Here is a 64034-nt window from a genome sequence, read left to right on the forward strand (position 1 = left end):
TGGATTTTCAAAGATAAGTGCTTTTCATCAGAGGTAAAAATTCATCACTGATTAGCATGAATTTGAAAATATATAAAGACATATATTTAAGAATTTGGGAGGGTGGCCATGTATTAATATTGTAATTTATACAATGTTATTTTTCGTCATCAATTTTTCCTATTCCTTTAACTGCTCCCTCTAGCATAGGGTGTATTTTGAGAGGCGGTAAACTTTAAATTAAAATAAATCACAGAAACATATTTTTCTTTACAAATATGTGGTTTATTCAAAAGATCAATTTTTGATATTTATGATGTAAATACAATTTCGGGTATGTAGCTCCATGACTTGCCCATATATGGTACAATTGGGAGGTCCAACTTATACAATTGGGAGGTCCAACTTATGTGTGTGTGTGTGTGTGTGAATAGCAACTTTGCTATATTCCAAGTTTCAAGGTTTTACTCATTTTAACAAGATCTGTTTCGTTTACGTGAAACAATCAATATATGTATGCTAACATTGAATTTTTCCTTACGTATACTCACCAGAAAAAACAAATTTTACTAGAAAGAAAGAAGCGTGTTGAAAGTGAAGTATATAGAAGAAACTGTGTGTTTATTTTAGGTTGCCATTTACACACACACACACACACACACACACACACACACACACACACACACACACACATATATATATATATATATATATATATATATATATATATATATAAATTTAGTAATTTAAATTTTATGACGTGAAATGGTTAAATTTCAAATCTAGAATTTTTATTATATGCAAGACAAAGAATACATTTCAATAAGTATATCTCTTTAACCTATAGGTTTATGTCTACCCATCTCCTCAGAGGAGAAAATATTAGCAAATATTATAATGGTTTATACCTAACTTGCTAAAAACAATAAACATAGAAAATCATAATTAAAAGATGTTAAAGTTTTTAAATCATAGAGTAAGGGAAATTATATATTGGTTCAAAATGAAAAGGATATTGAATTTCATGTCCAAATTGTATGGTAAATTTCGAAGTGAAAGTCTTTGGTAGCAGTGAGGTAAAGGGATCCAATCTGTATTGTGAATAATCCCAGGCACAAGGTAACAATCTGAAGTAGGCATAATTTCCTGGTCTCTTCTTTGTTTAGATAATGAGTCCGGTAAATAAATTATTATATAAGTCCGGTGAAGCTGTTTTTTTTAATAAACATATAATTCTTTATATATTTATTTAATATTTTTTATAATTGCAATATATGAGTCCACTCCAAATTAATTTCAATTTGTGATTAAAAATGGTTTCTGTAGACAGACAAAGCAAAATGATTAATTGAAGTAAAATATAGGAAAAGAAAAGAAATTGCTTATGCATTATAGTTACACAAGTGAAAAATGTCTCCAATTGAAATTTTATTCTAAAATTTAAAAGGTAGTGGTGGGAGAGAACAAACATAAGGAGTAAAGAAAAAGAAAAAAAGAAAAAAGAAAGAAGAAAAAGAAGAAACGACAAGAAACAGGGAAAGATAGAAAAATAGAGTAATAAGGAAATATAGAATTATATGGGGGGGGGGAGAAAAGGAAAAGAGAGATTTAGCAACGAATTCTATTACCGCCCAAGCAGATCCTTTGAAATATAGGCCAAGGCTCCTAGACAAAAGCATATGCAGAAGACGGAAAAAGAAAAGAGAAGAAAAGAAAATCACGCATAAATTCTGTCCAAGTCTGAAAAAACATGTGTAACTAAACAGATAAAATGGTAATAAATTAAATATATATATCACTTTTTGTCATCAAGTAAGATCTTTGACTTACTTGTTGTTTCATCAAATACTTTTGTATGCAAAATCCGATCCCGCAATTTGCTAATTCCTACCCTCTGATGAGAAGGAAAGTATTTCTTTGAAACTCTGCGGATTAAGGACTATCCACTTATTAAGTGTTTCTTTTTCAGATTAAATATTTTTTAAACTCTTTTTCAAAGTGTTTTTAACATGTTTTATTAACTATTTGCTCTTATATATATATATATATATATATATATATATATATATATATATATATATATATATATATATATATATATCTTCCTTATTTCTCTTTCTGTAACCCTTATTGACTTCTTGATAATGTAATAAAGTTCCTATGTAACTTTACGCTTGTCTTAATGAAAATATGCTGCCTAAATACATACAACCTACACACCAGCAAATATATGTTTTTCCAGTTGCATATTTTTGCTAGACTGAGAGAATGACATCATAACACCACCACTCCTAAAAATGTAGCAGTTAATGCCTGGGAGCATGATACTATGAGAACAGAATAAATATTATACTACCCTATCCTTACACACTAAATAGGGTGTAATGCCTGGGAGGAATGTATCATGACCAATGAAAATATTCAGAATTAAATAAGCATAAACCGTTCTTAAGTCAACACAATAAACATAGATGCAAAAACTTTTGCATTTTGATAACATTAAAAATATTAAGTTATGGCAAGTTTCGTTGTCCCCGTGAAATAGCAAAATAAAATTTGGGCGGAAATATATAGTTGACATTTTTTTTTTAAATAAAGAGAAATATATTAGCTATGGAAGAACTAATTATTATGAATTTTAGAACACAGCTTCTAGGCGTAAAGTTGGGTAATATGGGTCATATTTATTTTAATTTAGTTTTATGTAAAAGTAGTAGAAAAGAGGGTGGAAATTCTTCATTAAATTTAAGGTACGCATGATTTTAATGCAATTTTACCCATAATTATTAAAAGTCAAATTATAAATAACCTCAAATTTTCAGTTTCGTTTGAGTATTTAAAAAAAGTTTTAGATGCATAATATTGGCGCAGCTTCTCATTTGAAAATTCAAATACTTCATATTTTAATTAAATTTTATACATAGCCATTAAACAAGATTTGATGAATTTCAATTTCTTCTTAAGATCCCTTAAGCTAAATCTTAAATTTGAGACATTTTCTAGAATCAAAATTATGTAATGAATTTTGATCAAAATTAAAAGTTTCTTTTAGCATATATTCATTTCAATCTTTGTAAGTGTACATAAAAATGTTGTAAAACTGTTCTGTTCAGAAATGGATCTTATTTATCCTGGGACGGGTATTCTTTGTATCAGGCGTGGTCACTAAATCAATCATCTCATTTGTGGTTGACATTTAAGTCACTTGCAGGTAATAATGACGATGTATCTGGATAAATACCCAAATCATAATTATTTGAGGGATAACAGAACAGCTGACAATTGCTCCATCATGGTAACTGTCACAAATTTAAGGCTTAAGCTGAGACTCTTCAGAAGTAATCAAAATTCCATGAATGTTGATTTATTGGTGCCTAATGACTATGGATCAAATTTAATGCAAATCTGAAATATTTGTATTTTCAAATAGGTAGTTGTATCCAAATTATGCCTCCCCCCTAAAAATATTTCAAAAGAAACTAAAATTAAGGAATATTTACTAATTAATGTCACAAAAATTGAAGATATCTGAATTTTTACTCTTTTTTTTTTTTGCATGGGACTAAATTAAACTAAACATAGCTCACATTACAACACCTTATACCAAGCAGCTTTGTCTCCAGATTCATAATGTTTAAGATTAGTTAAAGAGCGAATCCTGTAAGGCAATCACTAACAATTGTGCTCCCAAAACCAAGATGGCAGAAATGGAAACAGTGGATGCAAATACAGAACAGGAGCCACCAACCATGAAACAAAACACGAAACCATACAGAAACAACGAATTTCAAGACTTGAAATTGGCTGAGTTCGGTGAGTAGACAGTGTTTAAATCAGGCCATCAAAATTCGACTGTTTTATTTTGTCTTTCGTACTCTTGATTGAATCTCGGATCATCATCATCATCATCATCATGATCTTCTTCTTCTTCTTCTTCTTCTTCTTCTTCTTCTTCTTCTTAATATCCATCTTATAGGCTAAAATGCATTGGATGTGTTTAAAAAACTGACTTCTATTCTCACACATCTATCATATTATTTTCATATTATTTCTCAACATGCAACGCATGTCCTCAACCCTTACTTACTTTTATTACACTGCATATACATGCCTGATAGACTCTGTCCTTGGTCGGCAATGGTTACACTCTGCTGGTTAGAAATGGCAGAAATTCCCTGAAGTGACTCCATCCACCCCTAACTCTAGCACGAGCACCTGCACCACCCTGTGTTCTAAAGGTATCACCGAGCTAATAAAACTCCTCAACGACTTCAATAGCTTCGCTATCCAGATATATGTTCTGCACATTTCTGTTCTTATCAAATTTTTAATTTAAGGCAAGAATTTAAATAATAACTGATATCTCATTCACTAAAATTAAACAAAAACTTAACAAATAATTAAAAAAGATAATATAAAAAAGATTAAATTGAATAGATGAATAAATAAAAAGTGAAAATATCTATATAATAGAAACCTATGCATAACCCCTTTCCTGCTTTACAGCTGTTTCATTCCCACATCCATTTCCGCTTTACGATATTTCCATGTTTTTCTTTTTTTAAGGCTATTCTTTGGTCCATTTTCTTTTGAAAAAGGGATGATATTCTCGAAATATTAAAATCTCCACCATCCCAGTTATATCCAACAGTAAGCTCATATTTACTGATTTTTATTGTGATTATCTTGAAGAATAAATGGATGTACAAAGTTTAATAAAATAACCAACCAAATAAGACCTTCTTTCGTTCGTCCATTTATGGTCATACGTCACGCCAATACAACAACCGGTTTCCTGCATTGATATAGCATCCTTATACTCCTCTATATCTATAATTCAAATCGTTTTAAACACCATTTACTGAGCATATTTTAACTACTTTAATTAACAAATGACCAACCTGTGATACTGGCTATTCAGTATGCTTAATTGGAATAAGAGTGTGTGTGTGTGTGTGTGTGTGTGTGTGTGTGTATATATATATATATATATATATATATATATATATATATATATATATATATATAATTTTAAAAAACTGAATCCAGTATCCAGAACATTTTTGTTCTTTTGTTTAAGGGAAGTGGTGTTTTATCGATACTGCTGGGGAGCCATGATGTAATGTACTGTTTTGTTTTTAAATCTCCGAAACAGTGTTTTATGGTAAACAATTGATGATCCCTGAAAACTTTAGACTATTCTGAGTTCAAGTAAGCAAGTTGATTCAGCGATTGCAAGAGATTAAATAGATGTATATTTCCTGATGAAAGTCCTGTTGCATAAAAATATTTGGCTGGAAAGGTACAAGGTGTCTTCAATAAATTTCTATACTTTTTCGTATGGACAATTTTATTGGTAGTACATACATGAAACTCTAGTCTCCTTCAAAGTAATCTCCTCTGCCTGCAATACACTTGTACCGTTCCAACAACTTCTGGAAGGCCCCATGGAAGTCCTCTTGTGTAAGCATGTCAATAACCCTAGTCACAGCCTCTTTCATCTCCTCAAGTGTCTCATAACGACAGCTTCTAAGGTTTTCCTTAAGCTTAGGGAATAACCAAAAGTCACAGGTAACAATGTCTGGACTATAGGGAGGGTGATGAATTGTCTTGATGTTTATCTTCATCAAATAGTTAGTGACAAGGATGGAGCTGTAAACTGATCTTCTCTGAGCACCCTTATGACAAACTTTGCACAAATCTTCCGCATCTTAAGTTCCTAACGATAATTGTGTCTACAGTTCCCACACTGATATCAAATTGTGCACTTATTGTCTTTATAGAAACACGATGTTCCTTATCCATGAAATTTCTTATTAGGCCAATCAACTCTGGTGTTCTGACTTCCTTACTCTTCCCACACCTCTCATCATCTCTCACAGACTCTCTACCTACCTTGAATTTCTTATACCACTTAAAACCACACTCGATTCATGCAAGATGATTCAAAAGCAGTCTGAAGCATTCTATACGTTTTTGTGATATGTTTTCCAAGTTTAAAACAGAATTTTATTGCCTATCGTTCTTATAAAATGTCCCCAAGTCCAGATTGCATTTTTGAAATTCATTAGCTATGACAATCAGGCATTAGTAGGGTGTATTCCAATTCCTGCTTTAGCTATTCATTTGAACCTGAAATCATAAAAATTGGTCAGTCATCTCATAAGATGTATAGCAATAACATACTGAATCTTCAAGAGTCTACGATAATTTTAAATGCCTGTACAAAAATGTCTGCAAACTTATTGAAGGCAGCTCATAGAAAGATTTTAGTTTTAGATTAAAGTGATAATTTTGACCACTATAATCACAAGGCAAATTTTCCAACCAAACTGAATAACCTTTTTGGATCTCTGCACACCAATATTTTCTTTATATCATTACTCTTTTCAGACTTTAAAGACTTCAAACTATGTGCTACCCAGCAAATAGCTAGCCTATATAAAAATCAATTGTTTTTTCCTTTGAGGATAAGAGCCATTCTTTAAAACTCTGTGGAATATGAACATTATTTTCTCTATTTTGTATCTCTTGTTCCAAAAAATAAATGCTGTAAATTGCAATTTGCAAAATTTAATTTTCTTTCCATCTCGAATATTGAGTATTTTGTGTGTGTGTGTGTGTGTGTGTTTTTTTTTTAAATCTGGATAGGATTCTCCTATAAATGTTAGGTATCGATATTTACATATTCCAGGTTAACTTTCCAGGTAAAAAGTAAAAACTATTGAATTTAATGAGGTTATTGATAGTGCTCAATAAATAAATAAATAATAATACCTAAATTGAATAAAAATGGTAATTTTACTGGTCTAAATTGAATAAATTAATTATATATATATATATATATATATATATATATATATATATATATATATATATATATATATAAAATAAAAATTACAATTAAATTTACCGAAATGATCCAAGATGGTAAAACTAAAGTATATTGTAAATATTAAAGAATTAATATTTATAAAGTTATCTCAGCCAGATGTAAAAGCTCGATAAAACCAAATAGGAGATAGAGCTTATAATAGGGGCAAACAGTTAATAAAACATGTTAAAAAACACTTTGAAAAAGAGTTAAAAACATATTTAATCTGAAAAGGAAACACTTGATAAGTAGATAGTCCTTAATCCGCGGAGTTTTGGAGAAATACTTTCCTTCAAATCAGAGGGTAGGAATTAGCAAAATGCGAAATCGGATTTTGCATACAAAAGTATTTGATGAAACAACAAGTAAGTCAAAGATCTTACTTGAAAACAAAAAAATGAAGCAGAGGGAATATAGTGAAGAAAAAGGTGATTACACGTGAATGGATAGTCTGGTGAAAGATAAATAATCCAATGACGGTAAAATCCAAAAATATAACTTCAAGAAAGTTAATTGAATTTCCATTTGCACAAGTAAAATCCAAGGAAATCCCGTAATTGGAAGATGGTCCAAAATAATCCAAAGGCCGAAATCCATGGAATAATTCACACATATGTACAAGGGAAAAAGGGAAAATTTTCAGTAATGTTAATAAAAGAAAAATAAGATATGCTTTTATCACTGCTGCCGAGACATAAATATAAATAAGAAAGATCAGGGAAGAAGAAGGGGGAAAAAATCAGGGAAGAGGAAGGGGAAAAAAATTAAATGGTGATAGAATTAAATATAAAATAGAAAAACAAATGTCAAAATGACCCAGACAGGAAATGTTAAAAGGCACGAAAAAATTTATAGGGCAAAATAATATAGGTCAACTGAAATGTACAGTTTATTACTTAAGAAAATATCAGCAAGAGTTGTTTAAAGACACTAAAAGAAAAATAAATAAATTAATTAATTAATTAATAAATGAATAGAAAATAAATAATAAATAAACAATAAATAAATAAATAAAAAGTAAAATATAATATATAAAAAAATAAAATTATTTAAGGGGAGAGGATGGCCGGTATCTGCAAATTCAAGAAAAAGCAAGAAAGTAAGTGAATGCATATAGTAAAATATAAGTAAATATACATATAAGATATGAAAGTGTGGGTAGATTGATATATTAGATAGATAGGAATATTTAAAGATTTAAACAGAAATTGCAGATAAAAAACCGGCCAAACAAAGAAGAAATAAAATAAAGGAATATTAAATTATAAAGTATTAAGAAAGTATGTAGAAAAAACGATAAAGTTAAAGAAAAAATTATATATCTATCTAAAAGGTAAAAGTAATAACTATGTAATTTCAAAATTGCCATAATTAAATTAGTACTTATGTTTACAGAAAGAGATCAGTTCATTTTTAGAATTTATTATATTGTTACTTTGAGGGGAAGTAATTATAGTTATAGCTTCGGTTGTGCAGAGGCGACATGACTTAGAGCCTGGAGTATAGGACTTAACTATTTTATGATGGTCCATTTGATTGAGAATGGGGTATTATTAAAGTTAAGTTTTTTTTAATTAAAGTGGTTAGAGAAGTTCCTTGGTTATTATTAGTTATTATTAGAATTATGGTTGTTAAAAGAAGAAATGTGGTTTGATATTCTTTTCTTAATTAATGTTGAAGTAGCGCCGATATATGTATGTACTTTATTAAAAGCTTGAGGTCTGGTATTAATATTAATTTGCTGATTTGTATTAGTTGAATGGTTTGAATTTTGTTCATAGTGTTCAACAAATGGTGGGACAATGATTGTATGAGGACTATTTTGGAGGGGATAATGAGTGTTGTCAGTGTTAGGATGGCTGTTAGGAGAAATATTATTATTCTCATTAATATTATGATTATTATTATTATTATTATTATTATTATTGCTAGTTGTATGATCGTAGATGGAGGGGCTGCTCGAGTGGTATATTGGATTAGTAACTATATCAGATGGGGGATGGGAAGAAGGATAACTTGAAGACAAAATATTAGTGTCTGTTATGGGAGGATTGCGTGTGAGCTCAGTAATTGTGCAAGAATATATAACATCTTTATGGATGCAATCATTATTGAGTGGGCAAAGACGTTTGTTATTACAATTACAGTTAGTTTTGGGTTTAATTGGGAAAGGGATTTTTTGGGCTGATTTAATTTTTTTGTTATTAGATGTTAAAATTCTTTGTGCTAAATTAGGCATTGTAGAATAAGAAATCCTCATTGAATTTTTATTGAAAATAGAACTATATCTGTGTGGGTATTTGAAAGAGTTTTGTACAATGTTGAAGAATTCCTTATGTATATTAGTTTTGACATTTAGGCTAAATGGAGGATTAAACCAAATATTTTTCTTTCTCCTAATGCGACTGGGTGGGTTAGAGGTATTGCAATTAGTATTTTGGTTTGGATTATATATGTAGACTGGTTCATTGTTATTGATAGCGGAAGATCTAGTTATTTTAACTGGTTTCTTACGAGTCATATTGTGTGTGATTACAGATTTAAGGCGGCCTGCAAGAGGAGCATAATTATTGTATTTAATCTTTTCCTTGTGTCCTGAGTTCCTTAAGGCATTATTGAAGAAAGTAGCATTTTGATTAAAAGTTTTTTTATCAGCAGAAAGAGGAGAAATTATTCTAGAGACGGATGGTACTATAGATTTTATAATTGAGTTGGGGTGGTTAGAAGATTTATGCTACTTTCTTCAATAATGCCTTATGGAACTATTTGATCTGTGGTTGACCTGTTCCTTTGTGTGTGCTCTATTTAGGAACAGGTCAACCAGAGGTCAAATAGGCCTTTGTCTGGTAAGTGCATGTTCATTGGCTGATAGGAAGGACACGGTGGATACTAGAAAGCTGATTGGCTAACTAAAATCTCAATAGAAGGTGCTTATATAAAAACGACAGATAACCACAAAATTCGCGCATAAGCCTGAAGAGTCCTAAAGTGGATGAAATGCAGAATATTCAGTGTAGTTTAATCGCCATATATATTTTATAACTTACTAACTAGCTCTACCTACGTATTGAGCACTTTTGAAGTAAATACTTAAAGTTTTCGCATAAATTTATACTTTCGTATATTAATTTTATGTGAGTAAATGAAGTGGTTTATATATATATATATATATATATATATATATATATACATAAAATGTTATTTTCCAGTAACCAATGAAGTATAAGGAGGTTAATACAAGACTGCTCAATACTGAGGTAGAGCAGGGTATACTTTTAATTTGTTTTTACATAAGCAGTAATGTGTCGGAAAACCGCCTCTGTGGTACCAGTCTTCAAGAATCCTGGTGAAAGAACTGACCCACTAAATTATCGCCCCATTAGCCTCCTCCCGCTTTTCGCCAAAATATTTGAGTCCTTAGTTAATCAAGCCCTAGTCCAGCACCTAACAGCTGCTAAACTCCTGACTGACAAACAATATGGATTCAGGCAAGACCGTTCAACAGCAGATATCTTAACTGTAGTTTCTGAACGTATATACCGTTCATTGGACAAAAAAGGGGAGGGTAGAGCGGTAGTCCTTGATATATGTAAGGCTTTTGACAGGGTATGGCACGATGGTCTTCTACGGAAAATTAGATCATATGGAATCACTGGAAGAATTCATAATGTAATTAAATCTTTCTTAAGTAAGAGAAAAATCCAAGTTGTCCCCGACGGTCGTACATCTAAACAATATGACATAAATGCAGGAGTACCTCAGGGGTCTATCCTTGGACCTCTATTATTCCTGATATTCATAAAAGACCTCCCTGATAAAATTGTTTTGGAGATGGGTATATTTGCCGATGATACCACTCTCTATAACAGATATGAGGAGAAAACAAATGAACACATATCCAAGGAAATGGCAGAAACACTAGAGGATGACCTCCAATCTGTAGTGGAATGGGGACAAAAATGGATGGTCACATTCAATGCTGCTAAGACTAAGCTTGTTTCCTTCAATAACTACAAGAAACCTTCTCTACCACCAATAGCAATGGCCAAGAACACATTGCCTGAAAGTAGTTCTTTTAAACTCCTCGGCCTAACGTTTACAGGGAATATGAACTGGAATAGATACATTGAGAGCATTGCCAAGGCTGCTGCAAGGAAGGTTGGCTCCCTCTACCGTGCTAGAAAACTACTTACGCCTGACAGTATCCTATACCTTTATAAGGCCACCATTCGCCCATGTATGAAGTACTGTTGTCAGATCTGGGCTGGTGCATCTGCTGCTTGTCTCTCGCTCCTGGACAGGGTTCAAAAGAGAGTCGCCAACCTGATAGGTCCTGAACTGTCATCTGGGCTTCAGTCTCTGTCCCATCGATGAGATGTTGCATCCCTCTACCTGTTCTACAAATACTTTAATGGTGAATGCTCTGACGAACTGCAAACACTTGTACCTCCCCGACGTAACTACCCTCGACAAACCCGACAAGCTACTAAGTCTCATCCCTTTACAGTAGAGATCCCTAGGTGCAAGAAAGCCTTTTACTCCAATAGTTTCTTCCCCAGAACTGCGGGTCTTTGGAACTCCCTTCCGGGATTCTGCTTTCCCAGCTGCACTGATATGCAGAAGTTCAAGTGTAATGTTAACAAACATCTTTCTACTCATCTCCCTTCGTGATGACCCTGCTAATTAAGTCCCTGATAGTAGCCCCCTGCTTCAAAGTGGCACTGTGCGTTGTTTGAGGTGAAAATTGAATAAAAAAAAACAAAAACAAAAAAAAAACACAGTCATGAGCATGTTTCGGTCAGCCAGTTACCCGTAACTAGAGGCCTTTTCAGGCGATACAGCTTACATGCAAGCAAAGTTTGCTTTCGTATAAGTTGTATCGCCTTAAGAGGCCTCTAGTTACTATACACTAGCTGGCCGAAACATGCTCATGACTGTGTAGCAGTGCTACATTGTAGCCCCTTACTGTGCTTATGTGTGTGTGTGTGTGTGTGTGTGTGTCTGTGTGTACTTACACAATGTATGTATATGTAAGAGAGATAGAGAGAGAAATAAATTTGTATGTAAATATTTTCTATTGTTTGGACAACAATGAAAATAAAATCCTTTTAATATTTAGAAATAATTTTTGATATTTTTTGTTCAACACATGAATAAAAAGCAAAGAGTATTTAACTTAATCCTGTCGGTTTTATTTTCAGCCAATCAGAACGTCGCTAGTATTTGCTGCTCGTAAGTTTTGTTTTACTCGGAGGAACATTCTCCATCTTCACACAGTCTCAAAATGCTTATCAAAGTTAAGGTAAGAAAAACAAAGAAAATTTCTTATTGACTTATGTCACTCGAATCTCTTATTAAATGGATATTACTTAATTTCGATTCATAATTATTTTATATAATAAATTTCTAACATCTTATTGTTTTCGTTTCAGACTCTCACTGGCAAAGAGGTAAGAAAAAAAAATCACGTTACGAACGTTTTCTTACTTAATATTTATGAATGGTTCTTTTGTTAAACAAATTTTATCGACTTTATCTTATATATATTTTCTAATTAAAAAAAAAAAAAAAATGTCAGTGTTAACTGAAAATAATATATTTATACCCAGTCATTGTAGAATGACCATTAAAAGCTACCGACTCATCTTTTGGCGTTTTTAGATTTTAAAAATCACATTGTCACCGAAAAAGTGTCTCACGTTCTTTAAAATTTAGATTTAGTTTCTTTTAAAATAGGATTAAGAAAAAGTATTCATGTTACCGTGCTAAAATAAGTTATTTAGAAAGCCATTCTTAACATGGGAGGGAAGTTTTTGTGTAATTATTCTGTACTTTACCCTAACAATATAATTAATTTCAAGTTTTACATGTTTTTTTAACTTGAAAATACGGTGCTTGTTAAGATAAAGTCGACAAATCGATCTTAAAAATGTCTGTTTAAGCAAAAACAATCACATACTAAATTGTCATGTCGAAAATAGTAATAAAAAAAGTTACGGAAATTCGAGTAGAGCTGCTGCTATTGTGCTTTTAGTAAAAAAAAAAAAAAACACCCAATAAATGTCACGATAACTTTTTTTAAATTTACGAAAAACAAATTTGCTATTTAAAATTTTTTTTCTTCCCCCTATAAGTGACAGACGAAACCATGTTTTACTAGAGAACCTAAGGGGAGATAATCAGTGACTGTTTTGACAGTTTCTACATGAATTGTCGAACGCTTTTTTTTATTATTTTTATTATAAATCCTCATTGAAACAACTAATATTTGACCAAGGGTTTGTATTACTGTCCACATAGATTCGAAAACGTTGTCAAAAAACAAATGTTATTAACAGCAAGATAAGTTCCATTCCTACCGAACTGGTGGTAGGTGTCAGAAATTTCGTGAAAAATATTGAATAATTCCACCCCGTCTTTCCAAGCTTATAACTCCTCGAAAAATGTAATTCAAGCCCTAATTTTTTTTCAATTAAAGGAGCAAGGACCAAAGTTTCATTGACAAAAACAAACAACGTTTTTTTTTTTTTTTTTTTTTTTTTTTTTTTTTTTTTTGAAAGGTTTTAAACTTTAAACACTACTTTTTGTTTTAAATTTGAATATATTATTTACTGATCTTTTCTCTTCAATTTGTGATATATAACACTTTGGTGAGTAAATTATTTACTTTTTAATATACATTTCAAAATGGGAGGCGTGAATTAATTCGACACCCTGTCTTTCCAAGCTTATAACTACTCGAAAAATGTAATTCAAGCCCTAATTTTTTTTCAATTAAAGGAGCAAGGACCAAGGTTTCATTTAAAAAGAAAACAAACAACGTGGTTTAAAAAAAAAATATTTAACTTCGGACTTTAGAGGTAAATTTCTAAAAAAAAAACACTGTCTTTTTGTTTTAAATTTGAATATATTATTTATTGATCTTTAATTTGTGATATATAAAACTTTGAGTAAATTATTTTTTAATAGACACTTGAAAATGGGGGCGTAAATTTAAAAACGTTTGTCTAAAATATTATATTCGGTTTATTGGAAAGAGCATAAAATTTCACATTGACCCTGAAAATATCGTAAAAATTGAATCAATAGAAAAATTGATAGATTTTTAAAGTTTAAAAATTGAAAAATACTGAACTCGTAAAATTCAATTAATTTCATTACGGTTTTAAAAAAAAAAAAAAAAATTCTATTACTTTTAAAACAACTTTAATAGTTTATTTTGGAAGTATAACCATACAGAAAATAAACAACCAACTTTAAAAAGAGAAATTACGAGTTTTTTATATTTTATTTGCAGTTTCGTGTTAGGGGTGTCAAAAATTCTGATACACCTACCGGATTGGATGTTTTTAGTGTTTTTATTTAATGTAACGTTTATTCAGCTCGAAAAACAGTGTTTACCGATGTATTGGAAAATTGGTAATTGTACAGTTTAATCAAGTCATTAAAAAATGAAAATATCGAAAAGTTTAAATTGTACGTATCCGTTATGGAATGAAGTTCTCCGAAAAAAATTTCACTTAATTTCAAGTTTTTATTTTACAGCGAACAAACAATTTGGATAAATGTTTACTTTAACTACAACAGAACACCAACCAATAAAAATTTTTTTTTTTAATGGATTTTTCTGGGTCGCTGAGAACGAATCTGATATTCAAACTTGTCGCAAATTTCCCGTTTGCATGGTATTAACCTCTGAACCCTCGCACTATTTTGTGCCAACTCACCGCCATCGCGACACCACCGGTCCCCCCTGCCGATGCCCCTCCACCGCCCTATGTAAACAGAATTTTTGTGAAAAATTAAAAAGTTCTTCTGCTCAGGGTGTGTCGGCGCGTTACTTACGGTAAAACGGTGGGGGGGGGGGCGAAAAACGGTAAATTAAACTGTAGGAGCACTTAAATTTTTTTTTTTTTTTTTTTTTTTTTAGATCAATTAAAAAAGCATCAAGACCTACGTAATGCAGAAAAATGAACCACATTTTCTTGTTTTTGAAAACTTTCTTATTTCAAATGTCTGCTTAAAAATTCTTCCGCGATGTGACAAGTCACCTTACTATGCGCGTCCATGGGCGAACGCATCATGTAAGAATAGCATAAACGATGGCGGTGAGTTGGCACAAAATAGTGCGAGGGTTCAGAGGTTAATACCATGCAAATGGTAAATTTGCGACGGGTTTGAATATCAGATTCGTTTTCAGCGACCCCGAAAACCGAGAAAAACCCAAATTTTATTGGTTGGTGTTCTGTTGTAGTTAAAATAAACATTTACCACAATTTGTTATGATACCGAGCAAAAGGTTCAATTTTTAGGAAGAAAAGCTAGTATTAAAGATGGGGAGGCAGTGTCGACGCTTTAACTGGAGTTATCTCCCCGTGGTGCGTTCTACAAATTTCATAATGGCTGACTTCAATCGAGCCACACTTCAATGCACTCTCATAAAAACGTGTTTTTCTGCTGTAAAATAAAAACTACTTAATCAAATTAAATAAATATATATATATATATATATATATATATATATATTTTTTTTTTTTTTTTTTTTTTCCGGGAGATCTTCAGTCCAAAACAGATACGTGCAATATAACCTTTTTTCGATATTTTCATTTTGACTAAACTGTACAAGTACCGGAAAATTAAAAATGGTGCTCGACTCTTGAGACGGTAAGTTTGGGAAAAGGAGTTAAAAATAAAACTAGACAAAATGCTGTTAGAAACTCGCTCAATTAGGTGTATCAGAATTTTTGGGGAATTTTTGACACCCCTAACACGAAACTGCGAATAAAATATAAAACTTGTAATTTCTCTTTAAAGTTTTTTTTTTTTTTTTTTACAGTGGTCACCACTTATCAAAGGGATAAGGGTTATTGCAAGTACATTACGTTAGTGTGGAGATTTGATGAAGTGTTTACTTAAGGGGGCGGTTCATTAAGAATATTCATAGGGGACATAAAAATCAGAACCGGTTTCTGTTTTTTAATCCTTGATGCAGACTAATTTGATGAAATTTAAAATTGATTGATTGGTTAATTTGAGTTGCAGGAGACAAATCTTTAATTGCGATTGGTGGCAGTCAGTGAAGGAGAAATCTTTCTCGACTTAAATACTTTTTATTTTTCTCACCTTAAACACTGACCTTGTGTCTAAGTCTGCCTTCATGGGGAGGCAAGTAAACAATGACGGGCGAGCTATTCTTTTACATGCTAAAAGGAGGCATTTCTATTATACCAGCTATAAAGTAAGTATCCATTTTACAACGAAGGCAAAGTGAGCCCCCCTCCTACACACACACACACACACCTTGGTGCATGAAAAGTTTTAAACCTTTTCATTGTTTTGCATAAAAAGTAATTTTAAAAAATACTCCCATTTTTGTTTAATTAGAAAAGACAAAATGTAACCTAACAAATTTTTTACTTTTTTTTTTTTTTTTGTAAAAACGAGGCAAATGCAGTTCTGGAACTCTGCTGAAAAAATATTATCAGAAGCAAAAAATATATATTTGCAACTTAATTGATAATTTCCAATTTTAATAAAAACATTGAGCAAATAACATTCTGTTAAAACCTGGTTCAACATGTGTTTTTCTTGGATTTCTGCCATATTACGTTATTTAAATCCGATTATCTACCTAATCTATTTTTTTCTAATGTTCAAACAAAATTTCAACGTGACTCTGGAATAAATACGATCTCACTTTTTGGCATTGAATTAAGAAATTACCCAAACAGTAAAAGTTCAGTCAACTATGATAATTTAATTCAGTAATACTGCACAGTGCACCGCTGCATATTTTTAGTCAGATATCTAAAATGTTAAATATTCCGTTTCTATAATAAGGATTAATGAAGGAAAATAAATATTTAATTTAAACAAAAAATAAGGCTAACGAAAATAAAGTATTTATAAAATGTTTTTTTAAATTTCCTACTGAATTGAGTTATCTTTAGTTGTGAATAAAAACTTAACGAAAGTAACATCTGGATAGATTTAAATGTTATTTGGCAAAAGTCTAGTATTCTGGTCCATTTGTGTTTCTAAACCAAAAGTTTTTTTTTTTTTTTTTTTTTTTCTGACTGGTAATTCTTGTATTAATTACATTACAAAACAAACCGAATCGTCTACAAATGTGAAGTACGATACAATATTGCCTTGTCTGTCCTCAATTAACCAAGTGTAGCTTGAAAGATTTAACAAGAGTTCGATGATGCAAAGAACTGTATAAAAGAAATGGGAAATCTGTCATATGAAGAGCACATGCGTCTATGATACCGACACTTCAATTTAGTTTTAATGTGATAAAATTTTAGACAAATTAAAAGATTTTAACTAATACATGGAAATTTACGGAACTAAATGAACTCCTTTTGTCTTGTAAAGGCTACCGTAGTTTCTTCCAAAGTATCGTTAAATTTTGGGTATTTTTAATCTTGCCATGCAAAATCGAGAGATAAGATGGAATTATTTGAAATTTAGGCACTTATATTTTTGCATATTTTTATAGCAAATCATCCTAATTCTTTAGACAAAAAAAAATTAATTGGTTTAAAAACTTTTTAAAAAATATATTCAATGTTATCCATTGAAACAAAAATGGTGAACGTTTTTCTTTTCTTTTTTTTTAATTTCTATTAAAAATAGTAGAAAGTTTTATGCTTTTCATGATAAAAATCAGGCTTTTATCTTGCTGGAAAAAAATTGCTAAAAATTAATGGATTTTAATAGATTTTAATTTGTTTAAAAAAAAAAAAAAAAAAAAAAACCGTTTTTCTTCCCTTTTTTTATTTTTTTATTTTGCTGTGCCTAGACTCTTAACATTTTGGTTTAGCAGCATAAAACCAAAACGCCCTCCATTCCAAACATATGCTGGAATTTTTATTCAAACAATAAATAAAATTAGATGTAGATAATCGTATTTAGATAACTCTCACACAATAGACTGCCATAAATCCAAGAAAAACGTGTATAAACAGGTTTTAGCAGAATGTTATTCGATCTACATGTTTTTGTTAAACTCTTGATTAAATCTTTTTTTTTTTTTTTTTTTTTTTTTTTACAAAGGCATCACCACATTATCAAGGCCCAGAGGCCACTCAAGGATAAGGGTTAAAGAGTGTACAGTAGAAGTTGGTCAATATAGTAATCATTAGTAATGAAAATCTTAAAATATTTTTGTGTATATAGTAGGCACCGCCAAAAATGGCCGCAAAATCAAGTTGTTGTTTTTTAAAACAAAATTACATTTATTAAAATCCATTATTTCTGAGTAACTTTTTTTTTTTCCAGAAAGATAAAACCCTGAATTTTATCATATAGAAAACAGAATAATGTAAAACTTTTTCTACTATTTTTAATTAAATTTTAAATGTTTAATTTTCCCAAAAAGTTAACAATTGACATTTTTTTTGTCTTGCACAAAAAACGTACATAAATATTTAAAAAAGGTTTTTGAAATAATTAATTTATTTATTGTCTAACTAAGATTTAGGATGATTTTCTAAGAGAATATGCAAAAATATTATGATATAAGTACCTGAATTTCAAATAATTCCACTTATTCATATAGGTAACCAGATATTTCGCGTCGATCTAGAGTCTAGATCGACACTGTTTACGTTTGCGTTTGATAAGAAGCAAACTATGGAAGACCAAATAGGCTAAAAAACTTATTTTTCAGTGACGAAAATTTCAATGTATTATTAAGCTAAGGCTGGCCAGTACCAGATGGGTGACCATTTGTATGAGTTTGGTTTTTAATGTGTATGTGTGTGGGGGCCAGGCTCCCCAAAATGGGGGGGGGGGGGACAATTTAAAGCAGAATAAAAAAAAAATTATTTCAGCGCGTTTGGTCCACCGTAGTCGAAAGGCGGCAAACGGGATTGAAAAAAATGATGCTATTTTTAACACAAAGGGCACAATATTTATCAAATTTTTTTTTTTTTTTTGTATCGATTATTCAAAGCATGCCCTGTTTAATAATGGTCATGCATTATTCGGCTCGCTAAAAAAAAATTAATTTATTTATCAAAAATTTTAAAATGGCTTTTTTTCGTATAAATATTAAAAAAAAATTTTTTTGTTTTGCTTAACTTAAATTAATTATTTTACTTAACATATTCACCGAATTTCACACTTCAAAACTCAAAAGCGGGATAATTAAACACAATCGAAGTTTTGATATTCAGACGTCAAAATAAGGTATGCAAACAATTTATTTATTTTTTTTTTTAAATCTATAATTCTGTCCCTTACAACAACACAATATCTTGTGTTCAGTTTCAGATGATTATTTTAAGCATATTTGTTCCCACTTCAAAACAAGGGGGGGGGGTTGTAAGCAAAAAAAATATATATATATATATATATATATATCGTTTATGAAAAATAAGTACACTGTTATAAAGTTCATTCTTCTAATAATCGCTGAAAATTTTGTATTGATCGGATAATTACCTGATTTTTGGTAGATTTTTAAAAAGACGGTCCGTCAAACAGTACTGACCTGCCCCCCCCCCTAGTTTTGGCGGTGCCTAGTATATAGGCTTTTTACAAACTTGAAAAGTCCTTGAATTTTGAAGTTTGCCTTGAAAAGGCCTTATTTCTATTATTTCCTTGAAAAATTCATTAAAATATGGAAAATGTCTTAAATTTCTTGAAAAGGCATTGAAAATTGTATTCTTTATGTTCAGTAAAAATTTGTCAAAATATTAAAAATACTAGTGGGGGTACCCGGCGTTGCCCGGGTGTTTGTTTCCGGAACGGGGGGGGGGGGGAGTTTTAAAAAATGTTATGGTAGGTAAGTAGGAAGGATCAAACCCGGAGTCATGAGTAAAAGTAGGAAAATAAAGTGTAAAAAAAAAAAAAAAAAAAAAAAAAAAAAAAAAATCTGCAACGTTAACAGTTCGGCCACCAAGAAAAGTCCATTCCAGTTGTTTAGGAAAAAAAAAAAAAAAAAAAAAAAGACTACGGTAGGTTGGCGCGAACGTGAAAATATAATCTGAATTGTCCAGCACGCTAACCACTACGCCACAGAGCACTGCAGCTTAGTTTAGTGATTTTAAATAACTTCACATGAAAGAACTACGAAGCCAAACCGGTGTTCTCTTCTCAACTGTTCCTTGTGAACGATCCCCAAACGGTGTTAAGTGGTGGCAGGGGGAGGAGGAATTTATTAGAGAGAAAATATTTTACCACTTCCATTGATCTTAACCGATTTTGGCCGTGACTTCTCAGCAGAAAAAGTATAGAAATCTAAGATTATCGAGGAATTTGAGAAATAAGCCTATAACGCACCTCAGATATTGTTCTGCCGTTTGTGCATATTATATTTGCATGAAATATCTTAATTTTTAATCCTATTAATGTCAAAATCAGACGGGGGAAAAAATGAGTTCATTTTATTTATATAGAGATAATCCAAATAAATACTATTAAATTGTTTTAAGTATTAATAAAAATGCCATTAAAATATTTTTAAATATTGAAAATAAAATCGAAATACATGGTTCTGAAATTGCATACTATTGTGGATTCACTATGTCCTTTTATCACAAAACTACTCAAGGTAGCTTTTTGATAGATTGAAATCTCTATTTTTGTTCTTTGTTATTTCATTTTTTTTTTCTTTGTAAGGGTGGGAGTAGTAGTGGTGATCGCCATAAATAAAATTACCCCCTCCCCCATCCTCTAAAAAAAAAAATTAATAATTTAAAATTAGGCTGGCTGGGTCAAGAAAAAAAAGCTGCAAAGAGAGTATAAAAAGCATTTAAAACTACTTAAAAAACACCAAGAAATGATGCAGTAGATTGCAAAGTAACTGTTATTGGCTATGGTAACATTGGTTTGTTGTATATTTGATATTTTTATTATTTATTTATTTTTTTTTTTTTTTTACAACAAACCCTAAATTTTGTTTTGAAAACTTGAATTTTTTTTTCTGTAGAGGACCTTGAAAAACTTTGAAAAGTCCTTAAAAATCGTCAGTACTAATCTGTACAAACCACTAATATATCAGGACAGGACGATTGTAATACAATTACTGATTCTGTTTTAAATTACCAATTTCAATGCAATTATTGATTCCGATTCTTTTAAAATCTCTAAATATTTATTTTCAGAGTTTTTCTTTAGATTACCATCAAACCCCATGTGATATATTTTCGTGAACATAAAAATACACGTGTGTGGGTGATCTATAGATTTTGATTTTGTTTGTAGTTCAAAACCAATACACATTTATCATTTTATCTTTAGTAGCAGTAATGGAAAATTAAGTTTTAAATAAATAATAAACAATCACAAGAATCGTTTTTGGCATTGGAAAGTAGGTACCATTTTCTCAAATTCTGATACCTTTAACAAGTTCTCATTTTCTTGATTTCCAATTTCAATTAATCGTCCCAACACTATAATATATATACAAATGAGGGCCAAACTTGAGTCTTGGACTTCCTGTTTGTCATGAGCTGAGACATTGCTTGACTGTGGAAATAATTATATATTATTCTAGTAATTTATCTAATGTAATTTTTAAAAAATTTTAATAAATTAATAAAATTTCAGCCAAGCCCCAATTGAGGTTGTCTAATTTTAACAACTTTGAAATTGATATAAGAAATTTCAAAATCATTTATTTTACTTTAATGTTTTGTTTTTTTTATTAAAACCTGAAGTGCTTTCAAAACATAAAAATAATTGTCTTAACATTTTTTTAAAAACAATTTTTCCATGCTTCATTACCTTCATTATAAAATGTTTATATTTTCTAATTAAAAAGCATAAGTAAATCTAAGGAATGCTTTTTAATATTTATTTGCGAATTATCATCTTGTTGTTTCATAACATTTCAGCCAACTATTCCCCAGGTGGTAAACCGCAACAGGATAGAAATGTTGAGTCTCTTAACTGTATCCTCAGTAATTACTGCCTTCCATAGTTGTTTTTTTGGCCAACTAATCCTCTAGCCAGCTTTGGGTAGGATTGAAACTATCTTCAATGTTCATCTTGAAGGCCAGAGAAATAGTTGGCCGAAACCTCGTGAAATACCAACTAGATGAGAATAATAGTCTGCAAATAAATTTCCTCATCTCAAAAAGATTCCAATGATAAAAATGATTAACTTTGAAAGATTCTGCATTCACAATATAATTCTCTATTTGTTGTAAAAGATTAACTAAATTAACATTTTTAGAAATAAAAAATTTAATTTCATTTTTGACGTGTTTATTTTTGTGATTTCAGATTGAAATTGATATTGAACCCACAGATAAGGTAAACCATTTATATAATCTACTGAATGTACACAAGTTTTTACCTTTAGCCATTTTATTTTTACATTGTATAAATACTTTAGTTTCTCTTTTCTACCAATTATCTTTTAATAGGCTTTTATGCTAATAGCTTTCTAAACTTTTATTACATGATAGTGTTATTTCAGGAATCAATGGATTTTTGCCCAGAAACCATGCAGTTACATCTAAACGGTCAGGCATTCATTTGCCACTCAATCATGGACACGTGCCAGTCAAAGCTCTGATCTTGGCAATAAGTCCAACAGAAACTGGACTATTTCAGTAATCTATCTGTCGCTAAACCTTACAATATACACAGATGATAAAAAGCTTTGGTTCTGCTAAAATCGTAATATTTTAAAAACCAAAGCACTTTAAGTCTTCAAAATACCACAGTTTTGTTCGGAAATGAATATTAAGCAAATAAAGTGATAAATAGGTCTGTGGCAACAGCATATTCTTTCCATTGTTTTGACTCTCGAGTATATATCCAACACAGGTAGACTCAGTTCATCAACTGAGAACCACATCAGTCTATATAAAAACATAAAATATTAACTGATATATACTCAAGAGTCAAAACAATGAAAAGAATATTATGTTTTCATAGTCTTAGTGATAAAATAGCCTTTTCAGTAAGATTTTGTAAAGGACCCCCCTTCCCCCTGGATTTGTAAATACTCGTACCACATTTGAAGAATTTTGTCACGCACAAAAAAAATCCTTTCTGCAACAACTAGTAAGTAAATTAATCTTTTTACTGTTTTTCTCCATTAAAAGTATATTGTATGTTTTCTCTTGTGGTAGTAGCAAGTAATTTAAAATGACCCTATCCGTAAAAATTATTTCTATTGAGTTTGGAAAACTGGCTGTTGTAATAGTACAACAGATATTTTTTAACTTTTATTCCAAAATGAATTTTTTTTTTTTTTTTTTTTTTTTTTATCGGACCTATTCTAAGCTAAACACAAACCAACAAAGTTGGGATTTTCTATTTGAAATTTCGTAAAGCAGCTTTTTAAAAACTAAACATAACATTTACTGACTTCTAGTTAAAGATACAATAGCAACTTGTATTCATCTGTGTATAATTAATTCTTTGCAATAGGTATTCTCTAAACATTGAATGCGTTAAGAGTTGCTATACTGTAAAACAAACCTGTCAAATGAAACCTATCATCTATAAATCTCACCTGTCTGTTTAAATGTATGTTTGTATGTCTGCCTAAAGCTTTCGACAGGTGACCAATTTTCATGAGATCGGTATCATTTTTAATAATTCCTTCAACTAGGCAGTTTTCTACAAGGAGGCGGGGAGCGATTTTTTTTTTTTTTTTGCGTTACCATTTTTGCAAGTCATCGTATCGGTTGGATTGACTTTGCCTACTTTTTTTTTTTTTTTTTACACAGTGATCACCACTTATCAAGGCCCAGAAGCCACTCAGGGATAAGGGTTATTGCAAGTACATTACGTTACTGTGGAGATTTGAAGTGTTTACTTAAGAGGGCGGTTCATTAGGAATTTGTTGACATTGGACTTGAACACATCCAAGTTGTAGTCCGGTGGGAAGCAGGCAGATGGAACAGTTCCACAGGCGTGCAGTTCTAAGAAAGAAGCTTTGTTCATGGAATCCACGTTTTGATTTAGGCACAGATAAAGAGTGGGGGAAATTTTTCACAGTGGATTTGGCTAGACGGGTGTTTTTCGTGAAAGATTGGCGAGGGGGGGACCAGAGATTGGAGTTCAGACGAGCACCTGCCATGGAAATAACGATAAAACAAGGATAGGCTCGCAACGTCTCTTCTGTGGGAGAGAGGCTGCAGGGTAGAGAAAAGGGCATCCCCCACTAAGCCATGAAGTCTATTTTGTACTCTGCCAAGGCAGGATAGGCTGTTTTTTTGCAGCTCCTGCCCAGATATGGCAACAGTATTCAATCCTTGGACGTACTTGGCTTTTATATAGATAGAGAATTGCATCAGTAGTGAGATATCTTCTGGAGCGGTAGAAGGATCCCACCATCTTTCCAGCGACCTTGGCAACAGACTTGATGTACGTGTTCCATTTCAGATCAGGAGTAAAGGTCAAACCCAGAAGCTTGTCAAAACACGGGGCCTCACCCAGATGAGAGCCATCCATCACAATTGATGCCAGATGGGGATCAGAGCGTTGATGATGTAAGGATAGGAGTTTGGTTTTGGATGCATTAAAGGTAACCAGCCATATCTTCCCCCACTGAACACGCGCTCGAGATCAGAGGAAAGAGAACTTTGTCATTTACAGCCTTTGATGTGTTGCCGTAGATGGTCGTGTCATCAACATAGATGTCAACGAATGATTTAAGTATGTGTTTAGGGAGGTCATTGATGTAGATCAGGAAGAGAGTTGGGCCTAGGATTGACCCCTGAGGGACTCCAGCATTTATATTGCAGGCCTCCGATTTTTGTCCATCTACCACTACTCTTATGAGCCTATCGGAGAGAAATGATTTAATGATTGAGAAAACATTTCCAGTTATACCGTAGCTGGAAATCTTGTGAAGTAGACCCTTATGCCATACCTTGTCGAAGGCCTTTGATATGTCAAGAGCAATTGCCCTAGAAAGGAAGCCTTTGTCAAGAGATTCACTAATCCTGTGGGATATAACCGTCAGCACATCTGCGGTAGATCTTACAGAGCGGAAACCATATTGTGTGTCACTAAGAAGGTTATTCCTGCTGAGGTGGTTGACTATTTCTCTATTTGATATGGATTCCAGCAACTTACTCATAACACACAGGAGACTTATTGCTCTGTACTGAGAGGGAGATGACTTATCACCTGAATTCTTAAATACAGGGCAAACTGATGAGGTCTTCCAGGGAGTCGGAAAGCACTTCTCCTTAAGGCAGCGCTTAAACAGTTTCGTATGGGAGCAAGTTCTGGTTGAAGCTTTATTAACACTATAATTGTGATGCCGTCAGGGCCAGTTGCTTTACTGGAATCTAGGTTCTTGATTAGCTTGACGACCTCATGCACGGATATTTGTATGTTATCTAGCTTGTTCTGTGTTATAGGAGGAAATATGGGGAGTTGATGGCCTTCGTCGCATAGGGTAGAATTAGCTGCAAAGTTCTTTGCAAATAGTTTGGCCTTGTCTGACGCTGACAAGATGACCTCTGGTCCATTAATAATGGTTGGGATAGAACGCACACTTCTGTTCAGGATCCTATTTGTTATTTGCCAAAACTGGTGGGAACCAAGCCGCTGATCAGCTACCTTGGATTTAACAGACTGGGCATATAGCTCTCTTGCATTTTTTATTACTCTTTTACAGTGGTTGCTGGCAGTCCTGAAAGCAGCTTTAGTCTCAGTGCATCTCTTACATTGGTAGCTATGGAAAAAGTGATTTCTGTGCGCGATAGCAGCAGCACATTCTGGGGAGAACCATGGCTGGCTGTTAGGTTTTTGTTGGAATTTTTTAGATGGTATGAATTGGTCTATGCCTACAATTAACCATTCGGTCAGATCTGATACTATAGAGGACACTTCCTTTTTAAACATGGAGTGCAGAGGTAAATCAGATATGAATGTACGGAAGCTATCCCAGTCAGCCATAGAGTATCGATGTACGGAAGCTATCCCAGTCAGCCATAGAGTATCGATACTTTTAATGATCCGAAGTTTCAGTCACGTCCTGGAGTAGCGGTAAGATGTCAGGTTTTCTTTCACTTTCTTTTCCACCTTCACATCACGGGTTCGAGTCTGCCTGCCTACTACCACTTTTTTTTTTTTTTGCTCAACACACACCTCCAAACACCCAGGCTAGTTATTATATAAAAAAATTGTCTTTTATATGTTCACAGGTTCTCTTTAATGAGACTTATTGCTGGCACTTTACAATTTTAATATTTTTAAGTTGATCAAATTTTTACCTTGAAGATCAAAAAATTAGTATGGCATAATGAAAACAATATTCTGTGTTAAGAAATTCTGATCAAAGTGTAGCATCTGTCTAAATTTGGTTCAATCTCTTCTGACACCTTTTAAAATGTGTATGAGGAGATGGGCTAAATTTTTAAATGACTCAAAAGTTACATCAAAAAGATGGTGAGGGAATGTATGTAATCCATGGACTCTATTGGTCATCTAAATTCACAAATGTCGTTCAATAATAATGGATTAGCAACTGTTAAACACCAAGTAAACTTACAATGGATGTTCTTTTAACAAAAAGTATTGACTCTGAAAAGAATACTGTATCTTATTAAAGCTCAAATTTATAACATTTACATATTCCCAGTTGTACTTTAAAGCTTTTGACAACTTCATTACTTCTGAGAATAGAAACCTCTCCAAATCAATAAGACTCAATAATAAGATTGCAAACTCACAGGTTGCATTCCAATTAAAGAACTTCATCAGATCACAACTCTTAACACCAGTCACTCCGGTAATTAAGGGCAAGGTACTAAAACTCTTTCGACATATCAAAAGATCAGAAACTGGATTATTTAACCAAAAGGGCTAATGTGTACTCATTAAGGGTTAAGCAGTAATTTTAAGGGATTGGCATTAACCCATACAAGTTAATATTTCTATTACCAAATTAAAGATCAAGGGAATCCTTTACTCTTGCTAATTATTCACATATGTAATTTTTTTCTTTTCTAGGTTGAAAGAATAAAAGAACGAGTAGAAGAGAAAGAAGGAATTCCTCCACCACAACAAAGGCTCATCTTTAGCGGAAAACAAATGTAATTATTTTTTTGTGACTTTTTGTTGTCTTCACTCGTGTTTCGATTACTTTGATTATTCACACTACTTTTCTCGCATGTTATTCTTGCAGTTCGACCTGTGCAACCTCTAACCTTCAGGTGTGTCTTGTCGAACAGAACCTTTTGTTTAATCCACAGGGATAGCTTGCTCTTGATTCATCAGCCATGAATCGGGTAGAAGTGTTAAATAATTTGTAATTGTATTCAAATCATCGCTTGTACTGAGAATTTTCAATCTCCAGAAAACTTTAGACTGTACTTAGCACTTTTATCTGTTACGCCACATGTCCTTGTGAACAAGATGAAAACTGTTCATATAATTATTAATCTTTAAATACATCAACTGGTGTTGAATGTTCCTTGGTGTCATTGTCAATGATATTCCCAATAAGTTGTATTGTTTATGGATGGAATTTTTGATGCAAATCCTGCTGGTGTTACTAATATCAAAATATGGGCCTGCAAATCAATTTTAAAATCAGTATATGATGACTTCAATGAATATGCTATCCAGCAAACATAAAGCTAATTTTGATTGAAACTTCAGTGCCATCAGTTGTCGTAAAGGACCAATAAAGAATGCCAGGGCTACATTGAAAAGGCATGTTATGAAAACTGTTCAGAACGTTACCATGAACAATTGCAATGATTTTTTTTTTTTTTACTCTTGAATGTTTTTGTGGCGAAGTATTACTTATTATTGTTAATTTCATGTTGAGCATCATTCATGATGCTTTGTTGGCATTTAAGAATTTCTGTGGAACTTGACACAACCATATTGTCAGCCCATGTCATTAGTTCAAAACGGTAGCGTCAGAATAACCATGATGAATATCACTGAACTGCACAAATATTCCAATTTTCTGCAACTCCACTCCTATTGCTGAAATAACAAACTTCCACTAAATCCAAACTGAGAATAAAAAGATCATCCAAAGATGAAACAAGATGATCATGATAAAAATGAAGCAGAAGAAACAAAAACAATTAAGCAACACCAATGGATCTTGCACTAACATTATTTGATCTGGAGAAATACCAATATTGGTTTTTCTGAATCCTCCTTGAAAGCAAAGATAAAATACAGGTGAAATAGATTTTCTCCAGCAGTTAATTTGACCCAAAAATTTATTTTATAAAAAAGATATAAAGTTTGTGCCTTCAAAGTCTTTTTATGAGTTGTGACTGTATTCAGATTTCATCAAGGACAAATTGTTTAAAACTTGATGACACAGGATTCGTCAGGATTATAAAATTTTATTATTCAATGAGTAAAATTCTGATATCCTAAATTTATTTTTCACTTTATTTTTGGATTCAAGAACTTCAATTATAATTTTTAGAAAACCAAATTGAAACTTCAATTTGAATGCTTTTAATGAATTATGTTGTGTGAGTGACAAAAATATCACATTTGTCCAATGGCAGAAACAGAAAAAATGTTTTTTGTATTATGAATACTGTGACTAATTCCCGTAGTGAATTTTTTTTCCCCAGCTTTCAAAATCACTAGGAAATGAACTTGTAATGTCCTTATTTTTAGCTGTCAATGCAAGTCACAAGTAGAAAAAAAATCACTTGTATAAAGATGCTACAATTTAATCTGCATCCTTGCAGTATTTCAAACTCCCCCCCCCCCAAAAAAAAAAATTTCAAACTCATTTCCCCATTTTTTTCTTAAATAGGGAATACATGATCCAGACAGCAGTTCAAGAAATGTTTGCTTTAATCCACAAGGCTGGGAATAAATTGAGTCACAAAAAGAAAAATGAAAGGCTTACAGGTTTTAAACTTGCATCTAAGAAAGAGAGACCCTCTGTCTTATACATTTAACTAGACAATAATCAAAGTTTTATGATAATTTTTTTTTTTTTTTTACTTTCATTGTAAATGATGTTCTCTTTGACTATGTCAAGAAACGAATACACTTGAACATGTATTATAGTAAAGTAACTTTATTTCCAACAAGCCAGAATTTTTGTTCATGATATAATTCATTAATGTTATTTTATTTTTTTATTTTTTCTTGAAGGAATGATGAAAAAACTGCCCAGGATTACAAGGTGATAGGAGGGTCAGTTCTTCATCTGGTTCTAGCATTGAGAGGCGGGCAGACGTAGGAACTCCAAACATTGACTATTAGGACTTCTACAACTTAATTTTCTTATGAATGGCGTAATCTTGCATTGAGCAGCTGAAGGAGGGGAATTGACTTCCATCCCACGACATGTCCGCCATGTAAAAAGAAAAACATTTTTCCTCCCTCTTCTCTTTACCTATTTTCTTAATAAATTTGAGCTTTCTTATGGCTTAGTCAACTGAAAAATAAATTATCACAATTGTTCTTTTTGTTTTCAATAATAAACATGAATTCTATTCAATTCATTATTTGTATTGTAGTCTGTTTGTTTTACAACTGGCGGGAGGCACCTAACCTTGCCCAGTTGTAAAATATGCTTAAATATATTTTCATGCAGATTTCATATTTTTTATTGCAGAACCAATTCTCTATTAAAGATTATAAAAAAAATACTGATTTCAAATGTAAAACTGACAGACATGCGTATCGGGAACGTGTCGTCCAAGCACGTAGCAAAAAAAAAAAAAAAAAAAAAGTCTCTCATTCCTTCCTCACCTCCTTTTATCAACATCTGCTGGCTGTAACCCCCCACCCACCTCTCCAAATATGTCCACAAGTGGCGGGCCAATCAATCAGCGGCCGCGCCTTTGTTCGGAGGAGGGGGGGGGGGGGTCCAGTAAGTGCTTGCTGAACCCTGACCGCCTGGTTGCAGAAGAGAAAGAAAATAATAATAGCGACCTTTACATTTATTGAAGAAAAAGGAAAGGTTTCCTTTCTCCTCTTCTTTCCACCCACCCCTCTCTCAACATGTCAGTAAGGAAATAACGTCCCCTCGCTAGGAATACGAGCCGTCATATCCAATTAACACAAAGGTTATGCCACATCACGAATTTGGTCTTTTCTGTTGACTAATGCTCGCAGTTGAAGTTTCTGATGCATTTTATCCATTTGTTGAAAATATTTCACTGCTGTAATGGTTTTGTTTGCATTCAAATAACTAATGGATGAGACCAGTTGCAGATCACCAGTTAGTATGACCTTCTTTTGGTGCATCTCTGGCTTTGGGAAGTGTTGTGGACATCAGTCAGCGTCTAACCACTGAACTGAGCATCGTAAACAACCCACTTTTCATCGCAAGTAACAACCCTGTTTAGAAACGGTTCTTTTTGCATAAAAGAAAGGAAGATGACGCTTCATGAGTGTTTGTTGTTGTATAAGATTGTTGTCAACATCTGATGGCCGACCACTACACTCATCTTCAAGACTTGTCATCGCCACAAAATTTCTTAAACCACCAACTGTGTTGTGTGTTCAGTAGTGGTTTCTGGGCCAAATGCTTTATTCATATAAGCTGTTTCAGCAGCTATTCAGCTTAGCTTGAATTGAAATAAGAAAATTATGTGCATCTTTTTTTTTTTTTTTTTTTGTCTTGTATTCAACGTTCTGAAAAGACAATTGTTTTAAAGATTGTAATTTACATGATTAGATAGAGCAGAAAAAACGCTCTTTAAAATGATATATAAAATAAAGATGTAACGAAAACTTATTTGAAATCAGAATTAAAAATTCTGCAAGAACTTTCTTCTCAACCTAATATTTTTGAATTTGGAATGAGCTGACTCTCCAAAAACAATGGAGCAGTAATGCTGAAAATGAATGAGTGCCAAGTTGGCCACTTTTGGTAAGCAGAGCTGGTGCTATGAAATGAACTAGCTAAGGTGGCTAATTACAATATTATGTTGAAACACCAGTTCTCATCATTGAGCCTGGTCAGTACCAGATGGGTGACTACTTGGGAATACCAGACACTGCATGTAGGAGGACGTTGGTACCTCCCTGCGAGAATTGAAGAATTTAACGTCATCTCTTCTGACTGAGGTATACATGCGATTAGGGGACTGCTTATGAATCTAATATTCACTTGACATTCCTTCTTCGAAGGAAGCTGATTCAATCCACCTTGGAGAGGGCAATGCACCATGCATGATATAGACCAAAGGACAGTGCTAACAAAAGTTGGAACTAACAGGTGCGAAACAAATCTGGTAGAAAATGAATGGTGCTGAAACGATGGACCAATAACATGAAAGTTGCACGGAAACCTAGAGTGTGAGCTCACCGTGCATGCATGTCTGGTGGGAGTATCAAACATTTGAGTAAGACTTTCAAAGACCAAAATGGAGAATGGTCCATGCCAATAATGATCAAGCATGGATCAGCCAAATTAAAGTCTTTTTGAAAGGTGTACGATCCATAGTAGTAACGTGTGTATTCTTTTAACACTAAAAGAGGCTGGCCTCCAAACGAAATGGAATTTGCTTAATGTACCTTGATCCCGGAAGATGTTGATAGCACCTATTGCTTCTTGAGCAAAATTGCAGTGACACAATCTATGCTATTATCAAATTATTTCTATATATCTATAAAAGTGAAAATGTGTGTGAGGACTCTTCTCAACCTATATACTCAAGAAATTTTTAATCTATAGACTTGAAATTTGGTATATAGGGTATTCAGACATGTGAAAAACTTAGTTATTTAGAAAAAAAGAGCTACTAAGGGTTCAAAATTGAAAAATTGGCACCTGATGTGCAGTCGTGAAACATGGCAGGTTTATGTTAAGAACAAATAGGTTTGAAAACATTTTTGAAAGATTGTGTCAAGCTAATCTAATGGTTATTGTACTTGACACTATCTTTAGATTTTGGTTTTGATCTCAGCTCGAGTATTTTTATCTTTTTTACTTACTAGAAGTGATGCATATTTTATGACCAGGCAACGCCAGGGGACCTGCTAGTACAAGATATTTTATTCACAAACCTCTCGGATGAATTGCATCCAACCTAATATGGTTTGTGCTGCAACTCTGATTTCCTTTTCAATTGTGTGTTGTTTCATACCTAATAATAGCATTCTTAGTCATCTTATTTGCAGATGGCTTTGTTATAAAAAATGCTACACAATGAATAATATTGGCAACATCTTCACTATTTGAAGCTTTTTTTTACCTTTTGGGCAAAACTTTGGTTATTTCACATGCTCCATGTGTTAGAATTGCTTGTTATGACGTGGCTTGAACATGTGACTACAGTTCACTTATATTTAAGTAGAGCGAAGAGACATGAGCCAGTCTCTGCTTTATCATTATTTTCATGGCAAGTGCTCGTCTGAGCTCCAATCTATTGTCCCCTTCTGCCTGACTTTCCTGAAAAACAATCATTTAGCTGAAACTACTATAAATAATTTCCCCCACTCTTTATCTGTGCCTAAACCTAAACGTAGATTCCATAAACAAAGCTTCTTTCTTAGAACTGCACACCTGTGGAACTCTCCTCCATATTCCTGCTTTCCAGCTGACTACAATATGGTCGTCTTCAAGTCCAACGTGAACAAGTTCCTGATGAGCCGTTCCCCTTAAGTAATCCGATTTACCAAATTTCCACTACTAACGATTACTACGATATTGTCCCATTGACTATCGTACACTGAACTCTTATCCTTGAGTGGCCTTCAGGCCTTGATAAGTGGTGATTCCTTTGTTAAAAAAAAAAAAAAAAGTCAGTTGAAGCTGATTTGGAATGTTGTTGCTACCTGACACAGACTTTATTATTGTACCCAACAGAGTAATTTGATTTTAAATTTTACATCTGTGTACTGTTTTCCACTCAACAAATCAGCAGTATGAAACTTGTTTGATAATTGTCAAGATGTGCTGCAGCAACTATCATCCCGCAAGAGCTTTGTCACTGTCACAGGCCTCGGATGAACAACACCCGCATCCTTGCGTCTGCGTAAGTGAAATAAGTCAGTCAAAAATGCTAACAAGGATTTTCCAGCACCAGAAGACCTCCCAACAGGTTCTGAACTCCCCCCCCCCCCGGAAAGATTGGGTAACATTTAACCAGACCCAAGCGAAGGTTGCGAAAATATGGAACAACCTGCACAAGTGGGGCTATGTACAAGATGCTCAGTGTACTGGCAGCAGCAACTATCACACACATCTTCAGACTGTCCTCTGAACGAGGTGTGCTCCGAGGCAGACCTAAGGGATACCTTGGACACACTGCCCTACAATGGATCTCAAGACCGAATGAACAGCTGTGATGATGCCCTTTGGTAAAAGTGAAGTAAAAATCCTATCAAAATATTTCATTTCAATGCGGGTGAACACATGGTCTGAAATAATAATCATTAGTGATCTAAGGATGTCCTAAACTTTAAATATTTTGATTTAAAATTAAAAAATGATTAATGAAATCAACAATATTTGAACCATGGTCCCTTCGGCGAAATGTTGCTTTACAAGTATTTTAATGGTAGGTGTTCTGACAAACTACAAACCCTATACTCCCCTCGACGTAAATAGCTCTGACAAAGCTGACAAGCAGCAAAATTCCACCCCTACACAGTAGAGATCCCCAGATGTAAGAAAACCTTCTACTCTAATAGCTTCTTCCCTAGGACTGATAGACTTTGGAATTCTCTTTGGGGGTTCCTACTTCCCTGACATGCATAAGTTCAAGACATTTTGCTGCTCAACTCCCTACATAGTACCCCTGCAAATTATGTCCCAGATAGTAGACCCCTACGTCAAAGTACCACTGTGCCTTGTTTGGAGTGAAAATGCAATAAAAAAATAACTGGAAAAAAAAAAAAAGAAAAAAAAGTTATTTTTCTAATTAAATTAAAAATGTCTTTCAAAATTTTTGATGAACAAGTAAAATGAGTTGTCTCCCCTGCATTTTGGTCACATTGTCACTTTTCTTGAGCATTAGAAAGATTGATTGAAGAAAAAGTTGTTTACAATAGGAGTCTTGTGGATATGGTGAGTGAAAGTTTACGAAAGAGGGAGAGTCTGGCTGACTGTTGCAAATGAAGGAAAACATTTAAGAAATCAAAATGTGTTCTGGTGAATTTAATTTTGTAATTAAATTAAAATTTTATATTTTATTTCATACTACCGTGTTTTATTTCAAAATTAGTAAAAAACTTTTTAAAAAATAACAAAATTAAAAAAAATTCAATGTGTAATTATTAAAGTGACACCTGAAGGGTTTTTTTTTTTTTTTTTTACAGTGCAGGTAAAAATTTTAGGGAAAAAAAAAAACAAACAAAAAAAAAACAAAGAGAAAACGTTCAATAAAGACAGCTTTTCAATTTAAATAAAAACAGTAAGCAGTAAAAAAAAAAAAAAAAAAAAGTCTTCTATCTTATAGATCCTGCACTCTCAACCAAGCTCCAGGCCCCGTTCTATCCCCGCAATGTTGCTGTGCCTATTCATCTAGCCTGGCTCACATTTCTCTTACCTCCAATCACATGCCAGCCCATTCTCATCCTCAGCTGTACATGTCTATTTTCTTTGATGTGCACTTTGCTTCTCCCTCTGAGCACGTGGTGTCCTTTTTCTTTTTTGTCTCGATTTGCATTTGTGCATTTTTCGGCTACTACTGCTAATCTCTTTGCAAGCTAGCCATCCTTTGCTGCTGCTGATATTTCCCCATGCACTTATATACACTATGTTACAATCTATGAAATCCCTCAATGCCAGAAAAATCAACGTTTTAGATTCTTTTAATTCTTATTCACAAAATCATAGATAACAATTACGAAGAACACAATGATTTTTATCTGGAAATTTGAACTTTTTTTTGTCTATTTCTAAAATTTTCGTTAGTAATATTATTCAGCATTGTATATCCATACATGGCCATACGTGTGTGGCGGTTCTACTCTAATAGTTTCTTCCCTTGGACTACTTACCTTTGGAATTCCCACCCTGTTTCTTGCTTCCCTGACAGTACTTACATGCAGAAGTGTAAATGTAATATGAACTACCTAGCAACTCCCCATAGTCTCCTGTAAGACATGATCACAAATAGTAGCCCTTTACTTTTAAAGTATGTCTGGTTTGGGGTGAAAAAAATATGAATTCAATATTCAGGACGATAAAACAACAGCAGGAAAAAGATAATATTCAAAAGAAAAAAAAAAAAAGTTTATTTATTCCTCACAGCGGAATTTTTAAAATTTTTTTTAAATTTTGGCATATCAACCCATGCTGGTCATTTAATAAGTTTTATTTATTTATTTTACACAACATATGCTCACCTTTTTCTTTTTCTAATATTTATCGCCAAAACCAGTTATTTTAATAAAAAAAGTTTTATGCTTTAAGTTATCAAAATCTCAATATCAGTTGCACTGTGTGTGTGTGTGTGTGTGTGTGTGTGTGTGTGAGACACTACCAGCCAGCTAAAAGAGTTTACTTATCTTGGCTCAGTGCTCACTGACTCCTGTGACCTAACAAGTGAGGTCCAACGGCGCATTGGTCTGGCTGCTGCAGCCTTTGGTAGACTCTCGCACAGAGTTTTTATGAACCGTAACCTCACCACCACCACCAGGGTTTCTGTCTACAGAGCAATCTGTCTCTCCATCCTCTTGTATGGCAGCGAGTCAGGGGTGCCTTATAGACGCCACCTGAAAAAGCTAGAAGCATTTCATACCAACTGCTTACAGCGTATACTAGGTTTAAAATGGTGGCACAAGGTGCCACACAATGAGATACGCAGGCGCACTCAAATGGACCCACTTGAAATAATTCTAACTCATAGACAACTTAGGTGGCTTGGTCACACCATCCGGATGCCAGCAGAAAGGCTCCCACGCAAGGTCCTCTATGGGGAACTTGCAGAGGGCAGACGCAACCCTGGGGGTCCACGTAAACGTTTCAAGGACCAACTAAGGGCATCATTGAAAAAATGTGGCATAGAATCCAACGCCATCGAACATGCTGCTGCTGATCGGAGAAAATGGCGAAACATCTGCCAAGAGGGCTTGGAAACTTTCACCTCCACCTATAACGACCGAGCAGAGCGAAGAAGACACCAAAGGCACGCGGCGCAGCGGGCAGACGGCATCTTCTCCTGTGCTGCCTGCGGCCGTGTATGCAATTCACGAATTGGACTCCACAGTCACCAGCGAGTCGATCAAGCGTAATCTATCTGGGACTGTTAGGCATGGTGCAACGTCATCGTCATCAACGACGGACTACTGAAGAGAAGAGACCAGCCAGTTAAATGCTAAAGTCCACATCTTCAGTCTGTTGAGGCCTCCTTGTCACCTGCTCATCTCTCTCTCTCTCTACTCCGACATCTATTGTGCGAAACTTGAAACTACTCTTAACTGTCACAAGCACAAGATGGTCTGTAAACTGTCATAAAATGCACCACCACACATGAAACTAACTCTAAAATATATTGACCGATCTTTTGTTCCAATTACTGCCACACTTGGATTAACAACCCTATTTTAGCTTTCTTTTTCGAACAACTTTCTGTACTTTTATTCTGCTGGGTAGAACTTATTTTATCTTGTTATATTTTTAATTTCTAACAATTTTAGGGGATAGGGTGGAATGTTGATTGTATAACATTCACATACAACACTTCCAAACATGTAAATTACATAATCCAATTACAAAGTTGCATTTAACCGTACTTTTAACATTTTATATCACATTCACACACACACACACACACACATATATGTATACACACACAGCACAACACGTTAGCACCTCAGTTCTTGCCAGATCACCAAAGTTAAGCAACGATGAACCTGGCTAACACCAGATGGGTGACCATTGGTAATACTAGACGCTGTATAGGGTGGCAGGACTACTGTCAAAGGAAGAGTAAGGCACCTCCTTTCCTTTGCTAGTTTGTGGGAGACCCCTGGGCAAGGTCAAGTACCCACTTCAGCCACACGATCAGGGTAATGTGAGGTCATAGAAAACAGGAGACTGATGCAATAGAAAAGCAATCAGGAATAATTCTGTTCATGGTTTCGTATCTCACTATGCTCGGCAAAAGATCCCTTTGGGTACAATGGTCAGGAAAATCGCCCAATATGGGCAGCGCTCAGACAGAAAGAAACTGCAACCTACTGTCTGTACAACTGCAAAGAAAACTGTTCCAAGACATCAAACACTTTGGAGAAAACAGTGTGAATGGGGTTGCGAATGATGAGCAAGACTGTTTTCACAAATACCTTGAGGGAGAGAGATGGAGAGTTAAAGCGGTCAATGCTTGAATGAATATCACATCCTATAATTATTTACTTATAAAAAATATTTTCAAAATTTGGTTGATTTTTGCCACAATTTTTTACAAATTCTTCAAAAAATAACAAAAGTTGAAAGCTGAAAAAATTAAGTTTGGAAAATGTTTTTAATAAAATATACCAACAAAAGGTGGATTTCTCAGATAAAAAGTATCTGAAGAAACCATCTAAAAGTACATTTTTTTTTGTTTTACTTCAGTCGCAAAAATTTCATGCTTGTGTAGATTGGTGATTTTTTTTAAACCAACATATTTCAGGTGAAAACATTAGGTACTTACATGTCATGTCAAAATTAGTATAAATTAAAAAAAAAAAATCATATAGTCGAGGGTAAATTATTAAAGTACCTGATAATTTAAAAATAATTATCTGATTCAGGGTTCTTTAGTTTAATAGCAATAAAGATAATAGCCAGAAGCCACCTGAAAACCAATGATGATGAGTTTCACATTTCTGAATTTTTGAGATGAGAATTGGTTATTCATATTATTTGGATTCAAATTTGGATCTGAATTCCATCTAAATTCCCAAGATACACCTGAAGAATGTTGCGAAAATGACACTCAAGATGAGAACAGTAGTCTGATGAGTTCAACTAATATGATAATGAGAGTAGCCTTGTCAGAAACAGCTCCTCGCATAAACAAATTGATTGACTCAATGAATCAGCAGTGTTTCCACTGATAATGCTTCTGGTGTCTATTCATTATTTTTTGTAATACAAATTAACTTCATGATTTTATTTATTTAGAAAAAAAGTTTGATTTTCTTTATTTTTGTGATTTTAAATGTATAATGCTATTTTTATACAAAACCTGAAATCCTAAACAATAAAGTTTGGTACCTCCAAAGCGGAGCACAGTTTTAACCTCCCCTGTATGTAACTGTAATTAATTTAATATTATAATCCTAACTTTTTTTACTATTTAAAAAGAAGAAGCTTCAAATAAACTGCTAATATTTTTTTTTATTTTTTACAGCTTACAAAAATAATGAAAATGCGAGACAAAAATCGTGTTTACATTATTGACGCATTAAAACAACGTTCCTATGTAGTAATGTGGGTATTATTATACAAACACCGTGACAGCGTTAGGGTTAGGGTTAGGATTAGGGTTAGGGTTAGGGTTAGCGTTTAGGGTTAGGTTTAGGGTTAGGGTTAGGGTTGGGGTTAGGGTTAGTGTTAGGGTTAGGGTTAATTCGCTGTCACGGTGTTTGTATAGTTTTACCGTAATGTGTTTTAAGCCGTTGACACACCTATGTTTTAAAAATCTAGCAAAAATCAAATAATTGTCATATTTACCTGAAATTTTCGATATTTATTCATTATTAAATAAACTTACAAAGTAGGTTTCGTTAAATATATTAGAGGATTTTTTTTTTATGTGTTTATTTTTACTTGTAATTATTTTTTACTGGATCATTTTTCCTAATTTTTGGAATTTACATGAACTTCAACATGAACCGTATGAAATAATGTTTTAACCTGAAATGCGTTGGTTTAAAAGACAAGTAAACTACAAAAGCTCCTAAAATTGTACTAAATAAAAAAAAGTAAACTGGATTTTAATTTTTTTTAAATTTTATATTTCGTAAAAATCAAGCAACATTTTAGAGAAATTTTAAGTTCATCATTATTATAGCGAAATTTGACAGTCGAAAAGAAAGTTTTCATTAAAAAACATTGATTCCTTACTTTTTAAGTTGATTTCGCTTATTTACTTAATTTTCATGTCGCAATTAGTTAAATATTGTTGGAATATTACATAAAACAAGTATTTGCCCGATTCAACAAAAAAAAACAACAACAAAAAAAAAACGATTTCGCCCTGTTTGCTAACGCGTGCGTAAACACAAGGGAAATAACTCATTTCTAAAGTTTTCAGAATTTAATTACTTCCCCTGCTAATATGCATGCTATTCAATTTATGTAAATAAAACTAGCAAAAAATCTCCGAAAACTATATTCTTTAATAATTCATTTTTTTACTTTATCGTTGTTTGTCATTTTTCGATATTTTCATTACTGCGACATTACAACTGAGTTAATTGTATTTGAAATAAATATTTCGAATTTCGCTATTATATAACGACTAGCAGGGCTACCCGGCGTTGCTCGGGACCGTATAAACAATGAAAAAACAAAAGCAGATATTGAATATATGTTTTATTCTTAGGGGAGAGGAATCTTTCATCTCTATGTATTATTTGTTTTATCTACCCTAGGACTGGTATTGTTCATGTTTTATCCCTAGCGTAGGTAATTTACAGCATGTATATGAAATTGTTTTACCTTAGGGAGAAGAGAACAGGTAATATACAACATAATGTGTCTATATTACATCCCTGGCAACGCCTAGAAACCAGCTAGAACATGTATTTCAGTCAATCTTTATTACATCCTGGGCTATGCCGGGAAACCAGCTAATCTCTATTTAGTGACTTGACCACCAAAATACCTCCCTAAGTGTGTCCTTTCTTTTGAACTTATTAGATATAGGTATCTAGAAATTTGTGTGAAATTTTGTTGAATGCATTGTTCACTATGATTTTCTTATTGTTCTACACAATATCAACTGTAGCGAAATAACACAGTAAACTTAGTGTAATGTTAGAATAAAGAGCAAAGGAAAAAATTAGAATCATATTCTGTAATTGCAAATCTAAATTTGCTAGCGTGTACCAGTATTTGCCAGGTTGTGGAAATTTGGAATTTATAACATATGTAGTGGCCTTTTCCTAGATACCTATTTTTATAATTGTTTCAGTACATTGCTACAAAATGTGACATTTGTTGGCGTTTGTAAAAAAAATCATGAATTTGCTTATATTCCAAAAAAGAAAATATCAGTGCACAGTATTGAAAGTGTTTGAGATTCAAAAGTCTGTAACATTTCTATTAACTTCATAAGATGTCATGTGAGAAACTGAATTGAATATCAAGACATTATCTGAAGCGTTTTTATTTTGGTGTAACATATGTGTTTACAGTGAACCTTAACTTTTAATAAACAGATTGGTATGCAATGACATAGGCTAGGAATCTTAGACAAAATATATATAAATTGGAAAAATGTGTGAACAAATGAAAAAAAAATGATCCGCTCCACTTGATGACATCAAGCACAGTAATATTTTAGTGAAGAAAATATGAAATTGATGTTCAGTGATTAGTTTGGATGAATGAGAAAATGTAATTGTTTGATGCATAAAAAATAACTCATTTGCTGTATTTGATATTAAGCAGCAAAAAAAATAGTGATTTGAATATTAAGGAAAACATCAAATCAGATTATGTAAAAAAAAAAGATGAAATTAGAAAATATATATTTTCTGTTTATGAGTTTTGCCAATCAAAATTTTGTGGCAGAAATTGGGTGATTACCATGCAATTTTATTTTGGTAAAATTCTTAAATTATTTGAATGTTTATTATAATTTCTTATTAGTGACTTGTTATCATCAAAATCCGCCCCAAAGAGTGTCCTTTCTTTTATTAGGTATCAGAATAGGTATCCAGATTTCTACTTCTATACAAATATGATATTGTAGTACAGTAAATGTCAAATTGTTTTTCAAGTATTAGTTTGTAACGTTTGTACTGACTTCATCAGATGTCATGTAAGAAACTGAATTCTATGTAAGAAGACTTTATCTGAAGTGTTTTTATTTTGGTATATCATGTGTGATTACACTGTAGTAATTGCGCTGAAATCATGTTAATTACAAATGACAAAAGTTAAATCAATTTCTGATTCAGCTACACAATATAAACTAAAGGAAATCAAATTTGCAAAATAAAAGAAATATGTAGTTATGGGTTAGTTTGGAATTAGAATAAAAAGCCAACAAAACAGTTAGTTTGTATTGTGTAGATTGTTCATTTCTGATAGTATTGAGAGTCGTCAATGAAAATCTTAATTTCTGACAAAATACTGAATGTTTCTCGGATACCCATTCGTAAAAAGTACCTTTTTTGAAAAACAAAAAAAAAAAAAACACTCCCCGGATCACCTTCACCACCTTAAAAAAAAAAAAAAACTTTATTCTTCAAAAAATGTGCACATTGTTAGTGTAAAAAACAGATTCGCACCACTTGATGAAATCAAGCATAGTAATATTTTAGTAAAGAAAATATGAAATTGATTTTCAGTAATTAGTTTGAATGAATATCAGAAAATGTAATTGTTTGATGCCTAAGAAAGAACTCATCTGCTGAATTTGATATTAAGCAGCAAAATATTTCAAAACATAAAAATGTGAAACATAACATGAATACTCTCCGTTGTCACTTGAAAACATTGATCTTGGTAGGAAGTTTATTAGATACTGAAATTGTGGTCTTGGTATGGTGTGCTTAATATTATTGTATGCAAAATTTAAAAACACAAAAGAGGGTACAATCAATATTGAAAAAGTAACATCTGTCACAGAAAATAGTAATTTATAAATATCAAAAGAAATATTATTCTGTACTTAAAATGTTAAACTTACTGTTAACAATAATTTAAAATGGTGATCAGGATGAGTCCAACAACTTAGTCCTTGAGCTTTCTTATTGGTCATAGTAAAAAGAAATTGTAGTCTTTCAAGTTTGTTGGTCGCATTGGGATTCTTGGAATGTATCAACAGATTCCTGCATATGAATTTTTGTTAATTCCACACAATACAAAATATATATACAAAACAAAGTAAAGCAAAGTATAGGGTTAGTTGTGTCCTCTAATTATCAACCAAGTATATGTATTGATAAAAAGATAAAAGCAATGGAAATGTTTATTACAATGTATCAATATTAAATTTTTATCATGAACAACAAATCGAAATTATGATAGATATTTTGTGCTTATACGAAACTGGAATCAAGGATTGTCACCTGTGATTTTATATATGTCAATAGTGCATGCCACTACAAATGATATTAGCCAAATTAAGTTTTGTTTATTTCACCCAATATAAAATATATACACAAAATGCAGTAAACAAAGTTTAGGTTTAGTTAATGATAAGTTTAGGTTCGAGAAATAAGCAAAGAAAAGAAAAAAAGATACATTTGTTTATAGTGTGTAAATTGTAAGTTTGTAAATATTTAAAACTATCCACACTGGTATGTGGAAATTCTAGATACCTATTGTTATAAAGTTCCAATTCATGTTTGATATATCACTCTACATGTTCCCTGTTGCACTCCAAAGATGTAAATGATTATCGAGAAAGTGAAATGAAACAGTATTTGAAATAAAATAGAAACAAATGCTGATGTTTACTATATAAAACACTGTGTTCAATGGAATTGAGCCTTATACAATATTGGTGGAATAAAAAAGTTCATTTTTTTAATTCAATTTAAGAAATGAGCAAAAATTTGATATTTAAAATATTTGGCATGAAGAAAAAGAAATATAAGATAAAAGGTGATAAAACAGTAAGAATCATGTGCTGAATTCAATTAAAAACAAATATGATTGTCAAAGAAATATCATGAAAATTTTGTAAGTGAAAAAAAATTTTTTTTGATATATTTGGTTTCGAAGTATTAAGAAACATGTACAACTTCATTTTAAAGACAAAACGAAAACTGTACTAATGATAATGACAATGGTGAAAGGAAATTGGAAAAAAAAATATCAGAGGTAAAATGTTGGTCACATATACGTTTGTGTGGTATGCATGAAACACGTGTAGAAAATTATATTTTCTGATGCTGAAAGTAAGAAGAGAAACATTGTTAAAAAATGATCTAAAAGGCAATAGTAAAATCCTCATTTTTAGTGAGGGATATGTTGTTTGTTTCAATTGAGAAAGGAAAGTTTAATTTATACAATTCGATGTTATAGATCACAAGTTTTATTACAATAAACATTGTGTTCTTTAATTATCAACCAAGTATATTTATTGATAAAAAGAGAAAAGTAATGGACATGTTTATTATAATTTATCAATATTAAATTGTTATCATGAGAAACCAATGGAAAGCGTGAATGTCATTTGGTGTTTTTGAAAAACAGCTACCAATGATTGTAACCAGTGATTTTTGTGTACGCCAACAGTGCAAATGTGGTGGTGAAATGAATTTTTGTTTATTCTTCACAATATAAAATATATACACAAAACTAAAACATAATTTACGGTTAGTTAATGATAAGTTTAGGTTAGAGAATTAAGCAAAATTATAGATACCTATTGTTATAAAGCACCAATTCATGTTTGGTATATCAATCTACATGTTCCTTGTAGCACCCCAGAGAGGTAAATGAGTGTCAACAAAATGAAATAAAACATAGTATTTGAAATAAAATGAAAAGGTGCTTGAAAAGTGAAATATGCTGATGTTTACTATCTAAAACATTGCGTTCAATGCAATTGAAACTTATACTATATTGGTGGACTAAGAATTAAAGAAATAAAATTTAAGAAATTAGCAAAAAATTGATATATAAAATATTTGGCATGAAGAAAAACAAATATAAGACAAAAGGGGAAAAAGCAGTAACAATCATGTGCTGAAGTTCATTGAAAACAAATCGTTTGTCAAAGAAATATAATGAAAATTCTCAGAGTGAAAAAAAAATGAGATTTTTACAAATCTGGTTTCCAAGTAATAGGAAACATGTACAGCTTCATTTTAATGACAAAATGTAAACTGTAGTAATGGTAATGAGAATGTTGAAGGAAATTGGCAAAAAATACTATTGTCATAAAGTACCACTTCTTGATTGATATATCACTCTACATGTTCCCTGCAGCATCCCAGAGAGGTAAATGAGTGTCCACAAAATGAAATAAAACATAGTACTGGAAATAAAATAAAATAAGAATATGTCTGAAAAGAAATAAATGCTGTTTACTATATAAAAAGTTGTTTTCAAGTGTCAAATGGAATTGAATCTTATACAATGTTGGTGGATTATGAAATTGCATGAATGAAATAACATTGGAGAAATAAGAAAAAAGTTTATATATACAATATTTACAAATATAAGATAAAAGGTGAAGAAGGGCCAAATCCGAGATCTATAAATCGTAAATTTTCAAAGTGAAAACATTGATTTTTTTTTTTTTAGATCTGCTTTCCAAGTAATAGTAACCATGTACAGCTTCATTTTAAATGAAAACAGTACTAATGATAATGTTCATGGTGAAAGGAAATTGGAAAAAAATTAAAAATGTCAGAGGTAAAATATTTGTGTGGTATGCATGAAACACGTGTAGAAAATGATCTCATGCTGAAAGTAAGAGAAACATAGCTAAAAAATTATGTAAACGCAATAGTAAAATCCTCATTTTTAGGAACATAGTGTGGGGTATGTTGTTTGTTTCAATTGAGAAAGGAAAGTTTAATTTTTAGAATTGGATGTTATAGATCACAAGTTTTATTACAATAAACATTGTGTTCTCTAATTATCAACCAAGTATATTTATTGATAAAAAAAGAAAAGTAATGGACATGTTTATTATAATTTATCAATATTAAATTGTTATCATGAAAAACCAATGGAAAGCGTGTTGGTTATTTGGTGTTCATAAGAAAAAACATCATGGGTTGTCACCAGTGATTTTATGTATGCTAACATTTCGCTGCAAATGTGGTAGCGAAATGTCTTTTTGGTTATTCTACACAAAATAAAATATATACACAAAACAAAGTAAAAGAAATGTCAGGGTTAGTTAATGATAAGCTTAGTACCAAGAAATAAGCACAGAAAAAGGAAAAGAAAGATACATTTGTTGATATTGTGTCAATTGGTGAATTTGTTGGTTCATTTTGTTTTATGACATATCAACACTATATCAGGTTATTTCATGCCAAATCTAGTGACATTTTTTTTCCTAGAATATATTTGTTTATTTAATGTTGGTTTCTATTTAACTCATAATTGGGACCCTAACAGGTACTACCACTCCAGATCAGAGTGGACCTGGTAGCAATAGCAATTAAATGGTGGCTTCACACTTCACAAAACCCCACGTTTGGATACAGTTTATGGTCATATCCAGGACCTGGTGAATTTGTAAATAATTGAAACGATCAACACTGGCGAGTTAGAATTCTGCATACCTATTGTTATAAAGTACCAATTTATGTTTTACATATCACTCCACAACGTTGCTGCAGAATCCAGACAGTTGAAAGAGTCTCAAGAAACTGAAAAGCTATTTAGTACTCTTAAATAAAATAACATGCATAAAGAAATCCTAATATAAGACAATAGATGAAAAAGCAATAAAAATTTTGTGTGGAATCAAGTGAAAACAGTTTCTTTGTCAAAGAAATTGCATGAAGATTCTCAGAGACTTTTCCTTCCTCGTTCCCTTCCCTTTTGGTGGAAGGAAACTTTCACAGTGGCTCAGGTGGGCTGAGCACACTTCCTACAAAGGTGGGATGGGTAAATTTCTTTTTCATTTGGTTGGCTGGAGGACAGGCTTAGCCCCCCCCCCCCAAAAAAAAAGGTTGGAGCCGGGGAACTTCTCCTCCCAGAAGGGGGAGGGGGGCCCGGGAAGGCTTCTCTTCCCATATTTTTTGTTTTGTGTAAGGTTGATCTCTTTCCAAAGGGAGTAAGAGGATATCCCTCTCTTAGGAGGAGAGCGAAGGCTCCCTGGGCCTCCCATCCTCCTTCTGAGAGAAGTTCCCCGGCTTCCACATTCATTGCTCAGCCCGCCCTCCAGGCAATCAGAGTCTGATTGTCTGCCGTATATAAAAAGGCGATTTTAGCTTGTCAGGCGGTATGCTCTGCGTTGACCATTTTTCTTCCACCTGTTGACCTTCCCTCCCTGCTACGCAGATTAGGGAAGGGCTGAAGGGGTGATTTGCTTTTATTTTTTACCCCTCGGTATAGGGAGGTGACTGATCATCTGACCAACTAAGGGGATGGGGCAGGAAGTCTACCCTCTCCTGCCTTAGGGAGGGAGTATTTTTTTTTTTTTAAGTTTGCCCGGAGGGGAGATGGGCAACCTCCCTGCACTTGAGGACGGGGGGTCATGACCTTATTCGCACGGAGGAAATAGGGGTCTGAAGTAAACTTGAGTTTAGTGTAAACCTGTTTATTAGACCAGCTTGCTATAGCTCTCTTTATCTTTTTAAGTTTTGCCATCTTATGATGTGTATAAAAAGGCTCTTTTAGTTTCCCAGGGTGTATACCCTCCGTTGACCATTTATGTTTAAGAGTTTTCCTTGCCCCTTCTCTGCTCCAGAATGGGAAGGGAGCTCTTTCCCACTGTATGGGGGGGGGGGCGGCTTTCTTTTATGGTTATGTGGGGAGCCTTACCTTTAGCCCCCTTACGGTGGTAAGTCTTTTTTGTAAAATTGTTAGTCAAATGTTGATCAAATATTATAAGTTTGTGTGATATGCATGAAACATGTGTAGAATATGATCTGCTCTCATGCTGAAAGCAAGTAGAGAAACATTGTGAAAAAATGATGTAAACCTAAGCTAAGCAAACGACCAGTCAATGGAAATGTTTATTATAATGTATCGACAATAACACATTATCATAGTTATTTGGTGCTTATACGAAACAGGTATCAGGGATTGTCACCAGTGATTTTATTTATGTTAACAGTGCATGTCACTACAAATAATGATGGTAGCGAAATTAAGTTTTGTTTATTCTACCTAATATAAAGTATATACACAAAACAAAGTAAACATCTGCTGAATTTGATATTAAGCAGCAAAATATTTCAAAACATAAAAATGTGAAACATAACATGAATACTCTCCATTGTCACTTGAAAACATTGGTCTTGGTAGGCAGTTTATTAGATGCTGAAATAGTGGTCTTGGTATGGTGTGCTTAATATTATTGTATGCAAAATTTAAAAACACAAAAGAGGGTACAATCAATATTGAAAAAGTAACATCTGTCACAGAAAATAGTAATTTATAAATATCAAAAGAAATATTATTCTGTACTTAAAATGTTAAACTTACTGTTAACAATAATTTAAAATGGTGATCAGGATGAGTCCAACAACTTAGTCCTTGAGCTTTCTTATTGGTCATAGTAAAAAGAAATTGTAGTCTTTCAAGTTTGTTGGTTGCATTGGGATTCTTGGAATGTATCAACAGATTCCTGCATATGAATCTTTGTTAATTTCACACAATACAAAATATATATACAAAACAAAGTAAAGCATAGTATAGGGTTCGTTAAGACCTCTAATTATCAACCAACTATTGCTAAAAAGAGAAAAGCACTGGAAATGTTTCTTATAATGTATCAATATTGAATTGTTTGGTAAAATTCTTAAATTATTTGAATGTTTATTATAATTTCTAATTAGTGACTTGTTATCATCAAAATCCGCCCCAAAAAGTGTCCTTTCTTTTATTAGGTATCAGAATAGGTATCCAGATTTCTACTTCTATACAAATGTGATATTGTAGTACAGTAAATGTCAAATTGTTTTTCAAGTATTAGTTTGTGACGTTTGTACTGACTTCATCAGATGTCATGTAAGGAACTGAATTCTATTTAAGACTTTATCTGAAGTGTTTTTATTTTGGTAGATCATGTGTGATTACACTGTAGTAATTGCGCTGATAGCATGTTAACTACAAATGACAAAAGTGAAATCAATTTCTGATTCAGCTACACAATATAAACTAAAGGAAATCAAATTTGCAAAATAAAAGAAAAATGTAGTTATGGGTTAGTTTGGAGTTAGAATAAAAAGCCAACAAAACAGTTAGTTTGTATTGTGTAGATTGTTTAATTAACTTTGTTCATTTCTGATAGTATTGAGAGTGGTCAATGAAAACCTTAATTTCTGACAAAATACTGTAATTTTCTTGGATACCCATTCGTAAAAAGTACCTTTTTTGTGAAAAAAAAAAGAACACTCCCCAGATCACCTTCACCGCCTAAAACACAAAAACAAAAATATCTTTATTCTTCAAATATTGTGCACATTGTTAATGTAAAAAACAGATCCGCACCACTTGGTGAAATCAAGAACAGTAATATTTTAGTAAAGAAAATATATAATTGATTTTCATTAATTAGTTTGAATGAATATCAGAAAATGTAATTGTTTGATGCATAAGAAAGAACTGACTGTTTCTAATTTCGTTTCCTTTTAATTTCATTTTTGTCCAATCCAATCTGAAGGAGGCGGGTGGTATACCCTGCGTTGTACAGTTATTTTTAAGACTCTCTCCAACATGTATGTAACACAAAGGGTTTTTCCATGGCGCATTTCGCATTCTTTTCCTTCTGGGAAAAGTTTCGTAATCATGTCTGAATGATAAGTCAGAATTGTTAATGTTGGCTCAGTGTTTTATTCTTATAATCTGTTGAACAAAGAATCAATCAGACTGTCTGTGTGTGTCGGTGTATATGAGAAGTTTATTTTAGATCCCCAGGGGTTAGACCGTGTGTGGACCATGTATTTTTAAGGATTTTCCTTTCTCGTTCCCTTCCCATCTTGGGGAAGGAAACTTTTTTTTATGGTGGCTCAGAAGGTTTGCTGAGCACTCTTCCCACAAAGGTGGGATGGGTAAATTTTTTTTTTATTTGGTTGACTGGAGGGCGGGCTGAGCACTCCCCAAAAGGTAGGAGCCGGGGAACTTCTCCTCCCAGAAAGGGGGCCCGGGAAGGCTTCCCTCTCCCCATATTTTTTTTTGTTTTTTTGTGTAAGGTTGATCTCTTTCCGAATGGAGTAAGCGGAACCGACAGGGGGGGGGGTCAATCAACCATACAAAAGGATATCTATCTCTTAGTTGAAAGAGGGAAGGTCTCCCTGTCCTCCCATACCCCGTCTGAGAGAAGTATCCCCAGCTCTCAGCTTGGGGGGGGGGGTGTAGGAGGGCTTAGCCCGCCCTCAAGGCAAATAGTCTGACTGTCTGCCTTATATAAAAAGGCGATTTTAGCTGGTCAGGCGGTATGACCTGCGTTGACTATTTTTCCTCCACCTGTTGACCTTCCCTCCCTGTAAGAGGGAGCCGTGCTACGCAGATTAGGGAAGGGCTGAAGGGGTGATTTGTTTGTTTTTTTACCCCTCGCTATAGGGAGGTGGCAGTCATCCAACCAAAGAAGGGGATCAAGCAGGGAGCATTCTCTCTCCTGCATTAGGGAGGGGGTTATTTTCTTTTTAAGTGTGCCCGTTTTAATAATAAACACATTTTATTATTTTAAATATTAATATTTATTTTTAATAATAAACACATTTTATTATTTTAAATATAAATATTTATTTGTAATAATAAACACATTTCATTTTAAATATTAATATTTATTTATAATAATAAACACATTTTATTCTACTTTAAATATTAATATTTGTTTTTAATAATAAAAACATTTTTATTTGAATATTAATATTTATTTTTAATAATAAACACATTTTTATTTTAATATTAATATTTATTTTTAATAATGAACACATTTTATTATTTTAAATACTATTATTTATTTTTAATAATGAACACATTTTATTTTATTTTTAATATTAATATTTATTTTTAATAATAAACACTTATTTTATTTTAAATATTAATATTTATTTTTAATAATAAACACATTTTATTATTTTAAATATTAATATATATTTTTAATAATCAACACATTTTATTATTTTAAATATTAATATTTATTTTTAATAATAAACATTTTATAATTTTAAATAGTAATATTTATATTCATTAATAAACATTTTATTTTATATTAAATATTAATATTTATTTTATTAATGAACACATATTATTTTAAATATTAATAATTATTTTTAATAATAAACACATGTATTTTATTTCAATATTCATAAACATTAACGTTGTAATTTAAAAAGAAAATGCTATTAAAAATTATAAAAAAAGGTAAAAAAAAAAAAAAATTCCGAAAACATGGAAACAAAATACTTTTACCCAAAAAGTATTAGCATATGAGTTAAATAAATAACTGTTGCCAGAAGTATTTGTAATAAAGTGTATTGTAAAATTCCAAAAATATTAGCATATGAAATAAATAAATAAATGTTATTAAGTTCTATAAATAAAAAGAAAGCAGTCAATATAACTCCTCGAAAAATGTAATTCAAGCCCTAATTTTTTTTTCAAATAAAGGAGCAAGGACCAAGGTTCCATTAAAAAAAACAAAAAAAAAAAAACAAATAACGTGGTTTAAAAAAAAGGTTTTAAACTTCATTAATTATTTACTATCGGGTTACTAAATTAAGTATTTTCTTTTTAATAGACACTTAAAAATTGGGATGGGGGGGGGGGTCGTGAATTTAAAAAAAAAAACGATTGTCTAAAATATTATATTCGATTTATTGGAAAGAACATAAAATTTCACATTGACCCTGAAAATATCGTAAAAATAGAATCAATAGAAAAATTTTGATAGATTTTAAAAATTAAAAAATTGCAAAAATATTGAGTTAAAAAATTGAAAAATATTGAGTTCGGAAAATTCATTACTGTTTAAAAAAAAACATATTTGGGTTTGTATGACTGTACACATAGATTCAAAAAAGTTGTCAAAAGACAAATATATAACAAATAAATGTTATCAAAGGCAAGATAAGTTACTTTTTTATCAAACTGGATATATTTTTTGTGTTTTTATTCAATGTAACATATTTATTCAGCTCGAAAAACATACAGTGTTTACCGATGTATTCGAAAAATGCCACCCGTTGTTTACAAAGCCATTTGCCGGAAGTGACGTTTTATCTAAGGATGATCAAAACCGTATAGAATGAACCTTTTTTTTTTTTTATATAAGTTTTATTCAAACAGGCTTTATTTGAACTTAATGGACTTTTTTTTGTATTTATTAACTGTTTTATTCTTTTTATCAAACAAAAATAGAATTTTTATATTGACATATTATGGACTGTTTTTCGAACATCGAAATTTTAAAATTAGTTTTATTTAAAAAAAAAAAAAAAAGACGGTGTTGTTTTTTTAATTGAATTCTAAACTTTATTTGAATTTTTCAACAAACTTTTACAGACATAATGGACTGTTTGTAAAACATCGAAATTTTAAAATTAAAGTTTTATGACCCTTCTAGAGTTATCGAATCTATAAAGTCTATTTTTTTATATGCTAGTGCAGAGAGTGATCCGTGCTAGATTAAGAATGGCTTTTAATAATAATAATGTGAAAGCCTTTAAACTGTCGAATATGATTTTTAGTATACTGTAATTTTCGTGTACATAAGCGTCCTCACACTGATACCCACCCCTCTGCCTTCAAGTTTAACAGAGTTATAAAGTAAAGACAAAATGGCTAAAGTTTTGTCATATAAAAAGAAAATGCAAATAAAAAGTATATAATAAAGTTTAAAAAAAAATTTCGAAAACATGGAAACAAAATATTTTTACAAAAAAATAGTAGCATTGAGTTAAATAAATAACTGTTGCCAGAATTTATCGAATTTTTATTTTTTAATAGCATTTTCTTAAAACGAATAGAAAAATAATTTCCCATGAAAAAAAAAAAGAAAATGCTATTAAATATAATAAAAATTACTGAGATAAAAATATAAAAATACGTACGTAAAATCAAAAACACACCGACTGGTTTTAAAGAGGGTAATAGAGAAAGTGTGTGTGAGAGAGAGAGAGAGAGAGAGAGAGGGGGGGGAAAGAGAAAGCGGTGTATAGTGAAGTTAGTTCCTTTTAGAATAATAAAATTTGTTTATTAATGAAAAATCGAATCAGCACAAAAATTAAGTGTTTCCATAGTAACCAAAAGCGGTGCATAGTGAAGTTAGTTCCTTTTAGATTCGCCATTAGTGGACGTTGACGTCACGTCACGTGACATGACTAAGCGTTTTTAAACGAATAGAAAAATAGAAAGAGGGTGATAAAAGCATTACAATGACAGTGAGAGAGAGAGAGAGAGAGTAAGTGTGAGAGAGAGAGACGGTGTTGGTTTTACTCCTCCCCCCCTTCCAGCTTAAGAGGTATGAGGTCACGTGGTAATATACAAAATGGCTAATTATTTTATTACATAAATATTATGATATTTTTATTATCGTCTAATATTTTGAAAGCTGAACTTTTTTATTCCTGTACATTTTTTCCTGACATTTTTCGTTAAAACTCTTGTATAAATAATATTTTTAACCAGTTAATCACGATGGAAACATTGTCATAAAGTTTAATAATATATATAACGAAGGAGAAGAGAAAATGCAAAAGTATCGGAGACAGAACTTGTTATTTACAATTGTTCGCCATTAGTGGACGTTGACGTCACGTCACGTGACATGACTAAGCGTTTTTTTTTTTACGTATGAATTACATTGGATCATTCAAGAATTACGTAATAAAAAGCATTACAATGACAGGTTTTTTTGGGCCCCCCTTGGAGATAACTGATACGTTTACCCCTTTCTCCTCGTCCGTTTGACGTGAAATTTCGATATTTGTCATCCGGGATATGGGGCTTCGATATGATACCAAATTTATCAAGTCTGGTTGTGTCTTTCAAAAGTTTTAGCGTTACATACAAACATACAAACTCACAGACGTTTGAGATTTATATATATAGAAGAAGAAGAAGAAGAAGATAGAAGAAGAAGAACCAAACTTTTATTTTCAATCAGAAATGTAAGGGAGACAACTCTATTTGTGAAAGTAGGCAAAAATAATTTTAATTTATTCAAGATTTCCAACATCCATGTTATTTTTATTTTACATTTTTTTTTTTTTTTTTTTACATTTATTAAATTTTATTATAATTTTATTTGGGGATAATAGAATCTTAATGTAAACAAAACTATTGTTTATGCCGATCAAACATGTTTATAGGCATATGCTTTTCAGACTGATATGCGAATATCTATTCCACACACACACACACACACACACACACATACACAATCATTCATCAATAATTCATAGGTTATTTACCCTTGTTTTAGATTTTGTCCGACAAGTGGCGTTTCTTCTTTCCATTTCCATTCTCTATCTCGCTCTTTCTTTCGATGTAGTTAGACGTATATTCCTTTCGCGATACCTTTGTTTCACGATAAAACGAAGGTACATCTTTTCTCAAGGTAAGACGTGTACAACAACATTAACAAACTTGTATAAACACTCAGTGCACACGCATTCACAATAAACTATTCAGAAAGTTATCAATTCACACACATTTACATACAATGAATGGAATCATGATTTCAACGTGGTATCATCAAAGACCTTATAAGGACTTACACACATTTGTATGTTGAGGGACGTACGAGAATAAATTGTATGAATATTAATTTACTTATTGAGATTGTCGGACTGACTTCCTCATCTTGGTTGTTATAGTCACAACGTTTCGGCCGTTTTGCCTTCCGGCCTTCATCAGATGTTTTGTATCGAACTGGGGAACCGTTTGTTAGGAGTCTCGAACCCAACCCTTTATTATTATTACGGGGGTACCGTGTTCAGACTCCAGCTAGGCTCTGGAACTGTTTTGAATGTTACTTTTCACTGTCTTCGTTCAGGATTGGACTCAGCACCTTTGAGCAACTGTAAACTTTGATACAACGTCTAGGACCACTCGGCCATATGTCACTAGAACAATTCTTAGTTGGTTTTTGTTAATGTTAAACCTATGTTGTTATTCAAGGTTTTCTCTCTCTATTAGAGGTGTCCAAATTGCATTCAGCTCTATGCTTGGTTTGCTCAGTAGGTTGTTATGTCCAAGCATGTGAGCTATTTCTTAAACTATGTCCCAGAGCCTAGCAGGAGTCTGAACACAGTACTCCCGTAATAATAATAAAGGGTTGGGTTTGAAACTCCTAACAAACGGTTCCCCAGTTTGATACAAAACACCTGATGAAGGCCGGAGGGCAAAACGGCCAAAACGTTGTGACAATAACAACCAAGATGAGGAAGTCAGTCCGACAATCTCAATAAATGAAAACACCTCATCTCAAAAATACAGACAATTACTATTAATTTACTTGTTAAAGAAATCTTTACTTTTTTATAATCTATCTCGGCTTAAACATCCTCCCTTTTGATGTCTTTCCTTTAAATGTATTTTCCTTAATGTTGTCATTCCTTTTTATCCAAAGTCGTACAAACACATATATCTGGCATATACAAGATCGATAACAAATATCTCTCTCTTCAACAAACCGACTAACATTCTACGCAACAACGCTAACATTCAACATAATCGCCATGGAATAACAAAACATACCAATAATATTTATATAAATCTTGACAAGTGATGAAATCATTTTGTTTCAAGTTTACAAAAAGATTCAACTCCATTAAGAAAAGTTTAAAATTTTATAAAAGAGCATAATAATAATAATAATCTAGCAGGAAGACCCAACGTTGCTCCAGAATGAATAAGGGACATTATAAATTAGGAGTAGATGGTGGAGTAGTGTAGTATCTATTGTTTTGAGACCATCCTCCCAGAGATTGTCTCCTCTTTTTTATTATTAGTAAAGATAATACACTATCTTTTCTGTGCTCAGGAGACCATCATCCCAGGAAATACCATCCCCTTCAATTTTTGTTCGTGGTGTATGTGGGAAGGGGGCGAGTGACAGATAATGTAATGTCTGTTTTGTTGGCATGAAACCAGCATCCCAGGCATTATCGCCTTCTCTTTTTGAAAGTGGTTATAATGTAGTGTGTGTGTGTGTGTGTGTGTGCATGTGAGTTGTCCAGCTAAAATGTACTCAGATTTACTTAAGATAGAAAGTGATAATCTTCAAAATTTGCTCAATAGCTTAATAGTATCATGTATGTTCAAACGTTACTTAATTTTTCTTGTTATTTTATACCGTCATGGGCAACGCCGGGTAGCCCTATGCGAAGCTCGCGATTTGTTTACAAACAAACGTTTGAGCCCTCTACGAGTAGCAGACGAATGTTTATTTAAATAATCGTTCTGACAAGTTAATTTCGGCCACCGATTCCGTAGTCAAGGGGATAGGACTGCCGACTGTCATCACGACGGTTCTAGGTTCGATCCTCGGCTTGGGAGAGGTGTTAGTCTAGCGGCACTGATGAGTTGTGATACAACGAAACAGGTCTGTATGTCGATGACTAAAATATATTTTATAAAGCTCCCCTCTTTGGTAGAGCACTCTTGTAAATTATCTTACTCGCTACTTAATTTAGCTGAAATAATGCGAAGCTCGCGATTTGTTTACAAACAAACGTTTGAGCCCTCTACGAGTAGCAGACGAATGTTTATTTAAATAATCGTTCTGACAAGTTAATTTCGGCCACCGATTCCGTAGTCAAGGGGATAGGACTGCCGACTGTCATCACGACGGTTCTAGGTTCGATCCTCGGTTTGGGAGAGGTGTTAGTCTAGCGGCACTGATGAGTTGTGATACAACGAAACAGGTCTGTATGTCGATGACTAAAATATATTTTATAAAGCTCCCCTCTTTGGTAGAGCACTCTTGTAAATTATCTTACCCGCTACTTAATTTAGCTGAAATAATGCGAAGCTCGCGATTTGTTTACAAACAAACGTTTGAGCCCTCTACGAGTAGCAGACGAATGTTTATTTAAATAATCGTTCTGACAAGTTAATTTCGGCCACCGATTCCGTAGTCAAGGGGATAGGACTGCCGACTGTCATCACGACGGTTCTAGGTTCGATCCTCGGCTTGGGAGAGGTGTTAGTCTAGCGGCACTGATGAGTTGTGATACAACGAAACAGGTCTGTATGTCGATGACTAAAATATATTTTATAAAGCTCCCCTCTTTGGTAGAGCACTCTTGTAAATTATCTTACTCGCTACTTAATTTAGCTGAAATAATGCGAAGCTCGCGATTTGTTTACAAACAAACGTTTGAGCCCTCTACGAGTAGCAGACGAATGTTTATTTAAATAATCGTTCTGACAAGTTAATTTCGGCCACCGATTCCGTAGTCAAGGGGATAGGACTGCCGACTGTCATCACGACGGTTCTAGGTTCAATCCTCGGCTTGGGAGAGGTGTTAGTCTAGCGGCACTGATGAGTTGTGATACAACGAAACAGGTCTGTATGTCGATGACTAAAATATATTTTATAAAGCTCCCCTCTTTGGTAGAGCACTCTTGTAAATTATCTTACTCGCTACTTAATTTAGCTGAAATAATGCGAAGCTCGCGATTTGTTTACAAACAAACGTTTGAGCCCTCTACGAGTAGCAGACGAATGTTTATTTAAATAATCGTTCTGACAAGTTAATTTCGGCCACCGATTCCGTAGTCAAGGGGATAGGACTGCCGACTGTCATCACGACGGTTCTAGGTTCGATCCTCGGCTTGGGAGAGGTGTTAGTCTAGCGGCACTGATGAGTTGTGATACAACGAAACAGGTCTGTATGTCGATGACTAAAATATATTTTATAAAGCTCCCCTCTTTGGTAGAGCACTCTTGTAAATTATCTTACTCGCTACTTAATTTAGCTGAAATAATGCGAAGCTCGCGATTTGTTTACAAACAAACGTTTGAGCCCTCTACGAGTAGCAGACGAATGTTTATTTAAATAATCGTTCTGACAAGTTAATTTCGGCCACCGATTCCGTAGTCAAGGGGATAGGACTGCCGACTGTCATCACGACGGTTCTAGGTTCGATCCTCGGCTTGGGAGAGGTGTTAGTCTAGCGGCACTGATGAGTTGTGATACAACGAAACAGGTCTGTATGTCGATGACTAAAATATATTTTATAAAGCTCCCCTCTTTGGTAGAGCACTCTTGTAAATTATCTTACTCGCTACTTAATTTAGCTGAAATAATGCGAAGCTCGCGATTTGTTTACAAACAAACGTTTGAGCCCTCTACGAGTAGCAGACGAATGTTTATTTAAATAATCGTTCTGACAAGTTAATTTCGGCCACCGATTCCGTAGTCAAGGGGATAGGACTGCCGACTGTCATCACGACGGTTCTAGGTTCGATCCTCGGCTTGGGAGAGGTGTTAGTCTAGCGGCACTGATGAGTTGTGATACAACGAAACAGGTCTGTATGTCGATGACTAAAATATATTTTATAAAGCTCCCCTCTTTGGTAGAGCACTCTTGTAAATTATCTTACTCGCTACTTAATTTAGCTGAAATAATGCGAAGCTCGCGATTTGTTTACAAACAAACGTTTGAGCCCTCTACGAGTAGCAGACGAATGTTTATTTAAATAATCGTTCTGACAAGTTAATTTCGGCCACCGATTCCGTAGTCAAGGGGATAGGACTGCCGACTGTCATCACGACGGTTCTAGGTTCGATCCTCGGCTTGGGAGAGGTGTTAGTCTAGCGGCACTGATGAGTTGTGATACAACGAAACAGGTCTGTATGTCGATGACTAAAATATATTTTATAAAGCTCCCCTCTTTGGTAGAGCACTCTTGTAAATTATCTTACTCGCTACTTAATTTAGCTGAAATAATGCGAAGCTCGCGATTTGTTTACAAACAAACGTTTGAGCCCTCTACGAGTAGCAGACGAATGTTTATTTAAATAATCGTTCTGACAAGTTAATTTCGGCCACCGATTCCGTAGTCAAGGGGATAGGACTGCCGACTGTCATCACGACGGTTCTAGGTTCGATCCTCGGCTTGGGAGAGGTGTTAGTCTAGCGGCACTGATGAGTTGTGATACAACGAAACAGGTCTGTATGTCGATGACTAAAATATATTTTATAAAGCTCCCCTCTTTGGTAGAGCACTCTTGTAAATTATCTTACTCGCTACTTAATTTAGCTGAAATAATGCGAAGCTCGCGATTTGTTTACAAACAAACGTTTGAGCCCTCTACGAGTAGCAGACGAATGTTTATTTAAATAATCGTTCTGACAAGTTAATTTCGGCCACCGATTCCGTAGTCAAGGGGATAGGACTGCCGACTGTCATCACGACGGTTCTAGGTTCGATCCTCGGCTTGGGAGAGGTGTTAGTCTAGCGGCACTGATGAGTTGTGATACAACGAAACAGGTCTGTATGTCGATGACTAAAATATATTTTATAAAGCTCCCCTCTTTGGTAGAGCACTCTTGTAAATTATCTTACTCGCTACTTAATTTAGCTGAAATAATGCGAAGCTCGCGATTTGTTTACAAACAAACGTTTGAGCCCTCTACGAGTAGCAGACGAATGTTTATTTAAATAATCGTTCTGACAAGTTAATTTCGGCCACCGATTCCGTAGTCAAGGGGATAGGACTGCCGACTGTCATCACGACGGTTCTAGGTTCGATCCTCGGCTTGGGAGAGGTGTTAGTCTAGCGGCACTGATGAGTTGTGATACAACGAAACAGGTCTGTATGTCGATGACTAAAATATATTTTATAAAGCTCCCCTCTTTGGTAGAGCACTCTTGTAAATTATCTTACTCGCTACTTAATTTAGCTGAAATAATGCGAAGCTCGCGATTTGTTTACAAACAAACGTTTGAGCCCTCTACGAGTAGCAGACGAATGTTTATTTAAATAATCGTTCTGACAAGTTAATTTCGGCCACCGATTCCGTAGTCAAGGGGATAGGACTGCCGACTGTCATCACGACGGTTCTAGGTTCGATCCTCGGCTTGGGAGAGGTGTTAGTCTAGCGGCACTGATGAGTTGTGATACAACGAAACAGGTCTGTATGTCGATGACTAAAATATATTTTATAAAGCTCCCCTCTTTGGTAGAGCACTCTTGTAAATTATCTTACTCGCTACTTAATTTAGCTGAAATAATGCGAAGCTCGCGATTTGTTTACAAACAAACGTTTGAGCCCTCTACGAGTAGCAGACGAATGTTTATTTAAATAATCGTTCTGACAAGTTAATTTCGGCCACCGATTCCGTAGTCAAGGGGATAGGACTGCCGACTGTCATCACGACGGTTCTAGGTTCGATCCTCGGCTTGGGAGAGGTGTTAGTCTAGCGGCACTGATGAGTTGTGATACAACGAAACAGGTCTGTATGTCGATGACTAAAATATATTTTATAAAGCTCCCCTCTTTGGTAGAGCACTCTTGTAAATTATCTTACTCGCTACTTAATTTAGCTGAAATAATGCGAAGCTCGCGATTTGTTTACAAACAAACGTTTGAGCCCTCTACGAGTAGCAGACGAATGTTTATTTAAATAATCGTTCTGACAAGTTAATTTCGGCCACCGATTCCGTAGTCAAGGGGATAGGACTGCCGACTGTCATCACGACGGTTCTAGGTTCGATCCTCGGCTTGGGAGAGGTGTTAGTCTAGCGGCACTGATGAGTTGTGATACAACGAAACAGGTCTGTATGTCGATGACTAAAATATATTTTATAAAGCTCCCCTCTTTGGTAGAGCACTCTTGTAAATTATCTTACTCGCTACTTAATTTAGCTGAAATAATGCGAAGCTCGCGATTTGTTTACAAACAAACGTTTGAGCCCTCTACGAGTAGCAGACGAATGTTTATTTAAATAATCGTTCTGACAAGTTAATTTCGGCCACCGATTCCGTAGTCAAGGGGATAGGACTGCCGACTGTCATCACGACGGTTCTAGGTTCGATCCTCGGCTTGGGAGAGGTGTTAGTCTAGCGGCACTGATGAGTTGTGATACAACGAAACAGGTCTGTATGTCGATGACTAAAATATATTTTATAAAGCTCCCCTCTTTGGTAGAGCACTCTTGTAAATTATCTTACTCGCTACTTAATTTAGCTGAAATAATGCAAAGCTCGCGATTTGTTTACAAACAAACGTTTGAGCCCTCTACGAGTAGCAGACGAATGTTTATTTAAATAATCGTTCTGACAAGTTAATTTCGGCCACCGATTCCGTAGTCAAGGGGATAGGACTGCCGACTGTCATCACGACGGTTCTAGGTTCGATCCTCGGCTTGGGAGAGGTGTTAGTCTAGCGGCACTGATGAGTTGTGATACAACGAAACAGGTCTGTATGTCGATGACTAAAATATATTTTATAAAGCTCCCCTCTTTGGTAGAGCACTCTTGTAAATTATCTTACTCGCTACTTAATTTAGCTGAAATAATGCGAAGCTCGCGATTTGTTTACAAACAAACGTTTGAGCCCTCTACGAGTAGCAGACGAATGTTTATTTAAATAATCGTTCTGACAAGTTAATTTCGGCCACCGATTCCGTAGTCAAGGGGATAGGACTGCCGACTGTCATCACGACGGTTCTAGGTTCGATCCTCGGCTTGGGAGAGGTGTTAGTCTAGCGGCACTGATGAGTTGTGATACAACGAAACAGGTCTGTATGTCGATGACTAAAATATATTTTATAAAGCTCCCCTCTTTGGTAGAGCACTCTTGTAAATTATCTTACTCGCTACTTAATTTAGCTGAAATAATGCGAAGCTCGCGATTTGTTTACAAACAAACGTTTGAGCCCTCTACGAGTAGCAGACGAATGTTTATTTAAATAATCGTTCTGACAAGTTAATTTCGGCCACCGATTCCGTAGTCAAGGGGATAGGACTGCCGACTGTCATCACGACGGTTCTAGGTTCGATCCTCGGCTTGGGAGAGGTGTTAGTCTAGCGGCACTGATGAGTTGTGATACAACGAAACAGGTCTGTATGTCGATGACTGAAATATATTTTATAAAGCTCCCCTCTTTGGTAGAGCACTCTTGTAAATTATCTTACTCGCTACTTAATTTAGCTGAAATAATGCGAAGCTCGCGATTTGTTTACAAACAAACGTTTGAGCCCTCTACGAGTAGCAGACGAATGTTTATTTAAATAATCGTTCTGACAAGTTAATTTCGGCCACCGATTCCGTAGTCAAGGGGATAGGACTGCCGACTGTCATCACGACGGTTCTAGGTTCGATCCTCGGCTTGGGAGAGGTGTTAGTCTAGCGGCACTGATGAGTTGTGATACAACGAAACAGGTCTGTATGTCGATGACTAAAATATATTTTATAAAGCTCCCCTCTCTGGTAGAGCACTCTTGTAAATTATCTTACTCGCTACTTAATTTAGCTGAAATAATGCGAAGCTCGCGATTTGTTTACAAACAAACGTTTGAGCCCTCTACGAGTAGCAGACGAATGTTTATTTAAATAATCGTTCTGACAAGTTAATTTCGGCCACCGATTCCGTAGTCAAGGGGATAGGACTGCCGACTGTCATCACGACGGTTCTAGGTTCGATCCTCGGCTTGGGAGAGGTGTTAGTCTAGCGGCACTGATGAGTTGTGATACAACGAAACAGGTCTGTATGTCGATGACTAAAATATATTTTATAAAGCTCCCCTCTTTGGTAGAGCACTCTTGTAAATTATCTTACTCGCTACTTAATTTAGCTGAAATAATGCGAAGCTCGCGATTTGTTTACAAACAAACGTTTGAGCCCTCTACGAGTAGCAGACGAATGTTTATTTAAATAATCGTTCTGACAAGTTAATTTCGGCCACCGATTCCGTAGTCAAGGGGATAGGACTGCCGACTGTCATCACGACGGTTCTAGGTTCGATCCTCGGCTTGGGAGAGGTGTTAGTCTAGCGGCACTGATGAGTTGTGATACAACGAAACAGGTCTGTATGTCGATGACTAAAATATATTTTATAAAGCTCCCCTCTTTGGTAGAGCACTCTTGTAAATTATCTTACTCGCTACTTAATTTAGCTGAAATAATGCGAAGCTCGCGATTTGTTTACAAACAAACGTTTGAGCCCTCTACGAGTAGCAGACGAATGTTTATTTAAATAATCGTTCTGACAAGTTAATTTCGGCCACCGATTCCGTAGTCAAGGGGATAGGACTGCCGACTGTCATCACGACGGTTCTAGGTTCGATCCTCGGCTTGGGAGAGGTGTTAGTCTAGCGGCACTGATGAGTTGTGATACAACGAAACAGGTCTGTATGTCGATGACTAAAATATATTTTATAAAGCTCCCCTCTTTGGTAGAGCACTCTTGTAAATTATCTTACTCGCTACTTAATTTAGCTGAAATAATGCGAAGCTCGCGATTTGTTTACAAACAAACGTTTGAGCCCTCTACGAGTAGCAGACGAATGTTTATTTAAATAATCGTTCTGACAAGTTAATTTCGGCCACCGATTCCGTAGTCAAGGGGATAGGACTGCCGACTGTCATCACGACGGTTCTAGGTTCGATCCTCGGTTTGGGAGAGGTGTTAGTCTAGCGGCACTGATGAGTTGTGATACAACGAAACAGGTCTGTATGTCGATGACTAAAATATATTTTATAAAGCTCCCCTCTTTGGTAGAGCACTCTTGTAAATTATCTTACTCGCTACTTAATTTAGCTGAAATAATGCGAAGCTCGCGATTTGTTTACAAACAAACGTTTGAGCCCTCTACGAGTAGCAGACGAATGTTTATTTAAATAATCGTTCTGACAAGTTAATTTCGGCCACCGATTCCGTAGTCAAGGGGATAGGACTGCCGACTGTCATCACGACGGTTCTAGGTTCGATCCTCGGCTTGGGAGAGGTGTTAGTCTAGCGGCACTGATGAGTTGTGATACAACGAAACAGGTCTGTATGTCGATGACTAAAATATATTTTATAAAGCTCCCCTCTTTGGTAGAGCACTCTTGTAAATTATCTTACTCGCTACTTAATTTAGCTGAAATAATGCGAAGCTCGCGATTTGTTTACAAACAAACGTTTGAGCCCTCTACGAGTAGCAGACGAATGTTTATTTAAATAATCGTTCTGACAAGTTAATTTCGGCCACCGATTCCGTAGTCAAGGGGATAGGACTGCCGACTGTCATCACGACGGTTCTAGGTTCGATCCTCGGCTTGGGAGAGGTGTTAGTCTAGCGGCACTGATGAGTTGTGATACAACGAAACAGGTCTGTATGTCGATGACTAAAATATATTTTATAAAGCTCCCCTCTTTGGTAGAGCACTCTTGTAAATTATCTTACTCGCTACTTAATTTAGCTGAAATAATGCGAAGCTCGCGATTTGTTTACAAACAAACGTTTGAGCCCTCTACGAGTAGCAGACGAATGTTTATTTAAATAATCGTTCTGACAAGTTAATTTCGGCCACCGATTCCGTAGTCAAGGGGATAGGACTGCCGACTGTCATCACGACGGTTCTAGGTTCGATCCTCGGCTTGGGAGAGGTGTTAGTCTAGCGGCACTGATGAGTTGTGATACAACGAAACAGGTCTGTATGTCGATGACTAAAATATATTTTATAAAGCTCCCCTCTTTGGTAGAGCACTCTTGTAAATTATCTTACTCGCTACTTAATTTAGCTGAAATAATGCGAAGCTCGCGATTTGTTTACAAACAAACGTTTGAGCCCTCTACGAGTAGCAGACGAATGTTTATTTAAATAATCGTTCTGACAAGTTAATTTCGGCCACCGATTCCGTAGTCAAGGGGATAGGACTGCCGACTGTCATCACGACGGTTCTAGGTTCGATCCTCGGCTTGGGAGAGGTGTTAGTCTAGCGGCACTGATGAGTTGTGATACAACGAAACAGGTCTGTATGTCGATGACTAAAATATATTTTATATTTTATAAAGCTCCCCTCTTTGGTAGAGCACTCTTGTAAATTATCTTACTCGCTACTTAATTTAGCTGAAATAATGCGAAGCTCACGATTTGTTTACAAACAAACGTTTGAGCCCTCTACGAGTAGCAGACGAATGTTTATTTAAATAATCGTTCTGACAAGTTAATTTCGGCCACCGATTCCGTAGTCAAGGGGATAGGACTGCCGACTGTCATCACGACGGTTCTAGGTTCGATCCTCGGCTTGGGAGAGGTGTTAGTCTAGCGGCACTGATGAGTTGTGATACAACGAAACAGGTCTGTATGTCGATGACTAAAATATATTTTATAAAGCTCCCCTCTTTGGTAGAGCACTCTTGTAAATTATCTTACTCGCTACTTAATTTAGCTGAAATAATGCGAAGCTCGCGATTTGTTTACAAACAAACGTTTGAGCCCTCTACGAGTAGCAGACGAATGTTTATTTAAATAATCGTTCTGACAAGTTAATTTCGGCCACCGATTCCGTAGTCAAGGGGATAGGACTGCC

General features: G+C 33.8%; 1 protein-coding gene across 2 annotated transcripts; it reads left to right on the top strand.

The window, feature by feature from the left end:
• The first annotated feature begins 12048 nt into the window (after positions 1-12048).
• Positions 12049-29284, top strand: LOC145277535 (ubiquitin-like protein NEDD8). 2 transcript variants are annotated; one of them, XM_080128988.1, is made up of 5 exons: positions 12049-12155; positions 12286-12303; positions 22094-22123; positions 26795-26877; positions 28931-29284. In XM_080128988.1, the coding sequence occupies exons 1-5, from the start codon at positions 12138-12140 to the stop codon at positions 29016-29018; spliced, it is 237 nt and encodes a 78-aa protein (XP_079985114.1). In that variant the 5' UTR covers positions 12049-12137; the 3' UTR covers positions 29019-29284. The 2 variants fall into 2 exon arrangements, with proteins under 2 accessions (XP_079985114.1, XP_079985116.1); XM_080128990.1 differs by lacking the exon at positions 22094-22123 and having other exon boundaries at positions 12076-12155.
• The last annotated feature ends 34750 nt before the right edge of the window (positions 29285-64034 follow it).

Source organism: Euprymna scolopes, chromosome 6 (assembly GCF_053919585.1).
Source record: "Euprymna scolopes isolate OS-2025 chromosome 6, ASM5391958v1, whole genome shotgun sequence".
NCBI lineage: Eukaryota > Metazoa > Mollusca > Cephalopoda > Sepiida > Sepiolidae > Euprymna > Euprymna scolopes.

Excerpts from the sequence above, each read along its gene's own strand:
- LOC145277535 (XM_080128988.1), top strand. Across the intron at positions 22,124-26,794 it reads ATATTGAACCCACAGATAAG|GTTGAAAGAATAAAAGAACG; the intron begins GTAAACCATTTA and ends TTTCTTTTCTAG. Across the intron at positions 26,878-28,930 it reads ATCTTTAGCGGAAAACAAAT|GAATGATGAAAAAACTGCCC; the intron begins GTAATTATTTTT and ends TTTTTCTTGAAG.